The following is a 72089-nucleotide window of genomic DNA, read 5'->3' on the forward strand; positions in this document are numbered from 1 at the left end:
CACTGCTATGGAACTCTCTCATGATAGCATCACTGGAACCATCTTTTACCACAGTAACACCATTCATGAGGCCAGGCACGGCCTTGTACAGAACATCATCTGGAAAGGAGATGTGCACGAATAAACAAGTGTTTCAAGATATTTGTAAATGCTGTGTTTGTTAACGGCCTCATAGGTGACAGAGACCACATTAGGGACATCAGAGTGGCCGTGATAATTGTAAGACTATCTGAAACTGGCATTGTGACCTAGAATTTAAGTATCTCATGTTCAACAAATACTAAAAGAGAGAATATCAAGGCATTTTCAGTAATTAAATCATGGAGAGTTGTTAAATAGCACTCAACATTACCCTAGGAATTGGTGTTTAACAGAAACCACATTAGGGACATCAGAGTGGCCGTGATAATTGTAAGACTATCTGAAACTGGCATTGTGACCTAGTGTTGGTGTATCTAATGTTCAACAAATACTAATAAGATGGAATAACAAGGAATTTTCAGTAATTAAATCATGGAGAGTTGTTGAATATCACTCAACATTACCCTAGGAATTGGTGTTTAACAGAGACCACATTTGGGACATCAGAGTGGCCGTGATAATTGTAAGACTATCTGAAACTGGCATTGTGACATAGTGTTTATGTATCTAATGTTCAACAAATACTAAAAGAGAGAATATCAAGGCATTTTCAGTAATTAAATCATGGAGAGTTGTTGAATATCACTCAACATTACCCTAGGAATTGGTGTTTAACAGAGACCACATTAGGGACATCAGAGTGGCCGTGATAATTGTAAGACTATCTGAAACTGGCATTGTGTCCTAGTGTTTATGTATCTCATGTTCAACAAATACTAATAGATGGAATATCAAGGCATTTTCAGTAATTAAATCATGGAGAGTTGTTGAATATCACTCAACATTACCCTAGGAATTGGTGTTTAACAGAGACCACATTAGGGACATCAGAGTGGCCGTGATAATTGTAAGACTATCTGAAACTGGCATTGTGACATAGTGTTTATGTATCTTATGTTCAACAAATACTAATAGATAGAATAACAAGGAATTTTCAGTAATTAAATCATGGAGAGTTGTTGAATATCACTCAACATTACCCTAGGAATTGGTGTTTAACAGAGACCACATTAGGGATATCAGAGTGGCCGTGATAATTGTAAGACTATCTGAAACTGGCATTGTGTCCTAGTGTTTATGTATCTCATGTTCAACAAATACTAAAAGAGAGAATATCAAGGCATTTTCAGTAATTAAATCATGGAGAGTTGTTGAATATCACTCAACATTACCCTAGGAATTGGTGTTTAACAGAGACCACATTAGGGATATCAGAGTGGCCGTGATAATTGTAAGACTATCTGAAACTGGCATTGTGTCCTAGTGTTTATGTATCTTATGTTCAACAAATACTAAAAGAGAGAATATCAAGGCATTTTCAGTAATTAAATCATGGAGAGTTGTTGAATATCACTCAACATTACCCTAGGAATTGGTGTTTAACAGAGACCACATTAGGGACATCAGAGTAGCCGTGATAATTGTAAGACTATTAGAAACTGGCATTGTGTCCTAGTGTTGGTGTATCTAATGTTCAACAAATACTAATAGATAGAATATCAAGGCATTGTCAGTAATTAAATCATGGAGAGTTGTTGAATATCACTCAACATTACCCTAGGAATTGGTGTTTAACAGAGACCACATTAGGGACATCAGAGTGGCCGTGATAATTGTAAGACTATCTGAAACTGGCATTGTGACCTAGTGTTTATGTATCTTATGTTCAACAAATACTAAAAGAGAGAATATCAAGGCATTTTCAGTAATTAAATCATGGAGAGTTGTTAAATAGCACTCAACATTACCCTAGGAATTGGTGTTTAACAGAGACCACATTAGGGACATCAGAGTGGCCGTGATAATTGTAAGACTATCTGAAACTGGCTTTGTGACATAGTGTTTATGTATCTTATGTTCAACAAATACTAATAGATGGAATAACAAGGAATTTTCAGTAATTAAATCATGGAGAGTTGTTGAATATCACTCAACATTACCCTAGGAATTGGTGTTTAACAGAGACCACATTTGGGACATCAGAGTGGCCGTGATAATTGTAAGACTATCTGAAACTGGCATTGTGACATAGTGTTGGTGTATCTAATGTTCAACAAATACTAAAAGAGAGAATATCAAGGCATTTTCAGTAATTAAATCATGGAGAGTTGTTGAATAGCACTCAACATTACCCTAGGAATTGGTGTTTAACAGAGACCACATTAGGGACATCAGAGTGGCCGTGATAATTGTAAGACTATCTGAAACTGGCATTATGTCCTAGTGTTTATGTATCTCATGTTCAACAAATACTAATAAGATGGAATATCAAGGCATTTTCAGTAATTAAATCATGGAGAGTTGTTGAATATCACTCAACATTACCATAGGAATTGGTGTTTAACAGAGACCACATTAGGGACATCAGAGTGGCCGTGATAATTGTAAGACTATCAGAAACTGGCATTGTGACATAGTGTTTATGTATCTTATGTTCAACAAATACTAATAGATAGAATATCAAGACATTTCCAGTAATAAAATCATGGAGAGTTGTTGAATAGCACTCAACATTACCCTAGGAATTGGTGTTTAACAGAGACCACATTAGGGATATCAGAGTGGCCGTGATAATTGTAAGACTATCTGAAACTGGCATTGTGACCTAGTGTTTATGTATCTCATGTTCAACAAATACTAAAAGAGAGAATATCAAGGCATTGTCAATAATTAAATCATGGAGAGTTGTTGAATAGCACTCAACATTACCATAGGAATTGGTGTTTAACAGAGACCACATTAGGGACATCAGAGTAGCCGTGATAATTGTAAGACTATCTGAAACTAGCATTGTGACCTAGTGTCTATGTATCTTATGTTCAACAAATACTAAAAGAGAGAATATCAAGGCATTTTCAGTAATTAAATCATGGAGAGTTGTTGAATATCACTCAACATTACCATAGGAATTGGTGTTTAACAGAGACCACATTAGGGACATCAGAGTGGCCGTGATAATTGTAAGACTATCTGAAACTGGCATTGTGACCTAGTGTCTATGTATCTTATGTTCAACAAATACTAAAAGAGAGAATATCAAGGCATTTTCAGTAATTAAATCATGGAGAGTAGTTGAATATCACTCAACATTACCCTAGGAATTGGTGTTAAACAGAGACCACATTAGGGACATCAGAGTGGCCGTGATATTGTAAGACTATCTGAAACTGGCATTGTGCCCTAGTGTTGGTGTATCTTATGTTCAAAAAATATTAATAGATAGAATATCAAGGCATTTTCAGTAATTAAATCATGGAGAGTTGTTGAATATCACTCAACATTACCCTAGGAATTGGTGTTTAACAGAGACCACATTCGGGACATCAGAGTGGCCGTGATAATTGTAAGACGACCTGAAACTTGCATTGTGACCTAGGGTTTATGTATCTTATGTTCAACAAGTTAATTTTACACAACCTGTGAACCCTGGGTGCGGCCAGTAATGACCCCAGGTGCATAACTTGAACAAACATTAACAACCAATTTTATCAAGATGAATGTGCAAACTACAGACACAGCTAAAAAATGGCCTCTGGGCTTTCAACAAGAACAGGGCAGAGTAATTCTAAAAACCAAGTGTAGTACAAAAAGCAAATTTTCTCCCTTTGTCCTTGACTACAATTTACATGTTCATTAAAACTTGGCTAAAAATAGAATTCGCTCATGTAGACCTGCAAGGCTAAAAAGAAGTTAACTAAAATAGCATTTCTTTAATTTAAAACTTTCAAGGCCCATAATCTAGGCATGCATATGCGGATATGGCTGGTTTTCGATAGGAACCAAGCTCTTATTGATATCTAAATACTGTACAAGTTTCAACGAGATACAATCAAAACTGAAGACTGTATCGCATTAACAAGAAATTGTTTACAGACACACGGACGCACAGACTCACATACTACGTACACATTAACATCACATAAGCTCTTCTGGCCTTTGGCCAGTAAAGCTAAACATCAAAATAGCACATCTTTGATCAGAGTGGATATGTAGAAGAATTGCTACAATGACTAATGTGGATATTAACCTTTGATGTAGAAGCTTTCAGCCTTCTTTTTGTAGTGGTGTCTTTTGTTGACTAGCACCCGGCCTTGGCCTCTCAAACTTGGTGGATGTTGTCCATCTGAGAGGAATACTACAATGTCATCATACTCAGTGTTATCCATGGTTGAAACACTAATCACTTGTAACTAGTATTATTTGCAATAAGTACACAAAGGATCAATAGCAAAAGTTCACTTCTAAAATGATATATATATTTTTTGTATAGAACTACAATTAAAGCATAACATGCAAATAACTGCAGTGAGGTAATATTTTCTAATTTACACACATATATATATATATATTCAATGTTAAAGCAATGCAATTCTTAGTAGGCACATTTCATTGGTGAACATTAAATTGACTCCACCTACTATTAAACACCATAAATATTTATGAGAGTCTGTGTACATGGTCCCTGTCACTTCCTGTCCTTGGTAAATGGCTTCAGTGTGAGGGAAATGACACCCATAAAAAGTGGGATCACAAAAATCTGGTATCCTACCTGCCAAGATGACACTTGCTTCACCAGCCTGTCACATACTTTGCAATTCACAAGCATCAATGAGACAAAGGTAATTACTTTCATGTTGAACAGTCCCTTAAATTGTTAAATAGAAGCAACATTTGCAATTCAAAAACATATTTCTAAAATTAATGAATTAATATTATTGAAATTAACACTTATGCCATTGCATATAAATAAAAGATCGATTAAAGAATTAACATCTCATGTGGTAACTAAGCCAGTTCAATAATTTTGATTCACAAACTAAGTATTTAGCTTATGCAAAACATGCAAAAGGCCCCAATCACAAAGAACACAGCTATTTCTTGCTAATTTGATTAATATTTCTTTTAAAAAGGTCATTGCATTAGTCAAAAGTCAATATTTAAATGTATGGGGAAAACTAAGACTTAATGGTGTTTTGCCAGTCTTGTACAAATGGTATGTGGGTTCTTGTACTCTTATCCTACAAGATGGGAGGTGTTTTTTTTCCAGGGGCGAGTCATTTTACCATCCAAAATATGAGATGTTTTGTTTTAATTATCCAATAACTTTGCCAAAGCTACAAAATAAAATTATATAATCCAAAAGCTTAGAAGGGTGATTTTTATAATTCAACCCAGCATACAAGAATAAAAATGTAATACCCATATCTAATTGAAAAAAACTGAATGTAGAAATCAGGACAGTCCAGAGTGTTTGCCCTCCAAATTTATCTTTTTGATAGGTTAGCCAGGGTTTGTCTTTATTAACACCTTAAATGCTCATGATTTCATAGCATAAAGTCACACCAGTTATAACTATTCTTGTTTAGAATACAATCTATATTCTCAGCCAATGAAATTGCAGATAGGCATTCAATAAGTTCTATAGCCTGATTTTTAACTTTTGCAAGAGTCCCCCTACTGTTATGTTTATGCCTCAATAGGAACAATTAATTCATTCCATATTTTGTTACATCATAGGGTGGAGTCTTATACTCTGGGACTGGTTACATTCTTCAGCCTGGTTTGCCTAGCAATACAGCAACATGTACACTTTTGTTAATAAGATATAAATATTTTTATTTTTACTATTAATAATTCTTAATCTGACCTGGGGCGGCCCCTGTGGTTGGTTATATATGAGCATTTTCATGTAGAGGTGCCATATACCACCCCTTTTATTATTTTAAATCACAAGTCCAATTACACCAAACCACATGGACAGCTGCAAGTTATAATTCAACTCCCGAAACGGGACAGTACTATTATTTCTGGTGTTTCCATGTCAAAGGCATTTTTTTTTAAAATACCATTATACTTAAAAAATCCTCAGTGCATACCAGTACTCACAACCCCTATCATTGCATTGATAGGTGATTGATAGGTGAGGTTTAGAAAACTTGTTGGTATGCGATCCTTCTATTTATTGAATTTCAAACTAGCCAGATTATATACTGTCAAGAAAATATATGTTATACATGTAGGCTGAGCCTGAAAAAAATTACGATGTTGATAATTTTATTGATATATTTTTGCTGTTCCTTTCACCCACCATTTAATGGGTATAATTGTAAGATGATATCTTTTAAAAAGATGACTAATAATTGACTTTAGATATATATTTACTGTGTAGACATCAATATAATTTATAATCCAAAGCATCCACGCTACAATTACTGTTGCCAAACTTTTAATATAAGGATGTTATTGTTTTTTAATATTTGTGTAGACATATTAATAGTGTACTCGTCAAATGGGTATTACCAGATGGCAAGGGTAAGTAAGTTTACCCCCCCCCCCCCGCCCCATTATGCATAATTTTGTTAAGTCTCTTTTGCTATTGTCACCGGGTTTCATCTTGTCCCCATCTATTTATAACATAACACCACTTCCCTAACAAGTACTGTTTACGCATAGGATGCAAACAGGCGATTTGGAAATAATGACATTTTTTATGCTGCTTCCTATTTAGTTATCCTGAGTAAATGTGACTGTGTGAATAAAAGTGCTGTTTTATGAGTTAATGGTAATATACGTTTTAATTTCATATCAATTATTACATAAATTATAAATATTTAATATGTGCTTTTTTATTATACTGTAAAAATGTGTTATTGAAGAATATAGTTCTCCCTATAGTGTAATTATATATAATAATTCATAATTTAACATCAATTCATTGTTATTTTATGTTCTTATTAGTAGTGTTGAACATGATATAAATATATATTCATCATTTACTCCCAGTGCTACGTTAATCTACAGTTTTCTTCAGAGTATAGTACATTCTTGCATTTTTAATTATATGAAATTTTATAAATTGCAAATAAAAATCATCTCTAGTCTATAGATTTATATGTGTTATTTTATGAAATTTAAGAACAACTTTCTAATTTTGAGAAAGTATAGCAATTTTTGCCACTTATCAACTATCAACTCTATTGTTACAATACACAATACATCTTCCCAACCCCAACACCATACCATTTACATCACAACAAACAATTTCAGTTAAGGCCACGCCCATATAACATAACCAACCAATAACTAACCAAACACAATTTATAGTTATTAAGCATTCATTCATACCAGCCCCTGATGTAACTTACTATTGTCCAGAACCCATAAAAATCTAATTCACACCTTCATGTTATAATTGCATTCATCTAAATGTATGTCCAATAATTAAGAACAAGTCTATCAGATGTCTGTAACTGATATTGCAAAGACTATGAATTACCCACTAGACCATAATAATATATAGTAATTAGTATCTATGATTTCCACATGTGGCCTTGCAGACAAATGCTTAAGCTTTTCATATTTCCTTATTAAATTTATTTGAGAAAAATATAAATAATAATTTTTGTTTTATAACTATGTGACACAATGATTACTCTGACAGCCCATTCTTAATAATTAAGATCTTTCTTCATGTCACCTAATTTTTACTTAAATTTCGGTTGCAGAAGTGTATGATATCTGTGTTCTCATATCATATAACATTTTATTTAACATATATCTTATTAATCATCAGATTATCCATCAGCATTTTCCCAAATGTGGGAGGGCATAATTATGTCACCTTTCTTTGACCGTATAAGTTATTTCAAAAACATTTTTTGAGGGGGGGAACCTTTAAGTAAGTATTATCTTTATATCCATCAACATTTTTACAACACGCTGAATTGATTTAAAAGATTGAATATTAAACATGTGAATTGCAAACTTATTATATACCTATGCGACACCATTGGCTCAGAAACAAAATATATCATATATAGTCTCTGTTAAAGCTGCTCTCTCAAAGTTTGATTGACCAGTTTGACCACATTTTCTTGTCTATGAATTAGGCTTTTTCTGCATTAGAGTCTGAAAAACAGTAATATAAGACTACTGACAAAAGATGTGATTGTTTTTTTTTAATTAAAATTTGGAAAATGATGTTTTATGGCTATAATGATTTACGCTTTAAGAAATTGGAAATTTTCTGCAGTTCTTCGACTAATTGTGATCTGTTTTATTGTTTTATCTTAAATGACTTAAATTGAAGGCTGAGTCACAAAATGTAAAATAACGTCAGACCTGTCAATCTGTAGAAGGCAGCTTTAATGTTACATTCTAAAATTTAACAACACAAAACTGTGTTCTGGATTGCTGTAAAGAGTGGAACAAAAATCCCAAGACTGAGACAAGATAATAGCATAATTTATGACCGTCAAGTTTCTAAGCCCAACGCCTCACAGTATTTACAGTTACATGCACAAATAATGATGTGTAATGATGACAAGCTATATTGCTGAATTTCAGCAGACCTGTTAAATATGCACAAGACTGGCTGGGAATATACACAGTAAATGACTCATTGCTTTGCTCATTATTATTCAGACAAAAATCTGGACTGTATAAACCAGTGTATATTTGAGACGGGTTTGTCCAATGACCAAAAACCTTGTAAACACATTGCTGGAAAACACTTAAGAACATACAATATAGTGTGCAAGGGATGGGGGGGGGGCATTGTGTTCATAGACTATTGTGTAAGGGACTGCTTATCATGAATAGGGTCGGTCGGGGAAGTGGGGTATAAAATGTTTCAAATACTACCGGAAAACATTTGAAAATTCCGTATCTTACATTATTGTGTGCAAGGTGGTGGGGGAGGGAAGAACTGTCATTGGAGGAGTGTATATTGAGTGAAACAGATGGCGGCAGTAGGAAAGACTGTAAAAGGGTCTCACAAATGCTTGTTTTTAATAGGAAAACACATTAAATTTCTGATTATTTATTTCGTGAGACGAGGGGGTAGGGGAGGGTGGGGGTTCATTCTACATTGCGTGTAAGAAGGGTGTAGGAAGCCGGATGAGGAAGGAGAGGCTTAAAATGCCCCAAATCAATTTGTGCAAGGGGGTGGAGGAGACTGGGGCTGTCACTGGAGGGCCTGGCGCTATATCAAGTTTGAGGTGTGGGGATTTCGGAACGATATCCAGAGAGGGAGTGCTATAAAAGGATCTTTTTCTTATCATATACATCATTGTGTGAGGAGGCTTGAGCTCTCAAGAGAGCTTAATCAAATGCTATTTTATTAACTAAATGTTTTTCCTTTCACCAAATTTAATGTGTGAGTAGGGTATGGTCGGATATTGTCAGAAAGTTTGATGTTAAAGCGGCACCCTCATAGATTGAATGTTATAGCAACTTTTTATTTCTTGTCTGGGAAAAGCGTTCAAATGCAGTATGTTTTACTTAAATGTTGAGGGCTTCCATTTAGAATGCCCTATTCAACTTACTTTTTGTAAAATTGTATGCATGAATATAAGTACAAAACGGCTTTTATAAATACTTATTCCAATATCTCTTCAATTTACTATATGCTTTTATTTCCGGGCCACAGGCTCATTGTTATGTTTTTTAAATATTCTGTATGTTTGTTCATCGTGTCAAAAAATAGCTCATTCTTGTTAACATATACCTGACTAATTAATATTCTTGTATATGGTAACTTGGAATTATGCACTTCCTGTCAATCAATTTTGGAAGTTTTTCACCATAATTTGAAAGATTTAAGTCTTTTTTGGCAAATATAACATGCCAATTTCACCGATTTATATCATAATAATTAATTTTGCTTGTAAACTGATTGAAATTTTGAGCATAAAAATAATATTGACACCAGGTTTTGATATTTTGAACTTCCAAGCTTTCAATTTCAAAAGTTTTCTTCACATTTATGGAAGTTTTTGTACGTCCAATGAATCAATTCTGGAATCCATTTCTAAGTCCTGAGTCATATACTTTAAAAATTCCTTTAACAGAAGCCCTGAATGTTTGGACACCAGTAGTTGAAGACTGCTGACAAAAGATCGGATTGCAGGTTATCATATCAATGTTTATTATTTATATATGCAATTAGACACTAATTTCTTAAAGCATTTGAACGCTTTTAGCCATTAAACATCAATTTATAAACACAAATAAGAAAACAATTGGTTTTAAGACAATGACTGTACTGATTCTGAGACAAATATTAAGAAAGTTGTCAAAACAGTCAATCTGTGAGAGTGCAGTTTTAAGACGGAATATGATGTTAAAACAACATCTGGATATGTTTTTTTAGATATTTTTTAAAAACAATTTGGAGAGTTATAGTTTGAGGGAGTGGGGTTCTATGGAGTGGGGGTGGGGGGTGGGGTGGGGGGTAACAACGCACAGACACCTGTGGTGCATACCAGACAACCAGAAACGATTGACAGGTCATATTTGAGTACGTTCATGTTTCAATTTGACCTATTTGAAGCAAAAATATAAATTGTAACAACATGATGTTTATAATGGGTGTAAGTTAATTCAATCAAATGGAAATCTCCCTTAAATTCCTCTAATCGTCGAGTATTCATCGCATGCGGTGAAGAATCTTGCATATTTCACGGCCATTACTCGATGATCATTGACCACCGTCTGCGCATGCGCAGTATGGTAAGTCTGACCATTCGGAACTCCTGGGCCAATTTTTCAAAAACAACCTCGGATGTATGCCGGTACATCTGTTGAAGTAGTCCGTATTTTTTTTAATAAAAGCATTAATTAAATGTAGTGTTTAAGAGTTGTATTCATTGCTCTCAGTTTAAATTGATTGCCAGTGAAGTGTATTATTGCAAACATAATTACGATTCCCAAGAGTTAAGTCATAAATTTTAACTACTAAATAAGATTACTACGCGATCTATTTGCAGCGGACTTAAACGTACCACTTTTTAAGTATGTAAACCGTCCATATACATCCGAGGTTGTTTTTGAAAAAATGGCCGAGGAGTTCCGAATGAAGTCTGACCTATTTCACGGGTCTTAAGAATTTCATGCCACACCGGTAGTCCGAGACTCCTAAAATTCGGCTCGGACTACCGGATTTTCCGTCTAGGCAGTCCGTCGGACTCCTTCATTTCAAAATCCAATTGTACACAAATCGTATCCGAAGGTTAAAAGTATCCGAAAGCTCGTATGTTTATTTTGCGACTCGTCAAATCGTTATCATTTAGACGCTCTTTAAAGTAGTAACTGACGTCATAGACTGGTATTCATGTATCTTTTAAAGTTTGTAATATGGTAACTAAATTGATAAAACCCGTCAAACGGTGTTTACAAAAAATATTCCTCGTTGATTTTAGATGTAAACAATGTTTTGTCAACGGTAAAATGGGTTTCGCCACCGGCAGCGAAAATAAAAGAACTGAAAAAGAAAAAAACATAAAGAGTTTGTAATTTATAGAGAAAGGAAATTCAGCAAGCATGGTTAAAACAATTGTCTAGGCTGTTGTTTGAACTGACATCTGTATGAGTACCTGACTGTAGGGAGCTTTGTCACTGTGCGCTCTAACGTGCGATTGAAAGCCATCAAAAATCTTTTAAGGGCCATGATAATATTATAAGCTAAGAAAATACAAAAAAAGGGAAAAATATTTAAGTTAATCACCATCTGACTGCTTGTTAATTCAGCTGAACAAAGCTATCTTTGACAGGTAGTGCATTCTGTTTATGGATGCTGAACATTTATCAGGAATAAGGACAGTCCTACACAGACTATGTCACCATGTACCAAGCTTATATTGCAAAGTCTGTTAGCATTGACACAACATATAAGGCATGTCAGTGTCTCATTGCACTGATTGCAGATGAATGTTCCAATTAAACAAAATTCAGTATTTGATAATGCCACGTTCAATTCCCTTATATCTGATGGCTCCACAGCCGCTTCACAAAAGGCCAAGGTTCTATATGCTAGATCGTCAGTTCATGTTCAAGTCATATTAGAATCTATAAGATAAATAGTTTCAGTCATGTTCATGTTATTTGAATAAAACAATTAAAATATAACTTAAATGTGCTCTCAGAATACAAATCTCTAGTTTGCCTTCCAGAAATTAAATACCAAAGGCTCTGTGAAATCATTGAATAAATAGTCATCAGTGCTCCAGCCGAATGACAATTTTGATGTGAATTAAATTAGCCTTTATGGGACACTTGCAAGGGCCAGTACTCAACTTTTTATGTTTTGTGATGTTACTTCTTTCAATACTTAGAGTTTGTTACCTCAGCTGTTAACTTTAAGTTAGTGTCAAAAGTATGTACATTTATAACTCATTTCTGGACATTGACTGGCAAACAAAAGGGCACAGCAGGGTGTAGTAAAATGGCAACCGGGTACTTGAAAAGTGCAGCGGGTGTCCCAACCTGTTATTTAGGGCTGGCTGGAGCATTGAGTCAATAAATTGGAATAAATGTTCTAATTATCCTGGACTCCTTAATTTTATGCCGGACTCCTTGATTTTGGAATTAAGGAGTCCAGTGGACTCCTTCTCTAAAAGTCTTAGTGTCAAACACTGAATACCGTAACTCTGAGAGGTCTTCCGCCATACATGACATCTTTGTCACACCCGGGGTAAGAAACTGCATTGGTGAAAAGAAAAGAAAAAGTTTCAGCCAAATCAACCAACTCCTAAGTGGTCACACCCGGCTAAAAGATCACTGGGCAAAACTGACACCAGACCAAACAGACAACTGTTGCAGTGTCTGCCAAGTTCCTGAAACCGTAGACCACTTCTTATTCTACTGTAAAAAGTATGATGAAGCTAGAAGAGGACTGGAAGAAAGAACTATGCAAATACTATACAGATATTGCATACCCAATGCAGCAATTACGTTGGGGTTATTAGCGGGTGGAATAGAAGAAATAACGAATTGTGCGAAAGAAGAACTGATGGATTCATTAAGCTTATATCTGTCAGAAACAAACAGGCTATAAATATTTAAATTTTATAAAAAATAATAAAAAATAATTCCCTTTTAAAAAACACACAACTTTCCAAAATTCGATGAGTCCAAAAAAAAACAAAAAAAAACAACAAGAGTACAAGTACATAGAATAAAGCACAAAGATGATATCGGCAAAAATATTCGATATAGTACATCGAGACCATAGGCGACGACGACGCCATAATTCGACAAACAACAACAACAACAAAAGGATTTTAACTGTAGAAGATGTAAGCTTTTTATGCCCCCACAAAGTGGCGGCATATAGGGTTGCCCTTGTCCGTACGTCTGTCTGTCTGTCTGTACGTACGTACGTACGTCCCGAAGATTGTTTCCGATCTAATTCTTGAAAACTGTTTGTCCAATCCTCACCAAACTTTAAACACATGTTTGTGACCATAATATCTTGATCAAGTTCGATAGTCATGGAAATCGCTTTAGTCATTTAGGAGTTACGGCCCTTTTTTGCCAAAAATACTTCAAAAATATATGTTTCCAATCTAATTCTTGAAAAGTATGTGTCCAATCCTCACCAAACTTTACATACATGATTGTGACCATTATATCTTGATCAAGTTCGATAGCCATGGAAATCGCTTTTGTCATTTAGGAGTTACGGCCCTTTATTTGCAAAAAAAGACTTGAGATTATCCTGAATAATCATTATGGCTTATTTTCTGTGACAAAAAATCGAAGTGGGGGCATCCGTGTCCTATGGACACATTTCTAGTTGTTATATCAATGTAATATGCTGATATTGTGTATATCTAAAACATGGAAAATGATGTAGGATTTGAATCGGTTTCATTGCTGTTTAATATGTCATGTAAAACATTTTCTTAAAGTTCTTCTATTTCGGATTGTTTTTAATTCGGATAAATAAATGCCTGTACATATTTTGTTGTAATATTACCGGCCTTTGTGGCATATAGTCAGTGAATTATTAAACAGTGTTACCATTTTATCATGTCATGATATACCATAATTATTTTTCTTATTTTTACACATCTAAAACTGATGCTAAATATGTAAACAACACTGTCACAACAAACAAGTTGATTATTGGCTACTTTAATACCATGGACTCTTTCAGGTGACAATGTAATTATTTTAGTTCACCTTTACTTGTATTTAAAACTTGTTTTAGTAAGGAATCCTATGGTTTATGTCGAACTTTGTAGTATATGTACATTTGTGAGTTTTCAACTGACAAAGGTTAAATCTTGTCTTTTTCAGTCATACCATTTGATGCTAAGTGTACAATAAAAACTGAAATGAAAATTGCCAACAGAAGTGTCATGGTCTTGGTGGAACATGCTGTGTTCTTCATTACCCTCTGTTTAATAATGGTATGGAAAAGGGAATTAAATTTTAATGTTGGTTTTATGAATAATAATGGAGGTATATTCAACATTTGAACACATTGTCATAAGGACTTATGTAGAAACTAAACTGCAAAACCATGTATAATGTATTTGCAGTTAATGCACAGGCTATGTACAGATGCTTATTGATATTCTATGTTTTCATTTTTTTAGTGATTTTACTTGTTAAATATTTGTTTTAGTTAATTATTTCAGGCTGGTGACAGAAAACTATCAGGAATGCTTCAAACTGGCAATGGAGGGAAATGTAAAAGTAGGTAGGAAATAAAATGCAATAGGATATTAACCAATTGTTATGAATAATACAATAAGATGAATTTTATATTGATACAATGTTGGGCATCTTACTTTGAGCAGTTAACTGGTTCAACACACTTGTTATTTAACTTATATGAACATTAAACAAGAAATAAAATGTGGCCAGAATGGTGTTTTTCATGTTTTCTTAAAAACCCTACTTATTTTTTTTTTTAAAGACAATAATTTTCATAAAATATGCAAACTATTTCAGTTGAAATATGGTAATGTAAATTATGTGTTACTTGTAGTTTAACCATTAGAAGGAGTTTTCAAAAATGTATTTTATTTTGCTGTATTAAACAATATTTTATAACTTTTTGTCTTTTTCAGGACACTGAGAAATCACAAGGTTTCAAACATCTAGAATATGCTCACAGTCAGTCTTCCAGATACTCACCTTAAAGGTTCCAGTGTGTTTTAGGAGACTGTGTCAGAACAGTACTTTATACCTACATACACTGGAGACACCAGACCAAGCAGATAATTACAGATATAATGACACAGAATCTGAAATTAATTGCATATATATCCCAACACAACATAAGACTTTAAACTGTTAAATAGGCGATGAGGCATTTGTGTAACCTTCATTATTTAAAATGAAATTTCTTATTTTTATTTTAAGTTTGACTTTGCATTTAAAAGCCATTAGCATTAGATTTTTCAAAAATATATATATATATTTATATAAATTTAACTGTGATGTATATCCAGTTGTACATGTTTGTGAATTATATAGGATTATCTTAATGATACATTTATTCAAACTTATGAATATATAGAAAACACACACTGCCATGGCTGATCATGTAAACAATCATACTATCTTTTTATAGAAATTAAGTGAATCTTTGGATATTTCTGAATACATTTATTTTTTACTTTGACTGGCTCATTTATAAACACAGAATGCTACATAAAGTGTATACTCCAGTGTATATCATAACATGATTGAAAAAGATAATAGATACTATTTGCATGAAACTCTGAACACTTAACCACTATGGCAATCTGCACCAGTTAAGATACTTTTTGTTGAATAATATGTTTTGATGAGACGAGCTTGTAAAATAGCTATATTTCTTTTAGTAATTTTGTGTATTTGAAGCATGTCTGCAAATGTAGATTTTATCATGTATTTTGAATGGATCTGAAATGCTGTGTATTTAACTGTTATTACAACGATTGACACAATAAAAATGGATTTATGAATTGTCTTCATACAAAAAATCCAACCAGTCAATGTATTTTCGAACTGTTTCCCAATACAATAACTCTTAGTCACAGTGTTGGTGCGTATGAACTTTACTCGTTATCTGAACTAAGGCCAGTTGTTGATGATTGGAATCAGTCATCATCATCATCATCCACCGCACCAACCACAACCACCTACACCACCAACTTCACACCTTCATCATCATCCACATCATCAATCATCAGCAACATCTACGCATCATCATCTCGTCATGAGCATTGTCGTCATCGTCACATCATAATTAGTATCATTTCCGTCGTCGCATCATCATTATTATTATTATCATCTAAGTCGTCGTCGTCGCATTATCACTATCGTTGTCATCGCATCATCATTATAGTGTCGTTGTCGCATTATTATTATTGAATCGTCATTGCCGTTGTCGTCGCATCATCGTGACTATCATCATCAGCACCATGCTGCACGTTTGCATTTACTTTACACAACATTCATAATACCCATACTATAATATTTCACTTATCAAAGACGAATTTAAAGTAAAATCACCAGCCTGAAAAAAAACGTAATTTGTTGTCCAATTTTCATAATAATTACACAAATATTAAAATGAGCGTCGGAACCCGCCACTGCCTCCATCACAAAAAATCCCGGATGACAATGTACTTAAGATACAATTGTAACATAAATAGCAGATGGGTAATCAGAATAGAGACCACGAGTTTGTATCATTTGTGTCAATCATTATAAAAATGAGAGTTTCATTAATTGATTCCCTTCAAGAGATTATCGGTATTATTATTATTATTATTATTATTATTAAAAAAGACAGGTGCGCTCATCAGGTCAAAGTGACGTAACGTCATTTCACTTCAGACTGGGTCACTCGCTTTAACGCTGTGCTTTACCGTTATTTTTACGTACGACCGGAGAGTTTACGAGACGTTTCTGAAACGCCTTTATGATTATCGTTAAGTTGGTCGTTATTACGATAATGGCAGATCGTAAAATCTTTCTGAAACGCACCCCTGTAGCCTACGATAAAGGACATAACTTTTAAGTACGACCGCCATGGACTTGCAGCTTATGACTATTTCCGGACCTTTATATATATATATATATATATATATATATATCGACCTGATATGTATATATATATACTGGTTAGCGACCCCTTTTCGGCCGGAAATGGGGTTTTTCTTATGTTACTTTTTGACAGAAGAGTGCTATTGCGATGAAATTTTACTCAGACAGGTTGACTCTTCCGACAAAAACTGTGTAATCTATTTTTAAAAATAGCTAGGGAATCCGAATATTCCCAAGTGAAAAGTACCCCTATAATTTCGCTAAAATAAGCACCCTGCTGTACCAATTATTCGCCCACCCCATAAATTCGCTGTTCTTACGATGTTTCCATATGTAACGTGCCGGCTGTATGTTCAATCGGTGTCGTAGAGCCTATATGGATCGCTCTTATATAAATTTTCCTCAGGCTACTTTGCCTTATGATTAAAACAAATGATTCGAAAAATGATTGGTGAGTTAAAACATAATCAACCAAATAATCAGGGTTCAAAGATTATGCATTGGTTTATATAAAGTTCAGTCACTTTAATGATGAATGGCTTTCTCTTACGGGAGCTTGTTTATTGGCGATGCAAAATACCTTAACCTTTGTCAGCGCGCAGATCGCAATGCTCTGTGGCCAACGCAGTTGTCAGGTATGAGGCTTATTAGAGTTTCTAGCCACCAGCTCCGTTCACCAGACTAGATCGCAATGCTCTATGTATCTGGCTACTTGAACTGGAACGCTAGATAACCCTATAGATGTCAAGTTCCTGGTGCCTTTTTATCCCACAGATCGCAATGCTCTGTGTTCAATAATAAACAACCAGAAGGTCAAGACTCTAATTATTTGCCTTCAAAAGACTATTTCCGGTTTACTGTTTGAAGTTACCTCGACGGCGGTCAAACACGGAATGAAACTTTCAGCTGAGCGACGCACTTATATACTCACCGGGCGGACGAGTTCATTATTAAGATGGGTAAAATGGGTATATTCCACTTTGCGAAAACATGAAGGGAGACAGCTTTATTTTTACTTATACTCTTTATGAAAACAACTCCCGGTTAATTAATAATGTTTAACATGATTTCTTTAATTATTATTGTCGCTAATAAAATATTTGTATGGAATAAATAAGTCTAAAATGTAAAACTAACCTTTGAAATACACCGCCAGACATTTAACTTTGTAAGCGCAAATGGCTAATTTATAACAAAGGGCGGTAATCGTGCAACTATGCGGTTACGCTACATTACCCACGCCTCCGAGTTCATGCGTCCCTGCATGATTAATAAAAACAATGATCAAAACAATGAACTTTTTAATAAAACAAGTTTGTAACCACAAACAACACAATACAATATGCAATTTCAAAATGCCAATAAAGTTCAACAATTTCTCCTCTTAAAAATGTTTCGTAAATGTTAATGCCACAAATTCACAGTAATTTCAACACTTAAAAGATACAAACATTTTCACAACTTAACTATCTCATTTAAACAAATGTTATTCTGGTTCAGTTTCTACTTGTGTCCCCAAGTCAGATGAACATAGAATGATTGACTGTCCTTCTGATCCTGCCCACAAATGTTGCATCTCAAAGGTGTATTTATATTGTGACAACCAGCATGAGCGCAATACATGACGTAGTCCCGATACTGCATGCCACAATATTTGCAAACAAATTGCTTATTCTGATATATGTGTTCGTCTGGCTCATCATTTTCCGTCTGCATCTCCTGATCCCTTGATTCTTCCTTGATCATTACCAGATCTGTCTGTAATTCAGTCACAGACGTTCTCGGCTGAAAACAGAACTTCTTTAGCGTAGAGTTGGAAGGTACGTCGTTGCACTTCCTCTTGGAAGCAAACACTGACTGGAACGTTGGTTTCCCGAAGATTTTGCCCTTGAAGATAACGTTGGTCTTCTCTATCTTCTGAATGTTCGACTTCCCTTTCTTCGCTACTAACTTCAAAATTCCAATGCCCTTACTATTTTCCGCTGTAGGCACACATGCTTTCTGCTTCTCAATACCGACTGCTGTCTCTTCCAGTGTGCTCTTTGACTCTTTTTCGTCCTCCATGAAAACATCTGGTTTACTTTCTAGCGACCGATCTGTTTCCCATTGAACTTCACTATCCTTCCCACGATGTACTTTCCGCACGTGTTTTAGCATGTATGCTCTTCTTTTGAACACTTTTGTACAACTCTCACAGGTGCGTCCGGCCCTTTTTATCCATCCCATGTCCTTATCCCTTTTCTCAGTTGTCTTTGTTTTCGCCGTTGTCCAACTGAATATCGACAGAACATAATCTTTTGTCCATAAAGGTTCTTTTTTCTTACGCTCATCCGTTCTCGCATGGGATTGAGAAGCTTTAAGTTTGGAACAATTCCTTCTCAATTGGTACTTTGACCCACATTCAAAACATCTTTTTCCGTTGTCCCTGTTAAGACCCCATTTACGGTTTCGGACGTTTCCATTCGAGCCGTAATTCATCTGTGAATGTGACGGACTACACATTTCCTTTGATAACTTATCAATAGTGCATTGCATTTCCTGCATTTTCTTCATAAGTTCCTTTACCTCATACGCTATCGTCGGACTTTCGTTTGCGGCAAGGCACACCATTCCCTTGCTCTTTCTTTCCGCTCTGTAGAAAGCATCCAGCTCTACAGCATGACACACTGCGTCATTTAAATTCACAGACCTAGCCTGTTTTATCTTCAATCGCATATCCGAATTCACCAGAGCATCCACAAACTGCTCTTTTGCCAATGTCTCGCGCACGTCTACGGGTGCGCTTGGATATGCAAGGTTCGTCAGGCGACGAATATCTTGCCCTAGCTCAGTCATCGACTCTGTAGCTCTCTGTCGCCTGTCCTTTAACTGAACTCTATATAGTTCAGTCTGGTGTGGAGGAGCGAACCTCTCCTCAAGGGCTTGAACTAATTCCGTGTAATTAGTTGTTTTCGTGGCCAAATTGCCATAAACACCTTGTGCCTGTCCTCGCAATGACACTGACAAATAAAGACCCTTTTGGGTATCATCCCAGTCATTTAACATGGCACAAGCTTCAAAATGTGCCTTATAATCAGTCCAGGCACCATTTCCATCAAACGTAGCCGGCTTCATTACGGTACGTTTGTCACTACCTGCTAAGCCTCCAGCCCTTAATGGCTTACTTGTCTGGCCCTGACAAGTCTCAATTGCTTGTGGTTTCAGACCACCACAAACAGTACCGACCCCAGCTTCGTCGGTCCCATGCTCACTTTTTAACCGTCGCCTCTCTGTGACAAAATCGGTCCTAGCAGGTGTCTGTATGCCTACATCACATCGCGTGTGAACCCCTGGCTTAGGCATATAAGTTACAAGCCTGCTACAGGACAAATCCAAGTCCCGTTGTGCCATCGCTATTTCTTTCTCTAGTTGTAGAATGTGCACCTCCCGCTTTAAATGTTCGATTTCTCTGGCCATCATCTCTAACTCTTCATACAGGTCTGGCTGTGATGAAGTTCGATCCATATTTAATGTAGCCCCACGTTGGGAGCCAAATTTTGTAACGTGCCGGCTGTATGTTCAATCGGTGTCGTAGAGCCTATATGGATCGCTCTTATATAAATTTTCCTCAGGCTACTTTGCCTTATGATTAAAACAAATGATTCGAAAAATGATTGGTGAGTTAAAACATAATCAACCAAATAATCAGGGTTCAAAGATTATGCATTGGTTTATATAAAGTTCAGTCACTTTAATGATGAATGGCTTTCTCTTACGGGAGCTTGTTTATTGGCGATGCAAAATACCTTAACCTTTGTCAGCGCGCAGATCGCAATGCTCTGTGGCCAACGCAGTTGTCAGGTATGAGGCTTATTAGAGTTTCTAGCCACCAGCTCCGTTCACCAGACTAGATCGCAATGCTCTATGTATCTGGCTACTTGAACTGGAACGCTAGATAACCCTATAGATGTCAAGTTCCTGGTGCCTTTTTATCCCACAGATCGCAATGCTCTGTGTTCAATAATAAACAACCAGAAGGTCAAGACTCTAATTATTTGCCTTCAAAAGACTATTTCCGGTTTACTGTTTGAAGTTACCTCGACGGCGGTCAAACACGGAATGAAACTTTCAGCTGAGCGACGCACTTATATACTCACCGGGCGGACGAGTTCATTATTAAGATGGGTAAAATGGGTATATTCCACTTTGCGAAAACATGAAGGGAGACAGCTTTATTTTTACTTATACTCTTTATGAAAACAACTCCCGGTTAATTAATAATGTTTAACATGATTTCTTTAATTATTATTGTCGCTAATAAAATATTTGTATGGAATAAATAAGTCTAAAATGTAAAACTAACCTTTGAAATACACCGCCAGACATTTAACTTTGTAAGCGCAAATGGCTAATTTATAACAAAGGGCGGTAATCGTGCAACTATGCGGTTACGCTACATTACCCACGCCTCCGAGTTCATGCGTCCCTGCATGATTAATAAAAACAATGATCAAAACAATGAACTTTTTAATAAAACAAGTTTGTAACCACAAACAACACAATACAATATGCAATTTCAAAATGCCAATAAAGTTCAACAATTTCTCCTCTTAAAAATGTTTCGTAAATGTTAATGCCACAAATTCACAGTAATTTCAACACTTAAAAGATACAAACATTTTCACAACTTAACTATCTCATTTAAACAAATGTTATTCTGGTTCAGTTTCTACTTGTGTCCCCAAGTCAGATGAACATAGAATGATTGACTGTCCTTCTGATCCTGCCCACAAATGTTGCATCTCAAAGGTGTATTTATATTGTGACAACCAGCATGAGCGCAATACATGACGTAGTCCCGATACTGCATGCCACAATATTTGCAAACAAATTGCTTATTCTGATATATGTGTTCGTCTGGCTCATCATTTTCCGTCTGCATCTCCTGATCCCTTGATTCTTCCTTGATCATTACCAGATCTGTCTGTAATTCAGTCACAGACGTTCTCGGCTGAAAACAGAACTTCTTTAGCGTAGAGTTGGAAGGTACGTCGTTGCACTTCCTCTTGGAAGCAAACACTGACTGGAACGTTGGTTTCCCGAAGATTTTGCCCTTGAAGATAACGTTGGTCTTCTCTATCTTCTGAATGTTCGACTTCCCTTTCTTCGCTACTAACTTCAAAATTCCAATGCCCTTACTATTTTCCGCTGTAGGCACACATGCTTTCTGCTTCTCAATACCGACTGCTGTCTCTTCCAGTGTGCTCTTTGACTCTTTTTCGTCCTCCATGAAAACATCTGGTTTACTTTCTAGCGACCGATCTGTTTCCCATTGAACTTCACTATCCTTCCCACGATGTACTTTCCGCACGTGTTTTAGCATGTATGCTCTTCTTTTGAACACTTTTGTACAACTCTCACAGGTGCGTCCGGCCCTTTTTATCCATCCCATGTCCTTATCCCTTTTCTCAGTTGTCTTTGTTTTCGCCGTTGTCCAACTGAATATCGACAGAACATAATCTTTTGTCCATAAAGGTTCTTTTTTCTTACGCTCATCCGTTCTCGCATGGGATTGAGAAGCTTTAAGTTTGGAACAATTCCTTCTCAATTGGTACTTTGACCCACATTCAAAACATCTTTTTCCGTTGTCCCTGTTAAGACCCCATTTACGGTTTCGGACGTTTCCATTCGAGCCGTAATTCATCTGTGAATGTGACGGACTACACATTTCCTTTGATAACTTATCAATAGTGCATTGCATTTCCTGCATTTTCTTCATAAGTTCCTTTACCTCATACGCTATCGTCGGACTTTCGTTTGCGGCAAGGCACACCATTCCCTTGCTCTTTCTTTCCGCTCTGTAGAAAGCATCCAGCTCTACAGCATGACACACTGCGTCATTTAAATTCACAGACCTAGCCTGTTTTATCTTCAATCGCATATCCGAATTCACCAGAGCATCCACAAACTGCTCTTTTGCCAATGTCTCGCGCACGTCTACGGGTGCGCTTGGATATGCAAGGTTCGTCAGGCGACGAATATCTTGCCCTAGCTCAGTCATCGACTCTGTAGCTCTCTGTCGCCTGTCCTTTAACTGAACTCTATATAGTTCAGTCTGGTGTGGAGGAGCGAACCTCTCCTCAAGGGCTTGAACTAATTCCGTGTAATTAGTTGTTTTCGTGGCCAAATTGCCATAAACACCTTGTGCCTGTCCTCGCAATGACACTGACAAATAAAGACCCTTTTGGGTATCATCCCAGTCATTTAACATGGCACAAGCTTCAAAATGTGCCTTATAATCAGTCCAGGCACCATTTCCATCAAACGTAGCCGGCTTCATTACGGTACGTTTGTCACTACCTGCTAAGCCTCCAGCCCTTAATGGCTTACTTGTCTGGCCCTGACAAGTCTCAATTGCTTGTGGTTTCAGACCACCACAAACAGTACCGACCCCAGCTTCGTCGGTCCCATGCTCACTTTTTAACCGTCGCCTCTCTGTGACAAAATCGGTCCTAGCAGGTGTCTGTATGCCTACATCACATCGCGTGTGAACCCCTGGCTTAGGCATATAAGTTACAAGCCTGCTACAGGACAAATCCAAGTCCCGTTGTGCCATCGCTATTTCTTTCTCTAGTTGTAGAATGTGCACCTCCCGCTTTAAATGTTCGATTTCTCTGGCCATCATCTCTAACTCTTCATACAGGTCTGGCTGTGATGAAGTTCGATCCATATTTAATGTAGCCCCACGTTGGGAGCCAAATTTTGTAACGTGCCGGCTGTATGTTCAATCGGTGTCGTAGAGCCTATATGGATCGCTCTTATATAAATTTTCCTCAGGCTACTTTGCCTTATGATTAAAACAAATGATTCGAAAAATGATTGGTGAGTTAAAACATAATCAACCAAATAATCAGGGTTCAAAGATTATGCATTGGTTTATATAAAGTTCAGTCACTTTAATGATGAATGGCTTTCTCTTACGGGAGCTTGTTTATTGGCGATGCAAAATACCTTAACCTTTGTCAGCGCGCAGATCGCAATGCTCTGTGGCCAACGCAGTTGTCAGGTATGAGGCTTATTAGAGTTTCTAGCCACCAGCTCCGTTCACCAGACTAGATCGCAATGCTCTATGTATCTGGCTACTTGAACTGGAACGCTAGATAACCCTATAGATGTCAAGTTCCTGGTGCCTTTTTATCCCACAGATCGCAATGCTCTGTGTTCAATAATAAACAACCAGAAGGTCAAGACTCTAATTATTTGCCTTCAAAAGACTATTTCCGGTTTACTGTTTGAAGTTACCTCGACGGCGGTCAAACACGGAATGAAACTTTCAGCTGAGCGACGCACTTATATACTCACCGGGCGGACGAGTTCATTATTAAGATGGGTAAAATGGGTATATTCCACTTTGCGAAAACATGAAGGGAGACAGCTTTATTTTTACTTATACTCTTTATGAAAACAACTCCCGGTTAATTAATAATGTTTAACATGATTTCTTTAATTATTATTGTCGCTAATAAAATATTTGTATGGAATAAATAAGTCTAAAATGTAAAACTAACCTTTGAAATACACCGCCAGACATTTAACTTTGTAAGCGCAAATGGCTAATTTATAACAAAGGGCGGTAATCGTGCAACTATGCGGTTACGCTACACATATATTTCTCTCTAAACTGAATCTTCAAACATTTTTATTTTATTCGTCCAGTCAAGCGACCGTTTAAAACGACAAGTGATCAATAAATATAATATGTAAACAATTACATACTGTTAATGTATGTTTAAAATGATACAACACCTACTCGGAAAGCCTCCTCTTTGCAGAACATTTAAAACACTACTGGGATTCCTTCTTGAAACATGACCTACAATGTATCCATATTTATAGACTTCCGAAGAGGAGCAACCCATGTCCTTACAAGAATGTAATGATTAATTCAAATTTGAGGTGATTCCCTTAGACGAAAAATTCGGCGATTATTACAGCGTTTTCAGGTTTTCCCATTTGCTTTTTCGAAAATTGAACTTAAAATACAGGAATCTATGGTATTTGTAAAATTTAACACCGGTTTTATACTTTATAATGACAAATAAATAATGTCGTCTGATAGTGCAAGATAAAATGAAAATTAAAAAAATCTTACAGGGCCTCATGCAAATGAGCGCGCGCGTTATGACGTCATCACCGCGTGCAACTTACAAGGTCAGAAGTGTAAACAATGTTTATTTGAGTCGAATTCCACATACTACTTACATTTGAACGCAAAAAACAGCTGATATCTGTCAAAAATGATTCCGCAATGAAACGCGAGACTGATTTGTGTAAAATATTTTGTTTTGAGTGGTTTTAACGGGGTGGGCGAAAAAGTGGTACGGGCGAATAATAGGTCGCTAACCAGTATATATATATATATATATATATGTGTGTGTGTGTGTGTATCGCGTCATGAGAAAACCTGCCTTAATGACATCGAGTGCGTCATCGGAAAACCTGGTTGAAATGACGTCAGAGTATTTACCTGACATCCGGGGATGAAGGTTATGTGTCACACATTGTGTGTTTGTTGCTTACCAGTGTAAACAAAAGAAGAAAGAAGAACCGAGACAAAATGGAGGAGGAATTAAAGGTAAATCTTTTCTCTTTCCGTATATATCTTTTTTTTAAGTGATACTTCTTCAATCAGTTATATTTTTGGTGAAATTCCGGACAGGTTAAACTAATAACAAATATTAATCAGGCGTTTTTTTTTTTAGATTTAAGGCAATTAAAAGCCTATTGATTTAACATCTACAAGAAGATAAAACCGATTAATAAGTTTTAAGTGACATTCCGTAGTTATTATACAATATGTAAATATTATAAAAAACAACGCTTTATAATTATTATTTGATTTTCTAAAAAGCTTTAATGTTTATCATAAACTTGTCACATGTAGCCAATATGAGTTATAGTCAACTATATCGAACTTACAAGCATTGCATAGTTATTATAAATGATAGAGAAAAGGATAAGAAACATGAAATGAAAAAAAATCATGTGAAAAAAACGATGTGACAAAAGGAGAAAATATTTGTATAATGTCTAATTTTTCCTGTATCACAAAGCCCGTCTAGCTTAATTAGGAGAGCGTTGGACTTCTAATTCATACGCTGCGGGTTCGACCCCGGCAGTTTCTTATTTGATTTTTTTTCGCACAAAATTTTATAAAAATGAAAAGAGACACAAAAGCATAAGTAAGTATTTTTTCTAGTAAAATACAAAGAAGTTTATAAATTGTGCATTCAAATTTGTTCAATAATAATTTCATAGCAATAAACCTCAATTGAACAAGTTTAAAACTAATATTTTCCAGGAGCTTGAAAGTATCATTTCGGAGCACTTTGGGGGAACACCACATGGATATCAGGAGTTAGAAGAAGATGATCAAGATCTATGTGAGCCGCCGGATAACGCAGAGGCAGGGCCACTTGTACAAACAAGAATGCGTGAAATGGTTTTATCACTAAATTCAGAGAGTGGTGAAAGCAGCGACGAGTGTACATATGATTCAGATTGCCAAGACTATTTAAACACAAAACGCTTCATGGAAGACTGCGGATGCAAAAAACAATGTCAGTCTAACTTTTCACTTGATGAGGCTTATAACATTGTTCTCGAAAGTAAGGAGAAATCAAAAGAAGAAAAAGAACTATTTCTTATGGGCGTTCTTAGTGCCCAGAAGTATGATTCTGTAAAAATGAAACGAGGCAAAAAGCGGGTGCGTGCCAGAACAAAGTTCCACGTTAATGGCAGTGCTGTGTGCAGGCAAACATTCCAGTCATTATATGATGTGAAGCGTACAACGCTAAATAATATTATCCAGCACATGTACGACACCGGCACTGGACCAGGAGTACATGGAAATACAGGGCGGCGTCCGAAGCACGCACTTAATTTTGATGATGTCCAGCGCGTCGTGCAATTCATATTGAATCAGGCTGAAGAAAAGGGTATCCCGTATCCAGCAGCACCACACGGCCGTGACAACCTGCCTACAGTGTTTTTGCCATCCGATGCCACGAAGCTGCTTCTCCATAAAGACTATTGTAGTATTTGCACGGAGAAGAATGTACGGCAAGTGAAACTGTCTGCATTTAAAACAATCTGGTCATCATGCGTCCCCCATATTAAAAAAGCAAAGCCAAGAGATGACGTGTGCGCAACATGCGAGAAAATGAGACAGCAGATTGCCAACGCCGTCACTGAGGAAGAGAAGATGGAGGCAACAGGAGCCTTACGCGCCCATATCATTGAGGCCCAACAGGTACACACTAACATTTGTACAATAAGTGTTTGACTGACAGCTATCATACAATATGACTCGTTTAAATATATTCAAGTGAGAAAACTATTCTACACGGTGATTTTGATATTATAAAGTGGTGGTATTTTTATTCACGTAAATTGTTTAATAGACAAAGTTGTCATATTGAAATATGCAGGCTATATGCCGTACAGCAATGTTTACAGAATTACAAAATATCATAACTTATACATTTGCTGCGCAATCAATTAACCTTGCATTTTTTTTATATTATAGGAAAGGGGGGGGGGTTATAATGTTTGTGTAGCGAGGGCTCAGATGGAACCAGACACTTTCCACCATTACACGTTTGACTTCAGTCAGTGCGTCAGTCTCCCCCACTACAGTCGTCAGATGAGCCCAATATTCTTCCTTTCCCTGCGAAAAGTACAAATCTTCGGATTCAGAATCAGCGCGGGGAAACAGCTCAATTTTTTAATTGATGAAGCTGAAGCCATGGGAAAAGATGGGAAGGAAACACATGGACCCAACGCCGTACTATCCATGATAGACTATGCGCTCGAGTCTCACTGTGTCCCGGGCGAAACGTTCACTTTTCATGCCGACAATTGTCCGGGTAATACTTTTCATTGCTAATTTCGAATGAATTGAGTTATTTGTTAAAATAACTTCATGTTATGTAATGTACATTAAAACATAAAAAACTTATATAATTATGTATCGTATTTCAGTCGTGATAAAGAAATATTTTTTCATGAAAATCATGTCATAATGTTTTCTTGTTGCAGGGCAAAATAAAAATATGTACGTCATTGGCTACTTCCTATGGCGTGTTATGACCGGGCAGCTGACAGGGATCGAATTATTGATGCAAATACCAGTTACGTTATTTCATATCAAAACCTTAACAACATACATACGAAATTTCGAGTTAAGTTCTCCATTTGCATTAGTTTAAAAGTCAGGAAATAAATTAAATATTTTGCAGGCCATGCCAGGTGCCATGTGGACAGTGGCTTTGCGACTCTGAAAAAGGCATACAGACGTCATGATACAGAGACGCTTGACGAGCTGACAGGAGTGGTTGACCGGTCGTCTGTGACCAACGTGTCGGTACGCTACCCGCAGTGGATCTGGAGAGATTGGAAATCGTTCCTATCCAGGCATTTCAAGTCATTTGTAGGAATACGGTAAATATTTGTGTGTTACGTTAATATTGAGATTTAGGTTTACTGCATTGTACAGTTATTTTTAATACATTAAAATATTTTTCTGCGTAGATCCATATTATATAACAGGAATTGCATTTTCGATGGAGACTCGTTTTACCTAATAACAGACCAAATTATTCAGTTATTATTAAGTTAATTCTTTTTCAGGAAATACCAACATTTCAGGTTCACAGCCAGTCTACCAGGCATCGTGATTGTAATGGAAAAAAGGGGTGGCGAAGAAACACATATCAACCTCCTTAAGGACCGCTCCTTCAGGTTTTTAGTGGACACCAGGCCGGAACCGGTTCAAGCGGCTGGTCTAAGCTTGAACAGGAAGGAATATCTCCGTCGGAGTGTCTGCAAACACGTGTCTGAAGAGAAGCGGGAACAGTTTTACGCGGGGTTTGCATCTTAAAAGACGTTCATGTAATATGCAGTGGTCAGATTATAAGAGACACTTGAATATTTATCAATTAAGTTATTCCATCTGTTTTACGATAAAAAAATATTCTTGGTCTTTACACTGTTCCATATATACATGTGTTGTCGAATGATCCATAGTCGTTAAACAATGCTTTTGAAGACACGCATTACATGAAAAATATTGATATAAAAATTAACTGCGAAATAATTGTAAGTACACCACATACATGATTATTATATAACGTTCTTGTTAAGATGTATGCTTGTACTTTGGTGTCAAATGTAATATTATATTATATTGACAGTCACCGGTGATCTCAATCTTTTGTTGTAAATTAAAGAATATTGCTTGTGAATCTTGTTTGATTTATTTTAAAATTAAACACTTTAAAACTGCGCATGCTGTTGGAATACTACACTTTAGTAAAAAAGAACAACTACAGTTGCCTAGCAACTCAAGTGACGTCATACTGACATGTATCGAACTTCAACTGAATGTGCAATTCTTTTACGATAGTAATGAAATGAATGATCAACATTTTAATTTGTTTTTTCTGCCTGATTAAAAGAAAAGAATCCGAACATCTAACGCCGTAAACGTGACGTTGTAGGACAGAGAACGTTCAGAAAAATGTTATACGGTTGGCTCATTTGAATGCGTTTTTGTGTAAGAAAAAATAGGCGCATATAAATAAAACTCATATGGTTAAGCTCATAAATAATTACTTGTTCCAAATATGTAAGAAAAATAATTTCGTAAAAAATGTCATTAAAGCAGGTTTTCTCCTGACGCGAATCATATATATATATATGATCAAAATTAAAAGGTCAAACATTCTCCATTGCTTTAAAAAATGAGAGAGAGGGTGCGTGTGATATAAACAATCAATAGCAAAGAGGTATCCCGTGCCGCTGCAAAACCGAAAGTAGGGTGTTATTATGAATTTACCACATATTTTAGAATTTTAATTGCCATTTGTATGAATATGATATATAAATGAATACATGTAATATGTATGGGGTGTACATAATCAAACCAGAATTTTATTTAAGCCTGCAGAACATGCAGAGGCGGTGGGCGAGGCATGTCATATCAATATTGTGTAGCTTATTGTGGAGTTGCAGTAATTGAAAAATGGGCACATTACTAAATAAGACATAGCTATAACATTCTAGTGTTCCGTGGTATACTTCTTTTGCACATTACATACCTCCTTTCATCAGTTGAATGAACACTTACTGGCTTGTTGTCCATCGCCGATTTGTTTTTTAGCAGAGAATGACCGAGGCATGTGCAAAGAGGGTACCGTTTCAGTAGATTTCGCAAAGAGGGTACCGATATGGATATGCACCGTGATATTGTGTATTTGTACCGAGGCACACGTTAATAGACATCTATATAGACATAAACAGTACAGCCGTGTTTTGTTTTCTTCCAAAAACATATTCTTTGCGTGGCTTTTATTTAGCCCTTTTACCCCGAGAACCGCGACATTTGGTGGCTAGTGAGGACTCGGGCTTGTATTGCTGTTGGACTTCGTAAAGCGTTTGCAGTTTTGGATTGTTAGTCTGGGTCGAACGTTGTGAGGGCGATTCTCTGTCAGCCAATCGTTGCGGCGGGTTCCATTACCACGTGGTCTGATATGTGACAGCGCCTTGTGTAACGCCTTCTACCGGAAGTGTTATTATAAACATTTGAAAGCTGGCATGGCTTCAATATAATTACACATATAAGTGAATATTGTCAAGGATTACTTATGCGGGTATTGTTTAAATAAACATGGAAAGGACTGGTAAACGTGATGACACTGACCCAAAATGTCTAATGAACTCATGCATACTTCTCATTCAAAGCGAAATAAACGGAAGCAAAATTGACTCGAGCCTGGAAGACGCTATGTTGAAATACAATACTGATGAAGGCGAACTAGCACCGCCTTCTGTACTTCCACTCTACCAGAAACTAGACAATAAATAATCGAACGAAATCGAGTATCTGAGGCTTTGTACATGAAAGTATGGCAAATAAATGCCTATCGCGAGATGCTCGCTGGGAGGGTCCGCAAAAGTCTATGGTGTTCCGAAACAATGCTTGTTATTAGAAGATATTCGTCTGCTGCAAGTGAAGATAAAAAATATACCAATGACTGTTATGTTATTCAACCTTTCATTGATGGCAAACGTTCACGAGATGTAAATGACGATTTCACATGCCCATTCAAAGTGACTCCAGAGGTCGAAATAATCAAGTGTGACATTGAAAATGACTTTAAAAACTGACATTAATGCAATTTTGTTCAGTATCGATCGTTGAAGACATTTCACGAAACAATCTGAAGATTAGGTCATAATTTAGCAAATGCACTCAGACGTCTGCAATATGGCGATTATTTTCCGTCGGTTTAAAAGAAAGTTTAACAGTTCTCTTGTCTCTCTGCCCGGAAGTTCTATTGCAGCGTAACTCCACCGTTACATGTATGTATCTGAGTCAGAAGTCATTTGCAGATGTCAACTATTAACAAACGATTTGTAGACTCTAAAATCAATACACCGCAAATAAGAGCACCCCATCAAGAAAACAAGTTCTACTTAAGAAAGAGTTTGCCAAAAGCAATGCTATCCTGTCCAACATATCGAGTTTAAACAGCATACCAACTCGATAAGTATTTCTGGTGCCACAACGGCAAATTAAAACATATATCGACAATTTTGACTTTAAATAAATGTCTTGAATTCGTAGTGAGGAACGTAGAATAAACTTTACCAAACGCTCAAGGCCGGGGCAAACCAATTCTACTCCTCATCCAAATAATCGTTTTACCACCGTGAAACTACTTCAGACTACGTCATACATCGTAGGAAACGTTGATACCGACGTCGTCCAGCAAGATAGTCATGATAAAATGGAAGACATGAACGTTCGAGATAAACGTGTAAAACTATTTTGTGGACGTCATATATAGCTCATCCGTCATATCGTTATCCCCATATAAGCTGCTTGGTCGATATTGTTTATGGATACTGCAAACATTGTTACGTTGAAATTGATGTCGCTAAATCTAACGTCTACGTATTTACTCAATCCCGCCTAGTCCCACAAATAAGCATTATCTATGTGCATTATGAAATAACACAGAATACATCAATTACGCATTTCCAAAGAGGACGTCTTCATTTGCGTACATGCATTTCAGAGCGTTTGCAGAAAGCTATAAATGATTTGTTTTCAATAGTCAGAAGGGTGTTCATCCTCTCGGCATGAACCCCTCAGTCTCCAAAGGTCCCTGCAGAAAAATATAATGTCCATTGCTCTCTTTGGCTCCGACCACTGGAACTCTCTGACTAACACCGACACTTCAGCTAATAACTGTCTCCAGAAGTTTGCAGTTAAAAAGATACCAGGGTTGCCTTCTTCTACCAGATTTAGGATTAACTAAGGTAGACGCCTGTGTCAAAAAAGGAAATGTTTTTGCGCAAGCTTCCAAACAAACGTGTTATCAACATTTTTTTTGAAAAATATATAGAGGATATTTGTTTATTTCAGTGTAGGATCGTATTTTATTTCACGAGTGTTATAAAAATTAAATACGATCTTACATTGAAATAAACAAATTTTCTGTTTCTTTTATGCTTATTTTCGGAGTTTAATTAGCTTTTTTAATTTATTTTTTAATAACCCCCTTTTTTGAAAAGGGTGTTATTTACGCCACTACCCCTGGGGCGCCCCTCATGCAAAATAATAGCTGTCAACTTTTCTATTTCCGGTTTGCTGTGAACAAGTTTTCTGCTATTCATTTCTATAGTTTATTACTCGCTCGTTTTTTAGAGCAATGCAGTCATCAATGAAGTTTTATAAGTGCATATATGTTTTCAAAAATAACAAAAACACTTTTATTTTAAGCGAGGCATGGATACATAACCAAATCACTACGCCGCCATTTAATGAATAAACATTTGGAAGGTCAAATTTGTTAGCAAAACAAATGCGGATAATCATTGGATTTTAAAACTTTTTCTTAGTTTTAGCCTGTGTTTCATGATATATGAATATTCAGACATCTTACTGTCAGAGACCAGTCTGTTTCGTTTGAAAACTTGTGTTTTTTTTCGGATAAAGAGTGAATGCCACGCTACATTGTTGACAAATTTTGAGACGTGGGTGGGGTAAAAAATACCAGTTTATCTGTAAATTGTTGTGTGAATTTTCCGTGAAGCTCGTTTTACGTATTACACCGACAAACAGTTCAAAATACATTTGAACAATGATATAAAATTGTATTTATGTTTGAACAGTTGTTTTCGTCTGTTATTTGTTTGTTATGAAAGCAAATATTCGAACATTCAGCTACAAGATCAATAAAACGTTTGAAAAACGGGATAACCGCCAATAGACACTGCAAGCAACACCTTTAGAACCTTTTTATGGTCACTGACAGCAACGCACTATTTCTGCAAAGTTCATACAATTATATTATAACGCTGTATACATGCATACTTTCAAGTTTTACTGCGACATTTAATAACGTTTACCGCAAACACAGTTGTTTATCAATTATGACATATTATTGTTTCCTTATTTGATTAATATATAATGCTTAACTAAACTGCATATAAACATGTTGCAGTAAAATTTGTGTTTCGTTAACGTGGTTTCAAAGCAATACATGTTTGTGCCATACATTATCTTACTTCAACTTCACATAAAATAATTCATGATTTCACGATTTCAAATTAACGATATCACGATTTTTAACTTCACGATATCACGATTTCAACTTCACGAATTCCCGATTTCAACTTCACGATTTTTTGAAAAGGCGATCATGAAAGAATTGCATGTTGTATTTAGCCAACAGCTTACATAAATCTGGTAAAATATCTCGTCCGAGAGAGTCGTTAATAAACATATTTATTCGTACTATATTTTCTCACAAAAATGTGTTTGCTGATACATTTATTTGGAAGCGTTACCAACTTGTGCAAAAACATTAGTTTTCGTTTTTGACATAGGCGTTTAGCTTAGTTTATCCCAGAGCTGGAAGAAGTAGGCACCTTTTTGACTTTGAAGTGCTTGAAACGGTTATTAGCTGAAGTGTCAGTGTGAGTCATAGAGTTTCAGTGTTCGGAGCCATAGATACCAATGAACATTATATCTTATTCTGAAAAGACTTGTGGAGACTAAAGATTTTAAGTCAAGAGGATGGATATCCTGTCTGACTATTGAAAACAAATCATTTATAGCTTTCTGTAAACGCTCTGAAATGCGTGTACGCAATTTAAGACTGTCCTCTTTGGAAATGCGTAATTTATGTATCATGTGTTATTTCATAATGCACATAGAAAATACTTCTATGTTGGACTAGGTGGTATTGAGTAAATACGTAGACGTTAGATTTAGCGACATTAATTTCAACGTGCCAATGTTTGCAGTATCCAAAAACAATATCGACCAAGCACTTAGCTTTTATGGGGATAACGCTATGAGTTCCGATATAGCGGATGAGCTATATATGACGTTCACAAAATAGTTTTACACGTTTATCTCGAACCGTTTATGTCTTCCATTTTATCATGACTATCTTCCTGAACGACGTCCGGATCAACGTTTCCTACGATGTATGATGTAGTCTGTCGGTGTTTCACTGCGATGAAACGATTATTTGGATGAGGAGTAGAATTGTTTTACCACGGCCTTGAGCGTTTGATAAAGTTTATCTACGTTCCTCACTACGAGTTTCAGACCTTTGTTTAAAGCCACAATTGTCGATATATGTTTATTTTGCCGTTGTGGCACCAGAAATAGTTTGCGAGTTGGTATGCTGTTTAAACTCGATATATTGGACTGCATTAGCATTGCTTAAGTAGAGCTTGTTTTCTTGATTGTGGTGCTCTTATTTGCGGTATATTCATTTTACAAATCGTTTGTTAATAGTTTTGACTTCTGACTCAAATACATACTAGTAACGGTGGAGTTACGTTGCAATAGAACTTCCGGGGCAGAGAGACAAGAGTACTGTTAAACTTTCTTTGAAACCGACGGAAAATAATCGCCATATTGCAGACTTCTGAGTGCATCTGCTAAATTATGGCCTAATCTTATTGTTTGCGTGAAATGTCTTCAACGATCGATACTTAACAAAATTGCATTAATGTCAGTTTTTAAAGTTATTTCTAGTGTCACACTTGATTATTTCGACCTCTGGAGTCACTTTGAATGGGCATGTGAAATCGTCATTTACTTCTCGTGAACGTTCGCCATCAATGAAAGGTTGAATAACATAACAATCATTGGTATATCTTTTATCTTTACTTGCAGCGGACGAATATCTTCTGATAACAAGCATTGTTTCGGAACACCATAGCGTTCTGCAGACACTCTCAGCGATCATCTCACGGTAGGCATTTAGTTGCCATACTTTCATCTACAAAACCTCCGACACTCGATTTCGTTCGATTATTTATTGTCTAGTGTCTGGTAGAGTGGAAGTACAGAAGGCTTTGAGAGTTCGATTTTATTTTTCGTATTTCGTCATAGCGTCTTCCAGACTCGAGTTAATTTTGCTTTCGTCTATTTCGTTTTTAATGAGAAGTATGCTTGCATTCTTTAGACGTTTTCGGTCAGTGTCATCACTTTCTATGTTTATTTAAACTGGGGAGCTTGAGCTGTTTACAATCCAGTGTTCCCCTCCCATATATTTTACAATAGCGAAGTGAACGAATGGCAAAAATAGAACAAAACGCAAGTTCATCCACCTTTATTTATTTTGTGATCTGCGCAGTCCAATCAGATATTCTACTGATGAATTCACAAAATAATGAATTCACATTAACACATTCATAAGGAATCAAATACTTCTTTTTACATTTGCTACCCAGTTTTTCTTTTCAACAATGTGGTTTAAAAATGCCTGCAAATGATTTAAGATCGTACTTATTACATTCATAGAATCAGACATTTGGCACAGTTAATGCCTCACCAATTTTTTAATGTTCTTGGTTTAAAGAAAACTTACCAGTAAAATTAAAACAGTTGATTAGTAATTAGAATCATTCTTAAAATCAAAAGTTTGGTCATTATATGTCCAATTTTTCATCGGCAATAGCCTTTTACATATCTGAACAAACTTAATCAGCATGTGTCAAGCATCATGATTACTTAAAAGTATTCATCTGATTCCATGGGGACAACAACTTATTAATTATTTAAGTTATAAACATATATGAACAACATAGGTTTAAACATAAACCCCGTTTAATGGCACAGGGTAAACTCCAAAGACATAAAACACAAAAACACAAACCAGAAACATTTAACAACAGCACAATACTCCACAAACAACACAGTACATAATAATAGTTTACTATATAAAAACTAGGCTTGTTCATCAAAGGTTGTTAAGTACCGCATTGGAACGGGCAGTAAAATGTAAATTTACTGGGGGTTTAAACCAGTGTGTGTGCACAACTTCACCCAGCAATCCCGAATAAAGTTAAAACGTAAATAGTAAATCTTATCAAAGTATGCATCAACTTAATAATAAAGCAAATAATAATAAAAACTAATAGGTTTATCCCAAGTACTTCTATGAAGGAATACAATTCAGAGTTACTAATGCACAAACATTTCAAAGATAAGATGCAGTAATTGTTTGAAACTATGAACATCACACAAGTCTGCCAAATAAAAGGTTTGAAACTGTGTGCTCATAGAGTATCATAATAAGAAGCATCATTGTACTAAAACTGGGACCAAACAAAGAAAACATTATTAAAAATACAAACACAACATAAATTTGCTAAAGTCTTCTTCCATATAATTACAAGAAAACTTTTAAAGAAAGAGACGTCACACGCTGGAACATTCTTAGCAAGCCTAACTTTAAACAAATCACGTTTGAATTAGCGTTTTCATTTAGATTGTTCAAGAAAATCAATGCCAGTTAAAACATTATATCAAAAGTAAATATTATTTCATTCAACTGAGGACTGTTTGTAAAGGTTTTTATGCTGGTAACGATATAATCCAAACATTTGATTATTTTCCGTGTTTTGTTCTCTCGTAGATTTACCGGGCAGCACCGCCTTTGGGCACATCAGGCTCGGTTGATTTGACAGCAGTTTTCCACAAAGTAAACAACGCATAAAGCGATGATTCCAAATGGAACATTTCTGAACAATCGGTGATTTCAGATGTCCCAAGGTTTCTGCAAACGTTGTACATGAACGTAAAATTGAAAAGAACGCCAGGGCTAGGAAGGTCCACTGGCGACATCATGGCATGATTTAGGTACAGTGCGCTCAGAAAGCAGGTCTGTAACTGTGAGAAGCCGTGAATTATCTTGGTTTCGTTGATTCCCCATGATGCTTGATCAGTTGGTGTGTTTCGATGAATAGCCATTTTACTAGCAAACTCAATCACCTGAGTGTTACCTTGGTTTTCAATTGCGTTTACGATACTTGAAACCAAACCTGGTAGATTGACTGTTTCACTTGCATCGGAATTCTTTTTCATAACCTCAACAATAACCTCAGCGTGCAAAAAAATCAAGCCAATAACAGCGGCGCTCAAATGGTTCTCTGTAACCTTCGGTTCTGCATTTGTCCACCAAAAGCGTAGGACACCTATTAGGAACGTAGTACATGGGTCGCTAGAGATGGTTTCGGTTAATTCAGAATTCAGCCCTAAAGTGCCATACATGATGTTTAGCCTCTCCTCTGTGGTTCTGTCTGGGACATTTTGCAACGATGGAACTTTCAACGATTGAGATCCGTAAAAAACCTCCGTCGTAGGCTTGATATAGACCTTCACCCTATCGCCTTTCTGTCTGTCGCTCTCTTCTATGCAACTTTTCCTTGTGCCTTTTAAATCTTCTAGATTGTCTGCCTTGACTTTCGAGTCTTTAGGTTTTGTCCTAATGAATGAGGTTTTTAAGCCATAGAGGACACTTCTGATGTATCTGGAGCAAGCATACGTTGAAGGTTCAGCCAAGTGTTCAATCTGGCAATCGAAAATCACTCTGTGGTTTACAGCCACATTCTGCAGAAAAGTTGCTATTTTGCAGGTTCTTAACATCTCTGAACACCAAGCTGGCAATGGATGCTTAGTGACGTAATCAATCAGCGTTTCAAGATCGAGAATCGATATGTCACTTGTGTTTGAACCGAAGAATTTGGCCACATCCATGGTAGCGAATTCGTTGATGTTTGTGTAACTATCTATAGAGTAGCGAATGGCGGCTCGCAGTTCCGATTTCTGACCGGAAGATAGGTCTGCTACATGTTGCAATACGTATTGAATAGCATTTTCATCCAATTGTACGCCCATTGACCAATGGATTATTGACGTCATTCGAGCCTTGGCCCTCAGGTTTAGAGGTTTATCTTTATACTGCTTGCATATTGCTGTGTAGAAAGCCTTCAAATGACTTTTATCTACATAATCATTACCACTAAATGTAGCGAAAATTGGAAGGAACTCCAATGACCCGGAGACTCTCTTAGTTAAACTTTCGTAGTGGTATTTTTTTACAGAAATGAATACAAACTCTTGGTCGGTTGGTAAAGTCGCTGGTTTCAGCAGGGAAGCCTGCTTCGTCTGGGTATTATAGAGCCGCAATTTTATGTCAAGATAATATGTACTTTTATGTCCGAAAGGTATAACCCCACTTTCCAGCTTGAAAACAAAGAAATCGCTATCATTACTAAGAATCGGACAGTTCCATCTATTGGCCAACACTGCTAATTCTCTGTCTGCCTCATATGGACAAGTAACGTGTGGTATCTGAAGCTCACGCAGAACATGGCGGAAAGTTTCTTCACATAAAATCGGTAGAACTTGCTCCTCGGCTGCCCCAGGGCCGTTCTCACATATCAGACCAGCGCGCTCTCTTCTTGACGCCTTTCGTTGTATCACAGTATTCCATTTTCGGTTATCTGGGTTATACCCTCCATCCATGACAACGTACGGCTCCACCTTACATGCCCGGAGTGCAGTAAAGAATGATTTACACTTTTCTGCATAAGTGTCGTAGTTCCCGCCATACTCGCCTGGCACATGATAGAATGTGTATAGGTAGTGGTATAGATTTGAGCCATCAATGAGGAGTCGAGTGTCATGAAGTTTGAAATCATCAAGGAGGACGTCCTTGTTGTCGTCTATCAGTGTAAACAAACCTCGCACGCCCATCGTTCACTTAACAGGATATGGATTTGGCCGCTCTGCAATAGAATAACACATTGTCGTAAGACGTTTTGAGCATATATATTGCATCAGAAGGCAAATGAAGGGTGTGTTTTCTACAAACCTCACAGCTTTGGTCATAGTGTTCAAAAGTCCGAAAAAAACCCTGATTAGGCAGCAGTTTGGTCACAATTGGACAAATTATCGTGTTTTCAATCTCCAATATGCCTGTTTCGATAAATTAAAGCATTTTTGATTTCTCTTCAATGTCAATCTATTTCCCATATCGTGTAAAGATATGAGGCTGTATTCATTAAGCATCTAAGAGAAGATATTTAACTAAGTCAAAATATGCCTTGTTTTCTTTGTTGAATTCAAATAAAACTAAGAATGTTTGTACACAGAAGATTAAAGAAATAAAACAGACAATAAAATAAATATATTTGATGAAAACTAGAAGATCAAAAATAAAATTAACCTAGTCAGAAATTAGGAAAGTTGAACATGCACACTAAGATACTTTATGAAAACTGCAAATTGCCAATGAAAAAAAAATGATGTCTCAATCGAGAAATAAATGTGGGCCCATTTTATCACCGCTAAAGTTTTCTGGCTGAAATACAATAGGAAGGTGATACCCCAAACATTTCAACTCATCGTCGTCGGCATCTAAAAATAACAGAGACTGGCTCCAAATCTGGTAAATGGCTTCGTTTTTAGAATGAATTCACAACATGTAACATATCAATAAATGTATGGACGTACAGAAGGCTTGTGTGTGCGTGCGTGCGTGCGTGCGTGCGTGCGTGAGTGCTTGCGTGCGTGCGTGTGTGTGTGGTTCGTCAGTTAATGTCCCTTCTGAGTCTTGTGATCTGAAGAATATGAACGCAAATGCTACAGCTTGATAATTATTTAATCATCGCACGTGGTGACATGGCTAATAAACATGAGTGGCAGTAATGCGTATTGTCTCGATACAGCAGAAAGTTGTAGTATCAGATTGAAGATATCAACATAAAATATTCACGGCTCCTATGCTTATTGTTTAAGGCCAACCAGTGGCACAATTGCAAAGAGAAAACCTAATTGAGCTTGCATACCGACATACTTTCTGTCAAGAAATACTTCAAGGGAAAACCGCATTCCAAAAGATATACGACTGTGACTCATGTGAAGATAGATATGTCAGACATTTACTACCTTTCCATAGACCAGTACGGCATCTAGGTCTTACGTCACAATCACAGCTCAATACATCACAGAGAATTTTGAAATGTGTTTCAAGATACTTAAGATACGTGAACTGGAAGAGTCGAACTCAAGTGACTGTGAAGTGCTTTGTAACGCTGCATTTGATCAGGGTTGTAAAGTACGGGGCACTACTACACGCAATGCATGTCGTATAAAATTTACAGCAGCAAACCAGCCGGCATAGCTATTCTCATTGGTTGCTTCGCTCACACTTTTTCTTTAGCGTCAAACAAAGCAGAATTCTTGGTTGTAAATAAGAGTCGAAGCAACATTTTTTCACAATAGTATTAAGCATCTGCAATTTTGGGGGAGTAACAGGAAAAAAAGTAGTAATTAGAACAACAAGTACCTGTCGTGACTGCTACGTTGGATTTCAGCGTTCAAACAATCAAAGTGCCAAGTCAAAGACATGCATTGACATACTTACACCAGAGGAAACTCAGTGACTTGAAGCATTTTCTAAGATCATATCAATATTGCATCACGCAAACCTTGTCATGTTCAGCAGTCAACTGTAATACTGCCCTTGCAAACTCACACACATTATAAGCTAGTCACTGACATCAAAACGGAATGGAACAGTAACTACATTATGGTTGAGAGGTTTTTAGAACAGCTCCAAAATGAAAAACATGCATTGACTAACTTTTACCGGAAGTGGTACAAAAATGAATGCATTTTTCAAGATTTTGGTAACAATGTATTACACCACTCTTGCCATGCATGAGGTTCAGCAGCCAGTAGGGGGTGCAATACTGTACTTGTTGAATAAGTATAAAGCACTTTTTATTGAAAAAGAAAGTGATAACCATTCTTGAGAAAGGAATGGAAAAGCAATTCTAGAAAATCTAAAATCAAGATACACTTATTAACCTGTGGCTAATTTCCAGAAAGAAGCCACTGCACTTCATCCTTCATTTAAATGGGGTCGATAAGGGCAAAATCGAGAAAAGGATGATTATGATGAACCAGAGTGGACAATTTAAAAGGAGAAATCCACCGAAAACCCGCTGTCCTACTGGAGGGCAAACAAAAGAAAAGATGCCTGTGCTATAAAAGACTGTCAGGGCTTTTCTATGTAATCAAGCGACCTTTGTACCAGCAGAAAGGGTGTGTGTCATTGCCGGGTACATTGACACGCCCAATAGGGCATGTTTAGTTTCATACCCCCGTGACATGCCCATATTTAAGTACAGTATTTTGCAAACAAAGGCTATGCAGGCTTCAACGCAAATCCCTTAAATACTACTTTAAATATGAAATCAAATCAGTGTGTCAGTATTTAGACTTTGAAACTTAAATTTTAAGTGAAAACATTTCTCAATGTGAGATATAATCTATCATATGACAATATTTTCTATGATTGCAATTAAGACTGGTTACTAAACTTACGGGGTAATTGTTAATAACATGACTGTGTTTGGAACATAAAGCCGCTTATCTCACGTATTTCATTCGATCTTGCTAAGAGGTGCAGCCTAACCCTAACCAATGTATTGTAATTGATCGCTTGTGCAGAACGTACAAGTTACCGATATTACAGATATCAGTGTTTTGTAATTGTTCTTGTCCTTTGATTTAAGTCGCATTGAACATGAAAATTGTTATAAAAGAGAGAAATTGTAAAACGAAAGATAATGTTAAGTATGAACCCCACTATTTTTTATCAATCCCGATTGTAAGGCTAAACGTATTGTTTAGGAGCCACCTTATTTGTTTCTTCTACACCACTTCAAATTTTGTTCAACGAATTAAAGCTTTATTTCTTTTTTGAGCTACTATAGGTTCACGATTTGGATACATATTTTCAGAAAATGAGTTTTATATTAATAATAAACATTATTTTAGGAAGGGCATTTGAATCGGTGGAAATTCTTTTATACTACTCGTATGTGTATACAGAAATCCAAAGTTAATTAATAATAACATATTGATTCTTTTTTGCAATATAAGAAGGTTTATATTATTAAATAGTTCCTTGTTACTGTTAAATTATGTCAGCGTCATTATATTATCATTTTAATACGATTAAACAACACCCAGTACAAGTTGATCTTGATGAGTATTTATTACTGTCTGGGGTTGTTTGTAAATGCTGAAAATAGACAAATGCGTTAAAGATTAAATTGGAAATACTCAGGCAGACAGCGGATTATAGTATGGTCATATTATGACATAAAAGGGCCTATAAGTCATTAATGAATAACATATAAAGCCATGTTTCATTTCCGTGATATGATGCCGATACACATTCTACCCAGGTTGTGTTATAACCTTTTGACTCTGTAAGGGAGACTTTTGAAACTACAAAACATCCAAATAAATCGCGTTGTTCGGTAAGCTGAGTGGTTAGAGTACTCACTTCTCACCTAGCCGAACCGGCTTCGATTTCCAGCCTGAACGCATGTGTGCTTGTTTTGTGAGCACCAAGCCGGACAAGTGAGTTTTCTCCGGGTTAACCGGTTTCCCACAAAACACAAACCCACTCGCACCTAATGCTTTGCATCTTCAACTGGGTTAAAGGCCTGGTGTGGCTCAGGATTTAGACAGATGCTGTAAAAGGCCTAGTGTGGCTCAGGATTTAGACAGATGCTGTAAAAGGCCTAGTGTGGCTCAGGATTTAGACAGATGCTGTAAAAGGCCCGGTGAGACTCAATATTTAGACAGATGCTGTAAAAGGCCCGGTGAGACTCAGGATTGAGACAGATGCTGTAAAAGGCCTGGTGAGACTCAAGATTTAGACAGATGTTGTAAAAGGCCTGGTGTGACTCAGGGTTTAGACAGATGCTGTAAAAGGCCTGGTGAGACTCAGGATTTAGACAGATGTTGTAAAAGGCCTGGTGAGACTCAGGATTTAGACAGATGCTGCAAAAGGCCTGGTGTGACTCAGGATTTAGACAGATGCTGTAAAAGGCCTAGTGAGACTCAGGATTTAGACAGTTGCTGTAAAAGGCCTGGTGAGACTCAGGATTTAGACAAATGCTGCAAAAGGCCTGGTGTGACTCAGGATTTAGACAGATGCTGTAAAAGGCCTGGTGAGACTCAGGATTTAGACAGTTGCTGTAAAAGGCCTGGTGTGACTCAGGATTTAGACAGATGCTGTAAAAGGCCTAGTGAGACTCAGGGTTTAGACAGATGCTGTAAAAGGCCTAGTGAGACTCAGGGTTTAGACAGATGCTGTAAAAGGCCTAGTGTGACTCAGGATTTAGACAGATGCTGTAAAAGGCCTAGTGAGACTCAGGGTTTAGACAGACGCTGTAAAAGGCCTAGTGTGACTCAGGATTTAGACAGACGCTGTAAAAGGTCTGGTGTGACTCAGGATATAGACAGATGCTGTAAAAGGCCTAGTGAGACTCAGGATTTAGACAGATGCTGTAAAATGCCTAGTGTGACTCAGGATTTAGACAGATGCTGTAAAAGGCCTAGTGTGACTCAAGATTTAGACAGATGCTGTAAAAGGCCTGGTGAGACTCAAGATTTAGACAGATGCTGTAAAAGGCCTGGTGTGACTCAAGATTTAGACAGATGCTGTAAAAGGCCTAGTGAGACTCAGGATTTAGACAGATGCTGTAAAAGGTCTGGTGTGACTCAGGATTTAGACAGATGCTGTAAAAGGCCTAGTGAGACTCAGGATTTAGACAGATGCTGTAAAAGGCCTGGTGTGACTCAGGATTTAGACAGATGCTGTAAAAGGCCTAGTGTGACTCAGGATTTAGACAGATGCTGTAAAAGGCCTAGTGAGACTCAGGATTTAGACAGATGCTGTAAAAGGCCTAGTGTGACTCAGGATTTAGACAGATGCTATAAAAGGCCTAAAGAGACTCAGGATTTAGACAGATGCTGTAAAAGGCCTAGTGTGACTCAGGATCTAGACAGATGCTGTGAAAGGCCTAGTGTGACTCAGGATTTAGACAGATGCTGTCAAAGGCCTTGTGTGACTCAGGGTTTAGACAGATGCTGTAAAAGGCCTAGTGAGACTCAGGATTTAGACAGATGCTGTAAAAGGCCTAGTGTGACTCAGGATCTAGACAGATGCTGTGAAAGGCCTAGTGTGACTCAGGATCTAGACAGATGCTGTAAAAGGCCTAGTGTGACTCAGGGTCTAGACAGATGCTGCAAAAGGCCTGGTGTGAATCAGGATTTAGACAGATGCTGTAAAAGGCCTAGTGTGACTCAGGGTTTAGACAAATGCTGTAAAAGGCCTGGTGAGACTCAGGATTTAGACAGATGCTGTAAAAGGCCTGGTGAGACTCAGGGTTTAGACAGATGCTGTAAAAGGCCTAGTGAGACTCAGGATTTAGACAGATGCTGTAAAAGGCCTAGTGAGACCCAGGATTTAGACAGATGCTGTAAAAGGCCTAGTGAGACTCAGGGTTTAGACAGATGCTGTAAAAGGCCTAGTGTGACTCAAGATTTAGACAGATGCTGTAAAAGGCCTAGTGAGACTCAGGATTTAGACAGATGCTGTAAAAGGCCTGGTGTGACTCAGGATTTAGACAGATGCTGTAAAAGGCCTAGTGTGACCCAGGATTTAGACAGATGCTGTAAAAGGCCTAGTGAGACTTAGGATTTAGACAGATGCTGTAAAAGGCCTAATGAGACTCAGGGTTTAGACAGATGCTGTAAAAGGCCCGGTGAGACTCAAGATTTAGATAGATGCTGTAAAAGGCCTAGTGTGACTCAGGATTTAGACAGATGCTGTAAAAGGTCTAGTGTGACTCAAGATTTAGACAGATGCTGTAAAAGGCCTGGTGAGACTCAGGGTTTAGACAGATGCTGTAAAAGGCCTGGTGAGACTCAGGATTTAGACAGATGCTGTAAAAGGCCTAGTGAGACTCAGGATTTAGACAGATGCTGTAAAAGGCCTAGTGTGAATCAGGATTTAGACAGATGCTGTAAAAGGCCTGGTGTGACTCAGGATTTAGACAGATGCTGTAAAAGGTCTGGTGTGACTCAGGATTAAGACAAATGCTGTAAAAGTCCTAGTGTGACAGACAGTTGCCTAATTTGTAATTCGATATGTAAAGATGATGACACCCTTATCTATGAGCGAATTTAATGAATGCGTACTGCACTCCAATCAGGATAAAAATAGGTTATTCAAATATCTAAGTTCGTATATATAGGTTTTACGTTTTATTGCACATGATAATCTAGTACGCTTTAGAACTATAATTATTTTTAAAGGGGCTTGCTCATGTTTTTGGACCAAAAATAGTTTTTCAGGTAATACACCAGAGTTCTTTTATTTGATCATGTTTTTACTCTTCGATACCGAAATGGCAGACATATAACAATATTTTTGAATGTTAAATTGTTATAGTGGGGTGCGAACCGATGCCAGTACATTTAAGCAAGATTTTTTTAGACGTGAGACTGTTAATCAACCAATCAAGCTACAACGAATCGCTGAATTGTTAATATCGTAGTCGTCGAAGACAATTTTTGAACAAATATCAATATATTTGCTATAGAGTTTTAGCTCTAAGTATCTAAGTTCTAAAACTCTAATTGACTTTCCACACTTTATCTCGTGATAGTTGCACATTTTACGTAATTGTTAGTTTGTATGAAGTAAAGTCTTAATGATTAAGAACTGCTTGAGTGAGCGCAGCGAACGAGTCCATCCTTAGCATAAAGATTTTAATTCAGGTCATCTTACTGACTTGAATACAACCTCATTGGCTGCCCACTGTCAACACAGGGAGTGTCTATCAGATGAGTGGCAGTGGGTGGACCTTTAAACTCCCGCAAAAGCTGAAGTTCTTAAAGACTAAGCCTAGTATTAAATTAATGCCTGTTTGCAAAGTCATTGCCTGTAAATGTAGGCTGTTTTCTCAAAACCATAAGCGAGTCCCTTTAAGTTTGATTTATGAATTGCTACATTGTATGTTCTGTACATTTACACAACAGTCCATATTAAAATACGCAAAATGTACGTTAGCATTTTTGTAGAAATTTCTCTCATATTCAGTTGAGTAGAAAACACCCAAGCTAAAATGCAATAGGTTTGTTTGCAGTTTTATGATATAAAATAAAAGTACTTACTGTGTGTATCAAGCAAGCTTCTATTCGTTAACATAAACTATTATAAACTTTCTGAGAGTCTTTTGCCTAATTCCTCAGTTTCTTCATATTCAACTTGAATGCGCCCACTCATTGATCACCTTGGTCGAAATGCACAGCTTTTATATGTTTTGCGTGCGTCTCGAGAAATTACGTGTTTATTTCTGCCAATTAAACTCAGTTATGCAAATGGTATTATGTTAACATGGTTAAGGTAATATAAAACCGTAACATAAAAGTACTCGTTAATTCATATAGTTTTTTATTAAGCACGAAGAGATTTAAGAAACTCATTGAATACACGTTTACATCGTCTATTCATTCGTTTTTGAAAAACTCAAAATAATAAAAGGAGAATTTCAGACAAACCTTAAAACAAGGATCACCCACTCACCCACTCACTGACTGACTCACCAACTGACTCACCAACTGACTGACCGACCGACCGACCCACCGACCGCCTGCAGGCCTGCCTGCCTGCCTGCCTGCCTGACTGACTGACTGATGACTGACGGACGCACGGACGCTTGCTGTCTGGCTGGCTGGCTGGCTGGCTGGCTCGCTCGCTCGCTCGCTCGCTCACTCACTCACTCACTCACTCACTCACTCACTCACTCACTCACTCACTCACTCACTCACTCACTCACTCACTCACTCACTTTCGTTTATTGGTTTCGATTATGAAAAGAAAGATTGATTTGGAAGTTCACTATATGCTGCAACAAGATAAGGCACCAATATATAACTTATGGTTTGGGGTTGTATTTATTACTTACGTATGGACATGTTATCTTTCGTCGACAGATATATAAGCAGTGATGAATATATCTCGACATTTGTGAATATATTTGGCAAATATAATAACTAAACATGTCAATGTTAATAAATAAATCTTCCAAAAGGATTAGGATTAGTCAAGAGAATCATAGACCTGGAAATAATCTTACAATGTTACCAGAATAGTCCCATGGAAAATATTTGTATGCATGTGATTAATTAATACATGTAACTGATTCGTATATTTCGTACGTTCATGTAGTATAAACGCTCGGGAGGGATTCTGCAAGGCCATAAAGACCATATACCAAACGTCATCATGGTTTAAATTACCTCAAAGCTTTTTTAAAAAAAAACATGTCTAGTTTGCAGAAAATATTTGCAGTGGGTTTTGAAATATTCAGTAAACAGAAAAAAATAACGTTTCTGCAAACAGGCAAAACTAATTTTTGTTTTCTATTTTTAAACTTTCATTGAAAATACATAAAATAGATTGAAAACTTCATCCTGCAATGACATAAACACCACGGCATATTGAATAAAAGGCGGTAGTTTGCATGGTTCGTTGAACGTAAGACGATTCACATGATATTAATATGCTTTTTAGAAACAAGTTTTTTTCCTGCTCTGTTTTTTTTTTCCTTTCCATGAATGGCAAGATTGCAAACAGGCGATGTTTGTCCTTGACACAAACGAAGACCACGCTTTGGTATAATGCAAGCTCAGATTCTGAAATTAAAGCTGCACTCTCACAGATTGATTGTTCTGACAACTTTTTTTGTCTTTGAATGAGCCATTTTTAGTGAGAGGGCAAATTTAACACCTATACGTCAATATTACAGAAAAAACATTGATATCAACTCATTACAACTGGTATCCGAAAGCAACGAGATTTCATTTTTTGATAACATTTCAATCAAAAGTAAAGGTCTCTGGGAGGACTATCTTAAGCTGGTCGATACTTACAGCGATGAAACCTTAATCATAGGTTTTTATAAAATCTTACACATGTTATGTTTCCGTATAGCACATACTAATACATTTTTGCATCCATCAAAACACAAACATTATATTAAATAATCGTTTTGCCAAACAATGTATTTTAAATTGAAAGTATTCAAAACAAATAACCCAAACGAAGCACAAACAGATCGAGTAGCTGTATTTCAGAAACGACTTTCGAACGATATTCTAAAGACATGCGCAAGCTTGACTTCTGCAAGGTTATTGGCCGCGTCTAATGGGATACATGCTTACAATTTCCAATTCGTTACCCCCCCCCCCACGGAACAATCCCATCCGCGCCGTACCTCAACGCACGGGCATATTCGTGTGTGTGACACTTTAACACTATCGCACGGTTTCCGTGACGTTTATCCTTGGTCCGTCCTATCCAATACAATGTGTATTTGACCTACTCAAAGTCAGGACAAACTTTCTTTGAAACTTGAAACTTGAAACTTGTTTATTTGATTAAACGCCTAATTTTATAAATATACCCAATCGCGTTGTACACAGTAGTGTAAACCAATATAAAATCAACATCAATACAATTTCATAAAACACACGAAACATACTTAAGGCAGGTATATGCGACATTAAACAAATGAAATGCAATTGTGTGAAAATAAAAAGAATTAGTTAAATTAAAACTGATGTGTACCTACTATAAAACATGAAACAATCTGATTGGTATTGATTAAAACAGTCCGCCCACCAACAATGTGTTTATTTAGAACAATGCATAGTAGTCCCTGAAGTCATGCGTTTTCAAGTTCTTCTTGAAACTGTCTGAAGATACAGAGTTCCTGATGTTACTAAGAAGCTCGTTCCAGAGTTTTGGAGCAACGGTAGATTGCGCTTGGGTCGTTGTTCTTCAAGAAGTTCGGTAAGGTACCCTGGACCGTTTCCAACTGAGCAGCTGTACATAAAAGTTAACATTTTGAACGTGATTCTAGCTTTCACAGATAACCAGTGCAAATCGTATAAAGCTTGTTTGAAACCATCATATCTAGAGCGAGATAGAACGGGTTTTGCGCACATAGTTTGTATACGCTGCATTTTTTGTATGTCGCACTGGGATATCCCATAGAGAATGGCGTTGCAATAGTCAAGGTGGGACACGACTAGGGATAACACTAGAATTTATTTTGCCTCTTTCGTCAAATACTGTCTAATGCTCTTTATTCTCATGTAATTTAAAATAGCAGTGCGGCATTTTCTTTTCACGTGTTCTTTAAAATTCAATCTTTCGTCAAGAAACGCCCATATGAATCTAACACAGTGTTCTGCTTCGATGTTATCACCAACAACTTTGATTGAATTTGTTTCGCATTCATTTAGTTGAAGTTGACTACCAAACTTGATAAACTCCGTTTTGGAAGCATTTATCTTCAGTTTGTTCTGATTCATCCAGTCATTGATTATTAAGGAACATTGTTCGATTTCTTGTTTAGCATTTCTTCGATCCCTGGTCATGATCATTGCTTTTGTCTATAAGGCTTGTCCATGGTCATCATTAATGCTATTGTCTAACAGGCTTGTCCCTGGTCATCATTAATGCTTTTGTTTACTAGGCCTGTCTCTAGTCATGATTATTGCTATTGTTTACCAGGCTTTTCCTGGTCATGAGTATTGCTTTTGTCTACCAAGCTTGTCACGGGTCATGAGTATTGCTTTTGTCTACCAGGCTTGTCACGGGTCATCATTAATGCCTTTGTTTTCTAGGCTTGTAGCTGGTTGACATTAATTTTTTTTTCTAGTAGGCTTGTCACTGGTAATCTGTTATACTTATGTATCCCAGGCTTGTCACTGGTCATCTGTTATGTTAATGTCACCCAGGCTTGTCACTGGTCAACTGTTATGCTAATGTCTCCAGGCTTGTCCCTGGTTATCTGTTATGTTGTGTCTCCCAGGCATGTCCCTGGCCATCTGTTATGCTTTTGTCTCCCACGCTTGTCCCTGGTCATCTGTTATGCTTATGTCTCCAAGGCTTGTCACTGGTCATCTGTTATGCTTATGTATCCCAGGCTTGTCCCTGGTCATCTGTTATGCTTGTGTCTCCCAGGCTTGTCCCTGGCCATCTGTTATGCTTTTGTCTCCCACGCTTCTCCCTGGTCATCTGTTATGCTTTTGTCTCTCAGGCTTGTCCCTGGTCATCTGTTATGCTTTTGTCTCCCAGGCTTGTCCCTGGTCATCTGTTATGCTTATATCTCCTTGGCTTGTCACTGGTCATCTGTCATGCTTATATCTCCCAGGCTTGTCCCTGGTCATTTGTTATGCTTATGTCTCCCTGGCTTGTCACTGGTCATCTGTTATGCTTATGTCTCCCAAGCTTGTCATTGGTCATCTGTTATGCTTTGTCTTCTAGGCTTGTCCCTGGTCATCATTACGCTTTTGTTTACTATGCCTGTCCCTGGTCATGATCATTGCTTTTGTCTATAAGGCTTGTCCCTGGTCGTCAATAATGCTTTTGTCTAACAGGCTTGTCCCTGGTCATTATTAATGCTTTTGTTTACTAGGCTTTTGTCTTGTCATGATTATTGCTTTTGTTTACCAGGCTTGTCCCTGGTCATTATTAATGCTTTTGTTTACTAGGCTTGTCTCTTGTCATGAGTATTGCTTTTGTTTACCAGGCTTGTCACGGGTCATCATTAATGCTTTTGTTTTCTAGGCTTGTCGCTGGTTGACATTAATATTTTTTTCTACTAGGCTTGTCACTGGTCATCTGTTATGCTTATGTCTCCAAGGCTTGTCACTGGTCATCTGTTATGCTTATGTATCCCAGGCTTGTCACTGGTCATCTGTTATGCTTATGTCTCCCAGGCTTGTCACTGGTCATCTGTTATGCTTATGTATCCCAGGCTTATCACTGGTTATCTGTAATGCCTATGTCTCCCAGGCTTATCACTGGTCATCTGTAATGCTAATGTCTCCGCGGCTTGTCACTGGTCATCTGTTATGCTTATGTATCCCAGGCTTGTCACCAGTCATCTGTTATACTTATGTCTCCAAGGTTTGTCACTGGTCATCTGTTATGCTTATGTATCCCAGGCTTGTCACTGGTCATCTGTAATGCTTATGTCTCCCAGGCTTGTCCATGGTCAACTGTTATACTTATGTCTCCCAGGTTTTTCACTGGTCATCTGTTATGCTTGTGTCTCTCAGGCTTGTCCCTGGTCGTCTGTTATGCTTATGTCTCCTTGGCTTGTCACTGGTCATCTGTCATGCTTATATCTCCCAGGCTTTTCCCTGGCCATTTGTAATGCTTATGTCTCCCTGGCTTGTCACTGATCATCTGTTATGCTTATGTCTCCCAGGCTTGCCATTGGTCATCTGTTATGCTTTTGTCTCCAAGGCTTGTCACTGGTCATTTGTTATGCTTTTGTCTACTAGTCTTGTCTCTGGTCAACATTAATGTTTTATCGACCAGGCTTGTCCCTGGTCATCAGTAATGTTTTTGCCTACTAGGCGTCTCCCTGGTCATCGTTAATGCTTTTGCCTACCAGGCTTCTCCCTGGTCATCGTTAATGTTTTTGCCTACCAGGCTTGTCCCTGGTCATCGTTAATGCTTTTGTCTACCACGCTTCTCCCTGGTCATCTGTTATGCTTTTGTCTCTCAGGCTTGTCCCTGGTCATCTGTTATGCTTTTGTCTCCCAGGCTTGTCCCTGGTCATCTGTTATGCTTATATCTCCTTGGCTTGTCACTGGTCATCTGTCATGCTTATATCTCCCAGGCTTGTCCCTGGTCATTTGTTATGCTTATGTCTCCCTGGCTTGTCACTGGTCATCTGTTATGCTTATGTCTCCCAAGCTTGTCATTGGTCATCTGTTATGCTTTGTCTTCTAGGCTTGTCCCTGGTCATCATTACGCTTTTGTTTACTATGCCTGTCCCTGGTCATGATCATTGCTTTTGTCTATAAGGCTTGTCCCTGGTCGTCAATAATGCTTTTGTCTAACAGGCTTGTCCCTGGTCATTATTAATGCTTTTGTTTACTAGGCTTGTGTCTTGTCATGATTATTGCTTTTGTTTACCAGGCTTGTCCCTGGTCATTATTAATGCTTTTGTTTTCTAGGCTTGTCTCTTGTCATGATTATTGCTTTTGTTTACCAGGCTTGTCACGGGTCATCATTAATGCCTTTGTTTTCTAGGCTTGTCGCTGGTTGACATTAATATTTTTTTCTACTAGGCTTGTCACTGGTCATCTGTTATGCTTATGTCTCCAAGGCTTGTCACTGGTCATCTGTTATGCTTATGTATCCCAGGCTTGTCACTGGTCATCTGTTATGCTAATGTCTCCCAGGCTTGTCACTGGTCATCTGTTATGCTTATGTATCCCAGGCTTATCACTGGTTATCTGTAATGCTTATGTCTCCCAGGCTTATCACTGGTCATCTGTAATGCTAATGTCTCCGCGGCTTGACACTGGTCATCTGTTATGCTTATGTATCCCAGGCTTGTCACCAGTCATCTGTTATACTTATGTCTCCAAGGTTTGTCACTGGTCATCTGTTATGCTTATGTATCCCAGGCTTGTCACTGGTCATCTGTAATGCTTATGTCTCCCAGGCTTGTCCATGGTCAACTGTTATACTTATGTCTCCCAGGTTTTTCACTGGTCATCTGTTATGCTTGTGTCTCTCAGGCTTGTCCCTGGTCATCTGTTATGCTTATGTTTCCTTGGCTTGTCACTGGTCATCTGTCATGCTTATATCTCCCAGGCTTTTCCCTGGCCATTTGTAATGCTTATGTCTCCCTGGCTTGTCACTGATCATCTGTTATGCTTATGTCTCCCAGGCTTGCCATTGGTCATCTGTTATGCTTTTGTCTCCCAGGCTTGTCACTGGTCATTTGTTATGCTTTTGTCTACTAGTCTTGTCTCTGGTCATCATTAATGTTTTGTCTACCAGGCTTGTCCCTGGTCATCAGTAATGCTTTTGCCTACTAGGCTTCTCCCTGGTCATCGTTAATGCTTTTGCCTACCAGGCTTCTCCCTGGTCATCGTTAATGCTTTTGCCTACCAGGCTTGTCCCTGGTCATCGTTAATGCTTTTGTCTACCAAGCTTGTCCCTGGTCATCAATAATGCCTTTGTCTACCAAACTTGTCCTTGGTCATCAATAATGCTTTTATCTACCAGGCTTGTCCCTGTTCATCAGTGACGCTTTTGTCTACTAGCCCTGTACCTGGTCATCATTAATGATTTTAACTACCAGGCTTATCCCTCGTCATCAATAATCCCTTTGTCTACCAGGCTTGTCCCTGGTCATCAATAATCCCTTTGTCTACCAGGTTTGTCCCTGGTCATCAGTATTGCTTTTGTCTACTAGTCTTGTCCCTGGTCATCATTAATGTTTTGTGTACTAGTCTTGTCCCTGGTCATCATTAATGATTTTGTCTACTAGTCTTGTCCCTGGTCATCATTAATGTTCTGTCTACTAGTGTTGTCCCTGGTCATCATTAATGCTTTTGTCTACTAGTCTTGTCCCTGGTCATCAGTATTGCTTTTGTCTGCTAGTCTTGTCTCTGGTCATCGTTAATACTTCTGTCTACTAGTCTTGTCCCTGGTCATCGTTTTTGCTTTTGTCTACTAGTCTTGTCCCTGGTCATCGTTATTGCTTTTGTCTACCAGGCTTGTCCCTGGTCATCGTTAATGCTTTTGTCTACTCGGTTTGTCCCTGGTCATCGTTAATGCTTTTGTGTACTAGTCTTGTCCCTGGTCATCAGTATTGCTTTTGTCTACTAGGCTTGTCCCTGGTCATCATTATTGCTTTTGTCTACTAGTCTTGTCCCTGGTCATCGTTAATGCTTTTGTCTACTAGTCTTGTCCCTGGTCATCATTATTGCTTTTGTCTACTAGTCTTGTCCCTTGTCATCGTTAATGCTTTTGTCTACTAGTCTTGTCCCTGGTCATCATTAATGTTTTGTCTACTAGTCTTGTCCCTGGTCATCATTAATGTTTTGTCTACTAGGCTTGTCCCTGGTCATCATTAATGCTTTTGTCTACTAGTCTTGTCCCTGGTCATCAGTATTGCTTTTGTCTACTAGTCTTGTCTCTGGTCATCGTTAATGCTTTTGTCTACTAGTCTTGTCCCTGGTCATCATTGATGCTTTTGTCTACCAGTCTTGTCCCTGGTCATCGTTAATGCTTTTGTCTACTAGTCTTGTCCCTGGTCATCATTATTGCTTTTGTCTACTAGTCTTGTCCCTTGTCATCGTTAATGCTTTTGTCTACTAGATTTGTCTCTGGTCATCGTTAATGCTTTTGTCTACTAGTCTTGTCCCTGGTCATCATTATTGCTTTTGTCTACTAGTCTTGTCCCTTGTCATCGTTAATGCTTTTGTCTTCTAGTCTTGTCCCTGGTCATCATTAATGCTTTTGTCTACTAGTCTTGTCTCTGGTCATCGTTAATGCTTTTGTCTACTAGTCTTGTCTCTGGTCATCGTTAATGCTTTTGTCTACTAGTCTTGTCCCTGGTCATCATTAATGTTTTGTCTACTAGTCTTGTCCCTGGTCATCATTAATGTTTTTGTCTATTAGTCTTGTCCCTGGTCATCAGTATTGCTTTTGTCTACTAGTCTTGTCTCTGGTTATCATTCATGCTTTTGTCTACTAGTCTTGTCCCTGGTCATCATTAATCCTTTTGTCTTGTAGTCTTGTCCCTGGTCATCATTATTGCTTTTGTCTACTAGTCTTGTCCCTGATCAGCATTAATGCATTTGTCTACTAGGCTTGTCCCTGGTCATCATCATTGCTTTTGGTTACCAGGCTTGTCACTGGTCATCATTAATGCTTTTGTCTACTAGTCTTGTCCCTGGTCATCATTAATGCTTTTGTCTTCTAGTCTTGTCCCTGGTCATCATTAATGTTTTGTCTACTAGTCTTGTCCCTGGTCATCGTTAATGCTTTGTCTTCTAGGTTTGTCCCTGGTCATCATTAATGCTTTTGTCTACTAGTCTTGTCCCTGGTCATCATTAATGTTTTGTCTTCTAGTCTTGTCCCTGGTCATCATTAATGCTTTTGGTTACCAGGCTTGTCACTGGTCATCATTAATGCTTTTGTCTACTAGTCTTGTCCCTGGTCATCATTAATGCTTTTGTCTTCTAGTCTTGTCCCTGGTCATCATTAATGCTTTTGTCTACTAGTCTTGTCCCTGGTCATCAATATTGCTTTTGTCTACTAGTCTTGTCTCTGGTTATCAATAATGCTTTTGTCTATTAGTCTTGTCCCTGGTCATCATTAATGCTTTTGTCTACTAGTCTTGTCCCTGGTTATCATTAATGCTTTTGTCTATTAGTCTTGTCCCTGGTTATCATTAATGCTTTTGTCTACTAGTCTTGTCCCTGGTCATCATTAATGTTTTGTCTACTAGTCTTGTCCCTGGTCATCGTTAATGCTTTGTCTTCTAGGTTTGTCCCTGGTCATCATTAATGCTTTTGTCTACAAGTCTTGTCCCTGGTCATCGTTAATGTTTTTGGTTACCAGGCTTGTCCCTGGTCATCATAATTGCTTTTGGTTACCAGGCTTGTCACTGGTCATCATTAATGCTTTGTCTACTAGTCTTGTCCCTGGTCATCATTAATGCTTTTGTCTTCCAGTCTTGTCCCTGGTCATTATTAATGCTTTTGTCTACTAGTCTTGTCCCTGGTCATTATTAATGCTTTTTTCTACTAGTCTTGTCCCTGGTCATCATTAATGCTTTTGTCTTCCAGTCTTGTCCCTGGTCATTATTAATGCTTTTGTCTACTAGTCTTGTCCCTGATCATCATTAATGCTTTTGTCTTCCAGTCTTGTCCCTGGTCATCATTAATGCTTTTGTCTACTAGTCTTGTCTCTGGTCATCGTTAATGCTTTTGTCTTCCAGTCATGTCCCTGGTCATCATTAATGCTTTTGTCTACTAGTCTTGTCCCTGGTCATCATTGATGCTTTTGTCTTCCAGTCTTGTCCCTGGTCATCATTAATGTTTTGTCTACTAGTCTTGTCTCTGGTCATCGTTAATGCTTTTGTCTTCCAGTCTTGTCCCTGGTCATCATTAATGCTTTTGTCTACTAGTCTTGTCCCTGGTCATCATTAATGCTTTTGTCTACTAGTCTTGTCCCTGGTCATCATTATTGCTTTTGTCTTCCAGTCTTGTCCCTGGTCATCATTAATGCTTTTGTCTTCCAGTCTTGTCCCTGGTCATCATTATTGCTTTTGTCTTCCAGTCTTGTCCCTGGTCATCATTAATGCTTTTGTCTACTAGTCTTGTCCCTGGTCATCATTATTGCTTTTGTCTTCCAGTCTTGTCCCTGGTCATCGTTACTGCTTTTGTCTACTAGTCTTGTCCCTGGTCATCATTATTGCTTTTGTCTACTAGTCTTGTCCCTGGTCATCATTATTGCTTTTGTCTTCCAGTCTTGTCCCTGGTCATCATTAATGCTTTTGTCTACTAGGCTTGTCCCTGGTCATCATTATTGCTTTTGTCTTCCAGTCTTGTCCCTGGTCATCGTTAATGCTTTTGTCTACTAGTCTTGTCCCTGGTCATCATTATTGCTTTTGTCTTCCAGTCTTGTCCCTGGTCATCGTTAATGTTTTTGTCTTCCAGTCTTGTCCCTGGTCATCATTATTGCTTTTGTCTTCCAGTCTTGTCCCTGGTCATCGTTATTGCTTTTGTCTACTAGTCTTGTCCCTGGTCATCGTTAATGCTTTTGTCTTCTAGTCTTGTCCCTGGTCATTATTAATGCTTTTGTCTACTAGTCTTGTCCCTGGTCATTATTAATGCTTTTGTCTTCCAGTCTTGTCACTGGTCATCATTAATGCTTTGTCTACTAGTCTTGTCCCTGGTCATCATTAATGCTTTTGTCTACTAGTCTTGTCCCTGGTCATTATTAATGCTTTTGTCTACTAGTCTTGTCCCTGGTCATTATTAATGCTTTTGTCTACTAGTCTTGTCTCTGGTCATCGTTAATGCTTTTGTCTACTAGTCTTGTCCCTGGTCATCATTAATGTTTTGTCTACTAGTCTTGTCCCTGGTTATCATTAATGCTTTTGTCTTCCAGTCTTGTCCCTGGTCATCATTAATGTTTTGTCTACTAGTCTTGTCCCTGGTCATCATTAATGTTTTGTCTTCCAGTCTTGTCCCTGGTCATTATTAATGCTTTTGTCTACTAGTCTTGTCCCTGGTCATTATTAATGCTTTTGTCTTCCAGTCTTGTCCCTGGTCATCATTAATGCTTTTGTCTACTAGTCTTGTCCCTGGTCATCATAAATGCTTTTGTCTTCCAGTCTTGTCACTGGTCATCATTAATGTTTTGTCTACTAGTCTTGTCCCTGGTCATCATTAATGCTTTTGTCTTCCAGTCTTGTCCCTGGTCATTATTAATGCTTTTGTCTACTAGTCTTGTCCCTGGTCATTATTAATGCTTTTGTCTTCCAGTCTTGTCCCTGGTCATTATTAATGCTTTTGTCTACTAGTCTTGTCCCTGGTCATCGTTAATGCTTTTGTCTACCAGGCTTGTCTCTGGTCATCATAATTGCTTTTGGTTACTAGTCGTGTCTCTGGCCATCATTAATGCTTTTGTCTACTAGTCTTGTCCCTGGTCATCATTAATGCTTTTGTCTACTAGTCTTGTCCCTGGTCATCGTTAATGCTTTGTCTTCTAGGTTTGTCCCTAGTCATCAGTATTGCTTTTGTCTACCAGGCTTGTCCCTGGTCATCGTTAATGCTTTTGTCAACCAGGCTTGTCCCTGGTCATCGTTTTTGCTTTTGTCTACTAGGTTTGTCCCTGGTCATCAGTATTGCTTTTGTCTACTAGTCTTGTCCCTGGTCATCATTAATGTTTTGTCTACTAGTCTTGTCCCTGGTCATCATTAATGCTTTTGTTTACTAGGCTTGTCCCTGGTCATCAATAATGCTTTTGTCTACTAGTCTTGTCCCTGGTCATCATTGATGTTTTTGTCTACCAGTCTTGTCCCTGGTCATCGTTAATGCTTTTGTCTACTGGTCTTGTCCCTGGTCATCATTATTGCTTTTGTCTACTAGTCTTGTCCCTTGTCATTGTTAATGTTTTTGTCTACTAGTCTTGTCTCTGGTCATCGTTAATGCTTTTGTCTACTAGTCTTGTCCCTGGTCATCATTATTGCTTTTGTCTACTAGTCTTGTCCCTGGTCATCATTAATGCTTTTGTCTACTAGGCTTGTCTCTGGTCATCGTTAATGCTTTTGTCTACTAGTCTTGTCCCTGGTCATCATTATTGCTTTTGTCTACTAGTCTTGTCCCTTGTCATCGTTAATGCTTTTGTCTACTAGGCTTGTCCCTTGTCATCAATAATGCTTTTGTCTACTAGTCTTGTCCCTGGTCATCATTAATGCTTTTGTCTACTAGTCTTGTCCCTGGTCATCATTAATGCTTTTGTCTTCTAGTCTTGTCCCTGGTCATCATTAATGCTTTTGTCTACTAGTCTTGTCCCTGGTCATCATTAATGCTTTTGTCTACTAGTCTTGTCCCTGGTCATCATTTTTGCTTTTGTCTACTAGTCTTGTCTCTGGTCATCGTAAATGCTTCTGTCTACTAGTCTTGTCCCTTGTCATCGTTAATGCTTTTGTCTACCAGGCTTGTCCTTGATCATCATTATTGCTTTTGTCTACTCGGTTTGTCCCTGGTCATCATTAATGCTTTTGTCTACTAGTCTTGTCCCTGGTCATCATTAATGCTTTTGTCTACTAGGCTTGTCCCTGGTCATCATTAATGATTTTGTTAACTAGGTTTGTCCCTGGTCATCAGTATTGCTTTTGTCTACTAGTCTTGTCTCTGGTCATCGTTAATGCTTTTGTCTACTAGTCTTGTCCCTGGTCATTAGTATTGATTTTGTCTACTAGTTTTGTCCCTGGTCATCAGTATTGCTTTTGTCTACTAGTCTTGTCCCTGGTCATCATTAATTATTTTGTCTACTAGTCTTGTCCCTTGTCATCATTAATGTTTTGTCTACTAGTTTTGTCCCTGGTCATCATTAATGTTTTGTCTACTAATCTTGTCCCTGGTCATCATTATTTTTTGTCTACCAGGCTTATCACTGGTCATAGTTAATGCTTTTGTCTACTAGGCTTGTCCTTGGTCAACGTTATTGTTTATGTCTACCAGGTTTATCCCTGGTCATTAGTATTGCTTTTGTCTACTAGTCTTGTCCCTGGTCATCATTAATGTTTTGTCTACTAGTCTTGTCCCTGGTCATCATTAATGTTATTTTCTTCTAGTCCCGTCCCTGGTCATCGTTAATGCTTTTGTATACTAGTCTTGTCCCTGGTCATCGTTAATGCTTTTGGTTACCAGGCTTGTTACTTGTCATCATTATTGTTTTTGTCTACTAGGCTTGTCCCTTGTCATCGTTAATGCTTTTGTCTATAAGGTTTCTCCATGGTCATCATTAATGCTTTTGTCTACTAGTCTTGTCTCTGGTCATCGTTAATGCTTTTGTCTACTAGTCTTGTCTCTGGTCATCGTTAATGCTTTTGTCTACTAGCCTTGTCCCTGGTCATCGTTATTTCTTTTGTCTTCTAGTCTTGTCCCTGGTCATCGTTAATGCTTTTGTCTACTGGTCTTGTCCCTGGTCATCGTTAATGCTTTTGTCTTCTAGTCTTGTCTCTGGTCATCGTTAATGCTTTTGTCTACTAGTCTTGTCCCTGGTCATCATTAATGCTTTCGTCTACTAGGCTTGTCTCTGGTCATCGTTAATGCTTTTGTCTACTAGTCTTGTCTCTGGTCATCGTTAATGCTTTTGTCTACTAGTCTTGTCCCTGGTCATCATTAATGTTTTGTCTACTAGTCTTGTCCCTGGTCATCATTAATGTTTTGTCTACTAGGCTTGTCCCTGGTCATCATTAATGCTTTTGTCTACTAGTCTTGTCCCTGGTCATCATTAATGCTTTTGTCTACTAGTCTTGTCCCTGGTCATCATTTTTGCTTTTGTCTACTAGTCTTGTCTCTGGTCATCGTAAATGCTTCTGTCTACTAGTCTTGTCCCTTGTCATCGTTAATGCTTTTGTCTACCAGGCTTGTCCTTGATCATCATTATTGCTTTTGTCTACTCGGTTTGTCCCTGGTCATCATTAATGCTTTTGTCTACTAGTCTTGTCCCTGTTCATCATTAATGCTTTTGTTAACTAGGTTTGTCCCTGGTCATCAGTATTGCTTTTGTCTACTAGTCTTGTCTCTGGTCATCGTTAATGCTTTTGTCTACTAGTCTTGTCCCTGGTCATTAGTATTGATTTTGTCTACTAGTTTTGTCCCTGGTCATCAGTATTGCTTTTGTCTACTAGTCTTGTCCCTGGTCATCATTAATTATTTTGTCTACTAGTCTTGTCCCTTGTCATCATTAATATTTTGTCTACTAGTTTTGTCCCTGGTCATCATTAATGTTTTGTCTACTAATCTTGTCCCTGGTCATCATTATTTTTTGTCTACCAGGCTTATCACTGGTCATAGTTAATGCTTTTGTCTACTAGGCTTGTCCTTGGTCATCGTTATTGTTTATGTCTACCAGGTTTATCCCTGGTCATTAGTATTGCTTTTGTCTACTAGTCTTGTCTCTGGTCATCATTAATGTTTTGTCTACTAGTCTTGTCCCTGGTCATCATTAATGTTATTTTCTTCTAGTCCCGTCCCTGGTCATCGTTAATGCTTTTGTTTACTAGTCTTGTCCCTGGTCATCGTTAATGCTTTTGGTTACCAGGCTTGTTACTTGTCATCATTATTGTTTTTGTCTACTAGGCTTGTCCCTTGTCATCGTTAATGCTTTTGTCTATAAGGTTTCTCCATGGTCATCATTAATGCTTTTGTCTACTAGTCTTGTCCCTGGTCATCATTATTGCTTTTGTCTACTAGTCTTGTCCCTTGTCATCGTTAATGCTTTTGTCTACTAGTCTTGTCTCTGGTCATCGTTAATGCTTTTGTCTACTAGTCTTGTCCCTGGTCATCATTAATGTTTTGTCTACTAGTCTTGTCCCTGGTCATCATTAATGCTTTTGTCTACTAGTCTTGTCCCTGGTCATCAGTATTGATTTTGTCTACTAGTCTTGTCCCTGGTCATCATTATTGCTTTTGTCTACTAGTCTTGTCCCTGGTCATCATTAATGCTTTTGTCTACTAGTCTTGTCCCTGGTCATCATTATTGCTTTTGTCTACTAGTCTTGTCTCTGGTCATCATTAATGTTTTTTCTACTTGTCTTGTCCCTGGTCATCATTAATGCTTTTGTCTACTAGGCTTGTCCCTGGTCATCATTTTTGCTTTTGTCTACTAGTCTTGTCTCTGGTCATCATTAATGTTTTGTCTACTTGTCTTGTCCCTGGTCATCGTTAATGCTTTTGTCTAGCAAGCCTGTCCCTGGTCATCATTAATGCTTTTGTTTACTAGGTTTGTCCCTGGTCATCAGTATTGCTTTTGTCTACCAGGCTTGTCCCTGGTCATCAGTATTGCTTTTGTCTACCAGGCTTGCCACTGGTCATCATTAATGCTTTTGTTAACTAGGTTTGTCCCTGGTCATCAGTATTGCTTTTGTCTACTAGTCTTGTCCCTGGTCATCGTTAATGCTTTTGTCTACCTGGCTTGTCCATGGTCATCATTATTGCTTTTGTCTACAAGTCTTGTCCCTGGTCATCAGTATTGCTTTTGTCTACTAGTCTTGTCCCTGGTCATCAGTATTGCTTTTGTCTACTAGTCTTGTCCCTGGTCATCGTTAATGCTTTTGTCTACCTGGCTTGTCCATGGTCATCAGTATTGCTTTTGTCTACTAGTCTTGTCCCTGGTTATCATTAATGCTTTTGTCTACAAGTCTTGTCCCTGGTCATCAGTATTGCTTTTGTCTACTAGTCTTGTCCCTGGTCATCAGTATTGCTTTTGTCTACCAGTCTTGTCCCTGGTCATCAGTATTGCTTTTGTCTACCAGGCTTGTCCTTGGTCATCATTATTGCTTTTGTCTACTCGGTTTGTCCCTGGTCATCAGTAATGCTTTTGTCTACTAGGCTTTTCCTTGGTCATCGTTTATGCTTTTGTCTATTAAGCCTTTCCCTGGTCAACATCATGCTTTTGTCTTCTCTTCTAGTCCCGGTAGTTTCTATTACATTATTTGATTATAGGGTTTGTATTATGTTAACGCATACACTCGGTATTTATCACGAAAGCATGTATGCGCAATATCAGTTTTTTAAGTATTTTTTTATGAAGTACAATATTTAAACATTACAAACAAGTTATCTATAAGTAATATATGTTTCGCAAGAGACTGTTATTTAGTTCAAGGACAAATCTTAGGTTTCGTTGAAAACGTTATGTCTATAAATAAGCTAATTCATAGAATGAAATTGATACTCTTGAAAATTTAAATAAGTCTCCGTCCATTGACGGAGCATACATATTTTGAAATCTTCTTCAGTTTCGAAACTTGTGTTGCAAGGCCGTTGTCATAATAAAACAATCCCTATCATTGTGTGTCTATCATATTTTAGGATCAAGATGTTTTTACCTATCGCTATTCAATATTCAATAAAAAAAATAAAGAAAAATACGTATGTTTTATCACGCAACTAGGACTAACAGAATTATAAATTTGTGTGTAGCTTATTGGGGCTTGTTAATAACAAATTAAAGTAAATTTGAATACTGAGCTTAATGCCAAATCTCCAAGCTAGAATGTCCAGAACGTTTTGAGATGAGTTTAATGGCTCGATTTTGTAAGTTAAATATGTTTTATTTGCAATTCTGAAAACGGGCCGGACGATTGTAAATGCGTTTTATTCTACAAATATTTGTACTTGATCCGAAAAAAAGTGTACCATATCTGCAAATAGGGGAGTGATGTAAAAGTAATATGAACTAAACACATGTGCCAAGAAATTGTATAATCCCACCCTGTGTGAAAAGGGTATAGCACGGGAACATGGTTAATGGCCGGACGGAAGCGCGGATGTAATGACGGAATGAAAATGAATTTTAATATGCCCACTTTCACGGGCATACACACAAAGATGATATCACCAAATACTTTCGTTCTTCATTTTGCGAAACGCACAGTAATAAGTAATAATATCTTTATTTTTAGTAGGTAACACGTTATGAAATAATTTCAAAGTTAACTATAAAACAGCATATTCCAATATTGCCCTCTGAATACACATACAAATTTGGAATAAATTATGATCAATTCACACAAAACACTTTTATTCAAATATCATAAATGATATAAAAATAAATTCATTCATATAGCCTTGTTAATATATATTATTGTTCTTTTACATCTTTATATTCACGTTGATGAACTTAAAACACATATTTGTATTATGTGATGAGAGTAAAATAAAACTGTGAAACTGTGAAACAATAATATTTCGTCATGTTTGATTTCTAAATTGATTATTCGTTTGTTTGTTTTTTTGTTGTTGTTTTTTTCATTGATATATACAAGCAATCGCACCCCGCTTTTATTAGAGCGATCCACTATTTCAGTACGATACTATTTTATGTTCAATATGTCATTACTGACTTCGTCGGTTAAAAAGGTTTCCCAAAAGACTTAAAATGTCCGGGACATTATTTTGTTGTGAATGATAATAAATTTCATCCAATTTTGGAAGCAAATGCTGTATATTTTAGTTTGCCATGTGTTTTCGGCCCGGGCCCTTTAAAGTTAAAGGATAACTGACTGATTCGCTTCCTATTATATGGTAATGATTTGCATAAGTTAAATCATTTATTTATATTGTCTTTTACCTCAGCCAAATTATCACATGAACAGCTAAATTAATTGCAAGTATTACACTATTTGTAAAAAACATCAATCGTATTTATAGAAGCACACCAAGAATGTCTGTCGACGATATCCTTTTTTCCACAAGTATTATGGAAACTTTGGAAGAATAATTGTATTTAATTAGATATAAAATTGATTTGAACATATTGAAAACATGTAAATGGGACATTTTGTAATATTCTTTCATAATTTTCATAAAATCATTAACGTTTTTAAATTACAACAAGGGTCGAATTTGGACCCTTCGGTCTGCAGGCAGGCACTATATCCACAACTTCACAGTGACATGGCGTATGAAGCATATATTCACAATATGTATTATAAGGGTAATAAGAAAACGTTGGAGCGAACGTGGTTTACATTAAAGTATTTATGTTTATGTTTCGTAGGTTACTTGACATATCGACTGGGTTATTATTTATACCAGTTTTAACCATGGCACATTTTCTATTTTCTCTTTCTACTCAAGTAATTACAGGTAGGTTCAATTCAGTTTAAAGCGTTTTTAAACCTTCATAAGTCCAGATAAGTACATGTAAAAGGTATGTCATAAAACGCCTACAGACGTTTTTGATATCTTCCTATATCTTTCTTTCTTCTCAATACAATTACAATGCCAGTCCTTGCCATTATTGGACATAATAAAACAAAACAAGGTATCAATTTCGGTAATGGAAGTGCTAAGTTGGTTCGTACATGTTTGTTCATGATTTAGCAGCGATATCATTTACACATGTATACCGGACTTTTTGCGCTTATATGGCATGACTTCGGGAACCTTATTCAATCTATACCTGTATTTATTTTTTCAGTTATCCTGTATTATGAATATAATTGATAAAACAATCTGGATTATAGTATCATTACTTTTGAACGAAAAGTTACCGAAGACGTATGTAGTAATCGATGATAAGAGAAATAGTATTTTGTGGATTCTTTCATAAGAACATGAAACATATGCGGACTTCAAGATAATTAAAGCTAATGTTTCAATAGATGGCAATGTGGTCATATTGTTGTTCAATTATCAAAACTATGTGAATCGTTTGTACAAAAATATCTACCTTGATATTATTAATTGAAAGCTTGATTTATTGTAATATCTGTAGTTTGCCTAGTCCTTTGAATAGATAAAACCTGGCGTTCATATTGTATAACACTTGACATTTGAATGTGTACTACTTAAAAAGCTTTGTGTTACATGCGAACAATATTGAATCATTGACGATTTAGTCAATTGTCGGCAGATTCATAGAGCGGTCTTTGTTTTTTGAAATCAAACAAATCTAATACAGTCTAAGTCTAAAATCAAAACACAAATCGTTATCGAACTGATGCCTATATTCAAAAATGCGTGTCCAAATAAAGGAAACACGCATACATTATATGAAGACCAGAATAGAACCCATCGTTGTGGAACGAGCATTACTGGAAGGCGCACATTCTGTAAGGAAATTCTTTCTACAGAACCTGGTGCATTATTATGTGCAGACCATCCTTTGTTCTCATCTGTTGGTACATGGGTCTAATCATTTTTTTACAATTAAAGCTGCACTCTCACAGATTGAACGTTTTTGACACTTTTTTTGTCTTGGAACGAGCCAATTTATGCGAAAATTCATTATTATTTCGATCAAGCTCACAGGTCACTGAGTATTTTAGCAATAAAAGTTTTATGTAAAAGAAATCAACATTTCCGTAAAATGTTTTGTTATATTACTTTAAGAAAAAAACACAAAATGTAATTACAAATACAGCAGAATAACCGTATTTATATCGCTTTATAAATTATATACGAAAATGAAACCATAAAAAGAAATTTGCATCAGTTGTGTCACATATAATGCAGAATTTACGTGTATTCAGAAATACACAGATCTAAAATTGGATGAGTGAGCATATAAGTTTATAGTCGTTTTCGTCTGTCAGTAACAATAGGTACGTTCTACAAGTACATTGCCAGAAAATTACCATGCACATCATCACGCAAACAGAAACTTCGAGCATTTCTTTCTCCAAAGAGTTCCCTGCGGACGGAATTATATTTTCTTATTTGAAGTCAACAAAAACGATATTTTGATGTATTTTAGGTGGTACGATATCGCTAAAATGCTCTATGAATTCTGCGAAATGGATGTCGGACTTTTTACGCTCAAGAATTGTAAAGAACAGTCCTAAATGATTCCCAGCAATTCATCTACACAAACTAGACATTTGTTATACGTATTCAAGTTAAAAATGTATAGCAAATGCCCCTTATTGAAATGCAAAACATTTGTTTTTCCTTTTATTGATACTACGAGACAACATATTGAACATAATTTTGTATTTCTGTGACATTTTCCTAGACTTTAACTTTTTCAAAGCCTTACAACATATTAATGCGGTACTAAAAACAATAATTTAACATTATTAAGCGACATCATTAAATGTATGTGTTTATTCAAATCTTGTTATGGCAGCGAGATCAATCAATCAATCAATCATATGTAGTTATAAACTTATGGAAAACATACAACGCTAATTAAAAAGACAACTTATCGATAACGAAGCACTTTCAAATTAGCGTTTTTATAAAATTGTTCAAGAAAATCATCGCCAGTTTAGACATTCATATCGAAAGTCAGTATTCTTTGAGTCGACTGTGGAGTGCCTGTAAAAGTTAAAACGCTGGTGCCCATAAAGACCAAACTTTATTTCCCGTGTTTGGATCGCTTGATTTTTATTTTCTTGTCAACTGCCTTATGGCCCCGGGCAGCACCGTCTTTAGGCTTTTCGAGCTCGGATGATTTGACAGCAGATTTCCACAACATAAACAAAGCATGCAGCGGGGAATCCAAATCGAACATTTCTGAACAATCAGTGATTTCAGATGTCTCAAGGCTCCTGCAAACGTTGTTAGAACAATCAGTGATTTCAGATGTCTTAAGGCTCCTGCAAACGTTGTTTAAACAATCAGTGGTTGTAGATGTCTCAAGGCTCCTGCAAACGTTGTTTGAACAATCAGTGATTTCAGATGTCTTAAGGCTCCTGCAAACGTTGTTTAAACAATCAGTGGTTGTAGATGTCTCAAGGCTCCTGCAAACGTTGTTTGAACAATCAGTGATTTCAGATGTCTTAAGGCTCCTGCAAACGTTGTTTAAACAATCAGTGGTTGTAGATGTCTCAAGGCTCCTGCAAACGTTGTTTGAACAATCAGTGGTTGTAGATGTCTCAAGACTCTTGCAAAGGTTGTCTGAACAAGTGATTTTAGATGCATCAAGACTCTTGCAAAGGTTGTCTAAACAATCAGTGTCTTTAGATGTGTCAAGGCTCCTGCAAACGTTGTACATGAACGTACAATTGAAGAGAACGGCAGGGCTGGGGAGGTCCACTGGTGACATCAGGGCCTGATTTAGGTGCAATGCGCTCTTGTAGCAGGTCTGTAACTGTGAGAAGCCGTGAATTATCTTGGTTTCTTTGCTTCCCCATGATGCTTGATCAGTACGTGCGTTTCGGTGAATAGACATTTTACTAGCAAACTCAATCACCCGATCGTTACCTTGCGTTTTAATTGCGTTTATGATACTTGGAACCAAGCATGGTAGATTAACTGTTTCACTTGCATCGGGGTTCCTTTTCATAACCTCAACAAAAACCTCAGCGTGCAATAAAATCAAGCCAATAATAGCGGCGATCAAATGATTCTCTGTAACCTTTGGTTCTGCATTTGTCCACCAAAAGCGCAGGACACCTATAAGGAACGTGGTACACGGGTCGCTAGAGATGAATTCGGTTAATTCAGAATTCAGTCCTAAAGTGCCAAACATGATGTTTAGCCTCTCCTCTACGGTTCTTTCTGGGACATTTTGCAACGATGGAACTTTCAAAGATTGAGATCCGTAAAAAACCTCCGTCGTAGGCTTAATATAGACCTTCATCCTATCGGCTTTCTGTCTGTCGCTTTCTTCGATGCAACTTTTCCTTGTGCCTTTTAAGTCGACTAGATCGTCTGTCTTGACTTTAGAGTATTTAGATTTTGGCCTGATGAATGACGTTGTCAAGCCATAGAGGACACTTCTAATGTATCTGGAGCAAACATACGTTGAAGGTTCAGCCAAGTGTTCGATCTGGCAATCGAAAATCACTCTGTGGTTCACAGCCACATTCTGCATGAATGATCCCGCCATTTTGCAGGTTCTTAACATCTCCGGATAAGGCACTGGCAATGGATTTTTAGTGACGTAGTCACTTATCGTTCCAAGATCAAATTCCGATATGCAACTTGTGTCCGCATTGAAGAACTTTTCGACATCCATGGTAGCGAAATCTGCGATGTTTGTGTAACTATCTATGGAGTAGCGAATGGCGGCTCGCAGTTCCGATTTCTGCCCGGAGGATAGGTCTACTAAATGTTGCAATACGTATTTAATAGCGTTTTCATCCAATTGTACGCCCATTGACCAATGGACTATTGACGTCATTCGAACCTTGGCCCTCAGGTTTAGAGGTTCATCTTTATACTGCTTACATATCGCTCTGTAGAAAGACTTCAAATGGGTTTTATCTACATAATCATTACCACTAAATGTAGCGAAAATTGGTAGGAACCCCCAAGGCCCACAGACTCTCTCAATTAAACGACTGTAGTGGTAATGCTTAACAGCGATGTATGTATATTCCTGGTCGGTTGGTAAAGCCTCTGGTTCAAGCAAGCTAGATTGCTCCGTCTTGGAATGTAGCCGCAATTTCATGTCGATAAAACATGTCCTACCATGTTGGAGAGGTATAACTCCATCTTTCAATTTGAAAATAAAGAAATCGCTATCATTACTTAGAACTGGGCAATTCCACTTATTGGCCAACACTGCTATTTCTCTGTCTGCCTCATATGGACACGTGACGTGTGGTATCTGAAGCTCACGCAGGACATGGAGGAAAGTTACTTGACATAGAATCGGAAGAACATGTTCCTCTGTTGCTTCAGGGCCTTTCTCACATATCAGACCAGCGCGCTCTCTTCTAGACGCCTTACGTTGAACCACAGTGTTCCATTTTCGGTTATCTGGATCATACCCACCGTCCAGAACAACGTACGGCTCCACCTTACACGCCCGAAGTATGGTGAAGAAGGTTTTACACTTGTTCGCATAGTTGTCATAGTTCCCACCATACTCGCCTGGCACATGATAGAAGTCGTATAAGAAGTGGAACAGATTCGAGCCATCAATAATGAGTCGAGTGTCATGAAGTTCAAAATCACGAAGAAGGACTTCCTTGTTGTCGTGTACCAGTGTTAACAAACCTCGCACGCCCATCGTTTGCTTCAAAGGATCTTGATTCGGCAACTCTGAAATAGGATTACGTGTCTTAAGACATTTTAAGTACATATTGCATCTTACGAACAATGCTTTCTACTGACTTACCTACTTTGGTCAGTGTTTTTCAAAATAAAGCAAAACAACTGTCTGACTGCGCAGCAATTTTGGTTAGACATCAGACGATCGTTTATCTTTAACGTGTTGTCAATCTTTAGAATGGCGATTTCGATTATTTAAAATGTCTTTAAAGGAAATAGATGTCTCACGTATGTCAATTTATTGGCTTAATCATGTAAATATATACATATCAGTATTTTTCTTTCTTCAAATCAATTATATACATAATCATTGATCTAAATTTTATTCATCTATAATCTTATGCATTCTTAAATGTGCATTACAAAAATCACAATATTCATATTTAATTTTGCTCAATTTTGATGGAAGTTGAACGCTTCCTATGTGAAAATCAGTCACACTTTATTAATGCATATTTATACACCCCAAAGGGGCCAGCAAAAGAAGTAATGTCCGTTAAAGGCCGGACATATTTCTTCTTTTTTTTCTTAGATTTGATAGTACATATATTTACACCTTAACTTTTATTCCTTAAATGAACTGCCTTTCGGCAATTGCGATTATCATCCGATTAAAGCATCATCTTCGGATATGCTCTGATCGCGTATATATGTACATGTAATTTGAAAATTGTTTATATTGTTATCGTTTCAATATAACGTTAAAAATCAACTATGAAGTTGTTAAATTTCACCCGCGTTATTATGATGACTAGCTGTTTCTGGTTACGGTCTGGTCGGTCTTTTTCCAGATCTGATGAGAAAGAATTACTGAAATGTTTTTATTAATTAATGAATTAAGTATTGGTTTAACAATTCTAGAAATAAATAATGAACTATTGGAATAAATTTAAGTACGGCCACCGCACAATTTTACTAGCCCAAATGCATTCAAACCCTGATAATAACATGTATCCCGCAATTTATTCCTTAATTATACATTCTTCATTTTTGATGATATTTCCGTTTCATATTTCAATATGTTCGTAATTGTGCGGTTATTATATTTCATGTTGGGTGTCGTAAGGTCAGTGAACTTGGAAAGTGCCCTTTTACATCAAGAAAACAATAAAGATGTCAAATAAGGTAGAGGTTGGAAGTGGTGGTTTTCCGGCTGACCCTCGAGGAAAAGAACATATATGTAATCATCGAAAATGTTGCCGTATTGACGATTTATTTGTCAATGATGTCCCCCTTTGTCTAACATCGCTCACTGTCTTTACACAATATGTTTTGTTTTACATGTATATGCTGTGTTGTTGACCAATACGTCGGAAATCGTAATTGGCACAGATGACTTGCAACCCCAAACTTCAAAATTGCAACCTATTAGTCAGGCGGATACCCAGACATTCAGAGAACTGATGTTAAAGTGCGAACCCAGGAACTATAAAGACAAACTACCAATGAAAACATAATTCTTTAGATTTATGACTGTGGCTCTGTGTGTTAATACAGATATGGCATTAAGAGGGCTATTAGGTCTCATGTAATAATTAGAGCTCATTTCATCACAGAAAAGTGCACCAAGATACTACAGACATTTGTACTGGAAGAGTCGCACACAGATAAGAATATCGGTGAAGTGCTTCGTAATGCTGCAATTGAGTGGGGATGTAAAATTTAAGGGCATTACTATGACAAATATTGTTAAACCACCCAGCTAACCCTATATTGTTGGAGGGCAAATTATAATATGTCTATGCCATCCAAGGCTGCCAGGGCTATTCTATGTAAAGAAGCGTCCTCTTTAACGTCAAAAGGGTGTCATTTTTGTCACGCCAACAAGAGCCTGTTTGGATTCATACCCCATTGATATGCCCATATTTCAGTGAAGGATTTTGCCAACAAAGGATATGCAGGCTTCAACGCAAATCCTTGTAATACTACTTTAAATATGCAATATTTAATCTTTGAAACTTATTTTAATTGAGAACATGTTTAGATATGGGCTAAGAGCTAGTTTTTAAAAGTGCGTTCATTTAGTGCAATTAAGACTAGTTACTAAATTTACTTAGTAATTGTTCAAAACCTGTATTTTGTGCAGCCTAACCCTAACCAATGTATTGTAAGTGACAGCTTGTGCAGAGCGTCCAAGTTATCGATATCCGTGAGGTTTTTTATTGTTCGTGTCCTTTGATGTAAGTCGCATAAAACATGCCAATTGTAATAAAAGAGAGAAAATGGTAGCCTGATATTTTTCCTCATAAAAGAGCTTTTTAAAAGTTATTTTTTGAAAAGACTTGCTATTGCAGATGTACGATTTTTACAACTATTTAGCTAAAATGCAGTAGATACAAATGGTAGTGTCTACCTACAAGACCTACATTATTTTATGTTCCATATATGTCGTTTGATAATTGGTTAAAGTGCATGAATGGTTTCAGTAATAAAAAAAAAACTCTTTAGAAAGTCAAAATGATTTTCTTGGGCGTTTAGTCATCTGTCAGTTACATGTATCAGGTATATTGAATAGATGAATCCCGATTCATTTCGTGATTCGCAACTCGTGTTTTGAATACTTTTTAAAACTACAGAAACAAGCTCAGAAGCAAAAAGTTGAAGTAGAAGGTTCGAGCTCGGGCTCGAAATTGCGATTTGCTTCGTAAAGAATGGCTATGTTAATGTTGTCAGTGACTACTTTGATCAAAGTTCATGTTAAAATGTTGTTAATGTCAATGTCATATGTTAAACAATGACCCGTTGTAGTCAATTTTAACGGGGTCATTTTGTATGTCACCTTGAAATGTTATGAGTT

The 72089-nt window shown here is 37.3% G+C and overlaps 3 protein-coding genes and 1 pseudogene across 3 annotated transcripts in view; 2 read left to right on the forward strand and 2 right to left on the reverse strand.

Moving 5' to 3' along the window:
- Positions 1-27576: 27576 nt before the first annotated feature.
- On the forward strand, positions 27577-28891 carry LOC128207903 (uncharacterized; annotated as a pseudogene).
- Positions 28892-35639: 6748 nt separating this feature from the next.
- On the reverse strand, positions 35640-46548 carry LOC128209029 (protein asteroid homolog 1-like). The gene is made up of 2 exons (XM_052912837.1): positions 46379-46548; positions 35640-39117 (listed from the first exon to the last, which is right to left on the reverse strand). The coding sequence occupies exon 2, from the start codon at positions 39083-39085 to the stop codon at positions 36965-36967; it is 2121 nt and encodes a 706-aa protein (XP_052768797.1). The 5' UTR covers positions 39086-39117; positions 46379-46548; the 3' UTR covers positions 35640-36964.
- LOC128207904 (extracellular matrix protein A-like) lies at positions 41029-44897 on the forward strand. The gene is made up of 2 exons (XM_052911089.1): positions 41029-41070; positions 43104-44897. The coding sequence occupies exons 1-2, from the start codon at positions 41029-41031 to the stop codon at positions 44895-44897; spliced, it is 1836 nt and encodes a 611-aa protein (XP_052767049.1).
- A 19696-nt stretch (positions 46549-66244) lies between the features above and the next one.
- LOC128209098 (protein asteroid homolog 1-like) overlaps positions 66245-72089 on the reverse strand; it is a 6375-nt gene continuing 530 nt past the window's right edge. The window contains exon 2 of the mRNA XM_052912952.1: positions 66245-69283. Within this exon, the coding sequence (XP_052768912.1) occupies positions 66648-69251 (2604 nt within the window). The 5' untranslated portion in view covers positions 69252-69283 and the 3' untranslated portion in view covers positions 66245-66647. The remainder of the gene's footprint in view (positions 69284-72089) is intronic.

The sequence above is a fragment of the Mya arenaria genome, chromosome 11 (assembly GCF_026914265.1).
Source record: "Mya arenaria isolate MELC-2E11 chromosome 11, ASM2691426v1".
Lineage (NCBI taxonomy): Eukaryota > Metazoa > Mollusca > Bivalvia > Myida > Myidae > Mya > Mya arenaria.

Coding starts and splice junctions, on each gene's coding strand:
- LOC128207904 (XM_052911089.1), top strand. CDS start 41,029: ATGTATTACACCACTCTTGCCATGCATGAGGTTCAGCAGCCA. Junction 41,071..43,103: donor TGCATGAGGTTCAGCAGCCA/GTAGGGGGTGCA, acceptor GGTGTGACTCAG/GGTTTAGACAGATGCTGTAA.
- LOC128209029 (XM_052912837.1), bottom strand. CDS start 39,085: ATGGGCGTGCGAGGTTTGTTTACACTGATAGACGACAACAAGGACGTC.